Here is a 67,357-nt window from a genome sequence, read left to right on the forward strand (position 1 = left end):
CTGGGAATTATCGACCTGAGTGACCTTTATGAGGAATTTGGTCTGGTCCTATGCAGCCCCATCTACCAATCCATTCATCTGTCTATCCACCAAAAATTATCTACAGAGCACCTGAAAAAATGAGTAGAAGCCAGTTGTGGGAAAAGTAGGAATATTTCAGACCAAGAAAGATCCCAAAAGGGGGAAAATTTTGATGTGTAGAGGAAAGGAGAGAAAACCAGTGTGAAGGGAGCAGAAGGGGGATAGAGGGGCGGGGGCAATTCCTGAAGAGCAGTGCCCAGTTTAAGAGAATCATTTTTTTAAATTAATTGTTTTTATTTTTTTATTTATTTTATTTATTTTATTGAAGTATATAGTTGTTTTACAATGTGTTTAATTTCTACTGTACAGCAAAGTGACTCAGTTATACACATATATACATTCTTTTTTATATTCTTTTCCATTATGGTTTATTCCAAGATATTGAATATAGGACCCTGTGCTATACATTAAATCCTTGCTGCTTATCCATTTTATGTATAGGAGTTTGTATCTGTTAATTCCAAACTCCTAACTTATCCCTCCCCCTTCCCTTTCCCCTTTGGTAACCATAAGTTTGTTTTCTATGTCTTTGAGTCTCTTTCTATTTTATAGATTAATTTGTATTATTTTTTAGATTCCACATATATGTGATATCATATGGTATTTGTCTTTGTCTGACTTACTTCACTTAGTATGATAGTCTCTAGGTCCACCCATGTTGCTGTAAGTGGTATTTTGTTCTTTCTTATGGCTGAGTAGTATTCCATTGCATATGTGTACCACATCTTCTTTATCCATTAATCTCTTGATAGACATTTAGGTTGTTTCCATGTCTTGGCTATTGTGACTAGTGCTGCTATGAGCATAGGGGTGCATGTATCTTTTTGAATTATAGTTTTATCCAGATGTATGCCCAGGAGTGGGAGAGAGAATCATTCTTGCTACCAAGAGAATGGATTGTAGGGAAGCAAATGTAGTAGGAGGAACTCGGTAGAGGTTATTGAAAGAAATGGAAACGGGGGGATGGAGAAAAGTAAATGTCTTCCAGATGCACTTTGAAGGGAGCCATGATAGGACTGACTGAAGTGGGAGGTGAGGGAAAAGAAAGCATCAAGCCTGGCTCTTAGGTTTGGGGCCTGATCCACTGAGTGAATGGTGATGCCAGTTACAGACATGAGGAAGACTGAGGGAAGAGGGTAGGATTTTAGGAGAGAACCAAGAATGCCCTTTAACAAATGCTGTTTGGAAACTCAGGAGGCTGCCTCGGGATGGCCAGCTGTGGTCATCTCCCTCCCTGGGCCTGCCCCGGACAAGAACGGAGCCCAGCGTCTATGCGGATTGCCTGAGGTTCCAGGGGCGCCAGAAGAGCCTGCGGAAGAAACGGCCTGCAGGGCTGGGGCTAAGTAACCATGTAGAGAACAAAGCATAAAGCAGCGTTTGTCTCCAGCAAAGATCAGCACTCCGTGTTCTTGGAAACAGAAGTGCATGGGCTCGAATGTTTGCAGCTCATGACCAGAAGGAGAGGTGCTCCCCAATCAGGGACACAGCCCACTGCGAGCTCCGGGCATGCTGCCCTCGGTTCCATGAAGAAGGGGCCCCTTGTCCCACACACCACTGGAATGGAAACCAGATCTGCAAGTGAGCACGGGCCTGCCAGATGGGCACTGTTCAGACATCCATGGGCAATCGGGGGCCTCCTCGTGTGTTTGGCCCTGATTACGCCTGGCTTCATGCTAAGAAGAGCAGATCTCTCTGGTGACCACTGGTCTGTTAAATCTGCCAGGTGTGCTTTGGGACTCGCTGGGCTTCTGGGGGTCTACAGTGGGTAAGGAGGGTGGCCTGGAGACTTTTCCTCCAGCCCAAGCCCCGGGGGATGTGACAACACTGAGCCTGCAGGCCACTTTTTTTTTTTCCTCAGGAAAGTGTCAGGAGCAACTCAAATCCTAATGCCCTTTGGCTGTGAGCGCCGCAGAAATCTTGTTGCTTTGCTGGGTCACAGAGCTCCCGTTCCCCAGCCCCAGGGGCCTCTCTTTTTTTGCCAGGGATTTGGCCATTTCTCAGTGCAGCCCAACAGTGCACTGTCTATCCATCAGGAATAAATGAAATCTTCTACTTCCTTCCACAGTTCTGTGCCAGTGAGATTATTTTAAAACACTGCCCCGTCAGCACTTCTCCTCTGTGATAGGGCTGGTCTCATCAGCCACGAGAGATTGAATATGCAAATGGACGATGTCCAGACCTTACATAAAAATACAACTCTGACCCACCACCTGCAGCAACCTGCCCAGAAAACCAACCCCTTCATCTATAATAAACAGCCCAAGAAGCCAGCTTGATATAAGTCAGACTCATAGCAAGCCAGATTGCTATCTCTGGTGATAATCCAGGAAGTTATACAATAACTTCTCTCACAATCAGCCCCAAATGGCCAGGACTTGAATAATAACTTCCAGCCTCCCTAATTTGTGTTGCTGCTTCCAACTTAAAACCAATCAGAATCAAATATGCCCCCTTACCATCACATAGGATGCTGGCTTCTAGTTAGCCCGCCTCCAGCTTCCCCAGGCCACCAGCCTCCAATCAGGGTATCCCTGAAGTCTTCCCTTTTTCCCACTGTAAATCTTTCCCACTCCTCTGCCTGCCTTTGAGTCTCTGCCAAATGCAAAAGCAGTGGCTGACCCCCGTGCTATAGAGCGAGCTCTGAATAAGTAGCCTTTGCGTTTCCATTTGGTCGGTCTTTGTTTATTTCCACAGCCATTTATTGACTTCTCCTTTATGAATTTCCAAAAATAATTTCATAGGGCATTTAGGCAGCCATACTGAGCCCCAGTGCAATAGTTAGGGTACAAATTAACCTGCTATAACAAAGAGACCCCCAAAATACTAGGGCCCAAGTGTAAATTTCTCTCCCATATACCTGCCTGCACTAGGGGTGGGCGAGGATGGGTAGGCAGCTCTGTTCCTTGAGGCCACTCAAGGACCCAGTTTCCCTTTTTTGTTGTTGTTGCTCTATTGTACCCTGGGGAATAAGCTGGCTCAGCTGTGCCCTGTCTGTGTTCTGACCACAGGAAGGAGGAAAATCTTCCCTTTCAAGGATATGGCCTGAAAGTTGTATGCATCACTTTACCTTACAACTGGCCAGAGCTTAGCCCCATGGCTGTACCTAGCTGTGAAGGAGGCTGGGAAATCAGAGTCTCTGCAGGCGTCTAGCACCTGTAGAATGGGAGAAAGTGGGTGTCAGAGGACAGTTGACAGCCTCACCCACAGTATGCTGGGTATTAAGGGATACAGGGTATAACCAGATTTTGTTCTCAAAGGTTAACCGATGATGTATAGGGTAAAGACTAGATCTAGCCGGGCATTTGAGACCTACCATACGCTGGCTGTTACCTCTATTTACCCAAAAATCCCCCTTCCCCTTCCTGCCCATGTGCTCCTGTCGAATGGAGCTATGCCATGCTCTGCCATAAGAACCACTTCCAAATTCAAGTAAATTCCTTTAAACATTTCTTCCATCAGTTGTTTAAAGAGTTTTGAAATCATGCCCCTGGGTGCTGGTGAAGGTGTGGGAGAGGGTGGCCCAGCCCCCCACCATTGCCAGAGTGTCTTCCCCACCATGGCACGTCCTCTGCTGTGTTGTCATTCACTTTGTCTACTCTGTTGCCCAATTGTGAATTCAGCCAGGGACCAAGTCTGTCTTCTCCCAGCACCCATCCAGGCCCAGGCACACAGAGGTTGTGTTGGACAAGCCGACTGGGTCACAGACCTTATTTCTTAGGGCTCATCATCTGAGGAAGTGCCCCTGACGCATAAAGAGTAGACTACCCTTACCTGGCCCTACTATTCTCAGGGTTGCCCCTGAGAATCCAGATAAGCACACTGGAGGAATAACAGAGTTTTAAGTTCACATCATCACTATGATGGTTAATTTTATGTGGCAACTTGACTGGGCTAAGGAAGGCCCAGATAGCTGGCAAACATTATTTCTGGGTGTGTCTGTAAGGAAGCTTCTGGAGAAGATTAGAGTTTGAATCAGTAGATCAGCCAAAAAGATCACCTTTACCAATGCACGTGGGCATTATCCAATTCACTGAGGGCCTGAATCGAGCAAAAAGACAGGGGAAGGACAAATTTTCTTTCTCAGCTTGAGCTGGGACATCCATTCTCTCTTGCCCTTGGACATCGGTGCTCCTGCTTCTCAGGCTTCAGACTCAGACTGAATTACACCACTTGCTTTCCTGGTTCTCCAACTTGCAGTCAATTCCTAGAATAGATCTAATCTATATCTATGTATCTATGACTATAGCTATCAATATCTAATCTCCTATTGGTTTTGTTTTTCTGGAGAACCCTGACTAGTACAATCATAGTCTGCTTAAGCCACCATAAGTATCACAACTTTAGAGAAGCTGCTGGGCTGCCCATTTGTGGGAATGCTTCTCCCCTGTAGAAAGGGGGTAGTTCTCAGGCCCATGTGGTTTGGCCACTGGCATGTGACTTTGATCTGCTAGTCTATCCCCTGGAACATCATGTTCTGTAGCTCCTTTTGACCCGGCACTGTCAAATTCCCTCCCCACAGACCCTGGTCATGAATTAGCAGCCATTCTAGGCATTCAGCAGTCTCTGTGTTCCCTCCACCACCACAGAGCCTCAGGCCAGGACATCTCAGGCCTGTGGAAGTCCTGAGCAGTTTGAAATCTCTTCAAAACAGTGAAAGCTTTATTCAACAACTATTTAGAGAAGAGGCTGAATTATCAGGTTTATGTGGTGGTAAGATTAATATGGGGGTTTCCTGGTTGCAGCATTCTGCTTCGCCTCTGTTGGTTTAGGCAATTCAGCTCTGACCCCAACTTGCATCCTCTGCTCAGGCAAACAGAAGCCCTGCATAACTTCTATTTGAACAAGTCCCATGGCAGTCTCGATGCCTCCCCTTTATCCTTAAGCAGCTTATCAAATGATTCTTTCCAATTCTCTTCCTGAAAACAGCTCTAGTAAATACAATTTTTCCATTCTGTTCCATTCCCAGGAATGTGTTGCTGCCTTGACCCCTAGCCCAAATCCCATCTCAGAGAGCTCAGCATCCACTGCTGCTGACCCTCCCTGGCTGTGCAGGCCCCTCCCAGCAGCCCCAGCCCGAGGCCTCTCTGTCTTGCCCATTCCCAGCCCTGAGGCCTACACCTGCCCTTGTCTCCCTCACATCATGAGCTACCTTGAGATACAGATGGGAAGTTGAACATCAGCAAGTCACCTGCATTTCATGCCTCTCCTGGCCTCCAGAGAAGCAAATGAGGGTTTTAAAATAAGAAAACCTAGGCTTGAGTAGGAGTAGGAAGACTGCCAATGAAGATCTCTTAATTCAAGGCTGCTAGTAAAAAGACTTGAACTGTTTCTATTTTTAAACCAAGTGAATCTTTTATTTATTTTTTTTAGAAGATGTTGGGGGTAGGAGTTAATTAACTAATTTATTTATTTTTGCTGTGTTGGGTCTTCGTTTCTGTGCGAGGGCTTTCTCTAGTTGCAGCAAGTGGGGGCCCACTCTTCATCACGGTGCACGGGCCTCTCTCACTATCACGGCCTCTCTTGTTGCAGAGCACAGCCTCAGTAGTTGTGGCTCACGGGCCTAGTTGCTCCGCGGCATGTGGGATCCTCCCAGACCAGGGCTCAAACCCGTGTCCCCTGCATTAGCAGGCAGATTCTCAACCACTGCTCCACCAGGGAAGCCCCGTAAACCAAGTGAATCTTTAATGTTAATTCTGATCTTAAAAAAAAAAAAAAAAAAAAGGAAAAAGAGATAGAGAAAGAAAGAAAAGAGATGCTTTCCTATTATAATTTCAATCCCAAGCCTTGTGTAAATCAAGCCCTCAAAGGTACTGGGATGGGAGGGCATTTTCTGATTCGCATGGGACTCCAAACTGCTTCCCCACTGCCAAGCCCAGGTGCCCTCATCGCTTTCCGCAGGCGCGTCGACGACAGGCTTCCTCCTGCTCCACCTTCCCTTCCAGCAGCCTTCCCCCAGCTTTATCCACCTCTTCTCAGTAACTGGGGGTGGAAGTTATTTAGCGGTTTCTTTCCATTTAAATGATTACATTGTGCAGGTCTCAACACCTGCAAATTTCCAAGAAAGTCCCCATGTATTCCAATTATCTCACCATCAGCATTTTCAGCTTCTCCAATCTGCTAATCAGAGATGTGGGTCGACGTAATGCCTTCAGAAGCTAAATTGTTTTGTGCATGCGGCTGCCATCCCGGGATGATGGCCCCCCTCCACGGACACAACAGGAGCCTAAAGACGATGAATAGGAGTTGCCTGCTTTGCAACCACAGAAGATAATTTTGGCTTATCCTTCTCTCCAAGCAGGTTATACATTTTTTTAAGATCTGAATTTTAAAAGCAAAGACCGAGACGGTAGAGGATTTTTTTAATGACTTCACATATTTAGTGTAAGTACTGCTCTATGAGTCACTGTGCAGGTAGGAGCAGGGAGAAGGGGGGGAAATGGATAGGAGAAAACTGGGAAGTCGGTGGGAGAAAAAGAGGACGGTGTGGGCTGTTTTAGACTGTTTCAGGCAGGCACCTGGGATGGAGCCTCTCCAAGCACCCTGCTTCTGCAGCACAGCGAGTGGTGCTGCATTTCCTTCTTACCCAGGCCCCTCCCTGCCTCCTCCCCACACACAGAGTTCAGATTTCCTTTGGGGTGCCGAGTCCTCCGTCTTCTGGGTCTTCCCGAAGCCCATGAAATAATTTGTCTTTCAACACTAGTCCTGCAGGAATGTGCACCGAGCAAAGAGGGAGGCCGGAAGCGCTGACTCATTCATGATGAAATCTTCCTAAGTCTAAAGCGAAATGAGAAAAACAAGAATAATTATATACACATACATAATTATATATATAATTATAATCATATATATATATATGAGATGGTATAAGATTACTGACTCATTTTGGGGGAAAGACCATTCTTTTATACTGAGATTATGCTTTTATTTTTTATTTGGGGTCAAAAAGTCCTGTTCTCAAAAAGGTATGACAGAAGATGGTAGATTTGGCGTTTTGTTTTGGTTAATCTGTCATTTGGCAACATTAAAAGTTGACTAGCCTCTGTAGGGCTCCCCACGGCCTTCAAGCTCAGTCCCTTGAGTTCAAGGCCAGGGCCAGACTAGTGTGGGATGGAGTCTAGAGCATCTTCCCCTCTTTGCTTTTCTCACTTGGTGCGTACCTCCGTTTTGGGGTCCTCTCTAACTCTTCCAGGGTCTCCTCCCAAGCTGGAGACAGCATTGCAAAGTCAAGGAGATCCCTTCTGGGCAAGGGAAGTTTCCGTGCTCCAGACCTCCCCCTTCAGGACTGACACGATGTCTAGTGTGAGTTAGGAATCTCTGCCCTGAGGACCTGGCAGTGCATGTTGGGAGAGCTGCTCATCCGACCCCTTGCTCTGTACCCCCCACACCCCCTTTCTCTCCATAGCTTCCCCCCCTAGGAAGCTATCCTGTCCACTCTGTACACAGCCACACCAGGTGGGATTGGCCTGGCCTCCAGCTGGTCACTGTGGGGTAGCGAACAGGACTGTTCTCAGTGATCATGCCCTCAAGAGAGCCCTGTATCAACCCAGAACGCATACAGCAGTTCTCACCACGTAACTGTAAACTCATTCATCAGAAGGCCATGTGAGCTTTACCTGTCTTTTGTGAGAGGGTAGTCATTTGGCATTCTTTGAAACCGGAGTTTATGAAAAGACTAATTGTGCCCTAAGGAAGTGGATACACCTCAACCACAAAGCCACAGCTGAACGCTTCTGCTGCACACACAGTATCAGAGAAAAGTGGGGATTTAGCAATTTCTCTTTCTTAAGCAGTGATGATGAGGACAGGTTTATAGGTGGATTGCTTTGGGGTCACCTAAAATGTTTTAAAACTTAACCAGATAATTGCCCAAGGCATGTAACACAGTGACCTATGCAGACACACCTTTTGTCAAATGAATCCGTTATCAATTGCCCCAATGATACCGCATGAAAAACAACCATGAAACCTCAGTAAGCATATAATAGTAAGCATTTATGTAGCTCAGAGTCTGCAGGTAGGTGGTTTAAGCTGGGCTCAGATGGACTGTTCTATTCTCAGCCGAGCTTACGTGTCTGGGGCTGAGCTGGTTGTTGGCTGGTCCAGGATGGCTTTGACTGAGATCACTCAGCCCTGCTGCCCTTAATCATCCTCCTGTAGGCTAGTTTAGGCATGTTCTCAGAGCAACTGCAGAGAAGCAAGAGGGTGGAAAGGCACAAATGCTGTTTCAAGCCTCAGCTGACCTTGGATTTCATTTGCCGACATTCCATTAGCTAAAGCGAACCACACAACCTGAATCACACAACCCGGCCCAGAATCAGAGTGTGTGTGTGTGTTTGGGGAGGGGGGTGAGGGCAAGGTGGATGGCTCTGCAGAGTTACCTGGTGGAGGATGTAGACACAGGGATGGGTGCAGGATTGGGACTATTAAAGCAGTCAGTCTACCACACTGTACTTTTTAGGTTTCTCTTGCGAGTGAATCTGAATTTGAAGAAAGCAGAGAAGGGAAGGCAGATGTGTCTTAAAACCAGCCCCTCTTCTTCCTTTCATTTCCCGACCACACACCAGTGTCCCCACCCCTTCCCCAGCCCCCCCACAGGCACACCCATGAAACTTGCATAAGGCGATAGCTGTGCTTGCAGATAATTGTTAGTATATAACAACAAACATCTCAAGCTATGGAGAGGGGATGCAGCCTAGTGTTGCTGTTTGTATGAAACAGAGGTGTACTTCCCATACCCACACACCCAAATTTGTGAAGTGTTCACAGCCAGATAAATCTGATTCATGCAGCACATCTGTCACCAGTCTCCCACCGCTGGGTTATTGTAGCAAAACAGTTTTCCACTCCCGCTTCCACGCCACCATCAGTAGAAGCCTTGAGGTTTGGTGACAGCATCTGTAAGTGGAGGCATCGCTGCCATGGTGGAGGTGACAGGGCAGAGGGGATAGGGCCTAATGGGGAGTGAGTGACTTAGCCATGGGTGATTTGGGTTTGATCTCTGGTTCTGTCACTTGCTGGCTCAGGGCCTTGGGACTCCTTGGTTTCAAGTAAGTAAAGCCAAGCTCAAGCAGGATTAAGATATTTTTATTTTCCTTCTATTTTTTCTCTATCTCCTGGACTCCATGTGTGCTTGATTGTCTAATAATAAGATTTAGTTTTCTGGAGTGGAGAGTTAACGGTAACTAAGACCCTGCGAAGACAAATGTCCACAACCATAAATAATTCCAAACCGTCGCCAAAGTTGATTTTTTATAATTCCCTAGCAAGGGACAAGTTGGTGCCAGCCATTGGAGTTGGTGTCAGAACACCTAAGGGATGTGCACTGGGGCAGCAGTGGGCTCAGACAGTCTCCCCAAGTGTTCCCTGTACACGCATGCCAAGGTTAGCAAGGCGAGCAGGCCCAAGGAAGTTGAGAAAAGAAAGACAAAATATATAATGCAAATCCACAAATAGTTTTGAGCCAACAGAAAGTAAACATAGAGAAGTGATGGATAAATTTGGCTCTATTAAAAACAAACAAACAGGGCTTCCCTGGTGATGCAGTGGTTGAGAGTCCGCCTGCCGATGCAGGGGACACGGGTTTGTGCCCGGTCCGGGAAGATCCCACATGCCGCGGAGCGGCTGGGCCCGTGAGCCATGGCCGCTGAGCCTGCGCATCCGCAGCCTGTGCTCCGCAGCAGGAGAGGCCACAACAGAGAGGCCCACGTACCGCAAAAACAAACAAACAAAACTTCTGTCCAAAAGACATCATTCACGGGACTTCTCTGGAGATCCAGTGGTTGAGACTTCACCTTCCAGTGCAGGGGGTGTGGGTTTGATCCTGGTCTGGGAGCTAGCGTCCCACGTGGCTCGTGGCCAAAGAATCAAAACATAAGACAGAAGCAATATTATAACAAATTCATTACAGACTTTAAAAGTGGTCCACATCAAAAAAATCTTAAAAAAAAAAAAAGACACCATTCACAAATTAAAAAAAAAAAAGAAAAGGCAAAGTATGAGGGAAAATTCTTGCAGTGCATATAAATAACAAGGGATTATTGTCTAGAACAACAATCCCCAATTTTTTGGCACCAGGGACCAGTTTCGTGAGAAACAATTTTTCCACGGACAGGGGTGGGGAATGGTTTCAGGACGGTTCAAGTGCATTACTTTTTTTTTTTTTTTTGTGGTATGCGGGCCTCTCACTGTTGTGGCCTCTCCTGTTGTGGAGCACAGGCTCTGGACACGCAGGCTCAGCGGCCATGGTTCACGGGCCTAGCCGCTCCGCGGCATGTGGGATCTTCCCGGACTGGGGCACGAACCCGTGTCCCCTGCATCGGCAGGTGGACTCTCAACCACTGCGCCACCAGGGAAGCCCTCAGTGCATTACATTTATCGTGCACTTTATTTCTATTATTATTACAGTGTAATATATAATGAAATAATTATACAACTCACCATAATGCAGAATCAGTGGGAGCCCTGAGCTTGTTTTCCTGCAACTACATGGTCCCGTCTGGGGGTGATGGGAGACAGTGACACCTGTAGCGTGTTGCTTATGTCCAGTCTCCTCCGTGATCTCCTTTTCACTGCTGTCACTGCAGAAAACCCTGCTTCACAAAGATAGGATGTTGGAAACGGAAGCAGGCTTTTCAGTGCTTTTGTGGCAATCTCAGGATATTCCTCCTTGACTTTAATCCAGAACGTATGGAGATTTCAAGTTGTCTCAAACATACTTTTAAGGTCACCATCATGTGCGATCTCAAGCGGTTGATTATCTTCTAGCTCGGACAAAGTCGATTCACCTGGCTGATTGACAATATGGGTGACGGATCCATTCCTTCCCAGTTCTAGGGTCTTTTGTGGTTGGGAAGTAATGCTCAAACTCTTTTGAAAGCTGAGATAGGTGATCATGCACCAGCTGGGAGAAAGAAGGCCTTGGCTCCGTCTCTTTCAAAATCTCTGCTAATGTTTGAAACATGTCAAAAATCCCAACATTCCCTCATCACCCCCATAATTCCAGTGTGGCTTTGAATGCAGCCACTTTATCTGCCGACTTGAACACAGTTGTCTTTCTCCCCTGAAGTGACAGATTGAGTTCGCTGAGCAGGTTGAATATGTCACACAAGTAAGCAAGTTTTGCGACCCATTCTGTGGCACTGAAATATGTTGCCAGCGGTGACTGTTTTTCTAAAAGAAATCTCTGGAGCAGCTCTCGTAACTCAAAAACTCTGGCCAGAGATCCACCTTTAGAAAGTCATCTCACTTCTGTGTATAAGAGAAGACGTGTGTGCTCTGCGTCCATCTCCTCACAGAGCAGCGTGAACAGATGTGAGTTAAGGGCATGCACTTTAACGTGGTTGATAATTTTAATTACATCCTGCAAAACATTGCTAAGTTCAGGTGACATTTTTCGGCTAGCCGGCATTTCTCTAGGGATGACACAGTGCATAGACTCACATTCAGAAGCGACCTCTTTGACCCAAGTAGTGAAATCAGAAAGCCGTCCAGTCATGGCAGCCGCTCTGTCCATGCATATACCAACACGAAATGACCAATTCAGTTTTCCTGATATGTAATCACTCAAAGACTTCAATAGCTCTGCAGCTGTGGTGTTGGTTGGCAACAAAAGTGCACATAACATATCCTCACACACATCCTCCTGAAAAATACATCACAGAAAAACAGGCACTCTTGCCTTGTCAACATCGGTAGACTTGTCAACCTGGATTGCATAGCACAGTGAGTCATTAATCTTCTCTAAGAATTGTGCGTCAGTATCCTCTGCTATTTCATCAATTCGTCTAGTTAAGATGCTAGCCGAAAGAGGAACACATGTCACCTTTTGAACTGCAGCCTTTCCTAAAAGTTCACAACACATGTCCTTAGCAGCAGGCAGGATCAACTCTTCACCAATAGTAAAGGGCTTCTTAGCTTTAGCAATGCTGTTAGCCACTAAGAATTATGCTCTCAGCGCAGACACATTTGATGACGTGGTAGCCTTCAATAATTGCTTCTGTTCTTCGTGTTCACGTTATTTTCTTTTGGAAAACTCCAAAGGCTTGTCTTTTAATGCAGGGTGCTTGGTCTCCATGTGGAGAAGCAGTTTTGAAGGTTTCATGGCTTCCTTGGATAGCCAATCACCACATATTATACAGAGAGGGCTTGAAGAATGTGAATCACCTGTTGCAGTGAACCTGTAAACTAAGTAGGACTCTTGTTATTTCCTTTTAAATGCAGCTTTCTTTTTGTTGGCAGTCTTAGAGTCTTCTGCTGTCTCATCATTCGGTCTTTCCCCCGTTTCAAAGCAGCTTTCCAGCGACGTTTGGTTTTTACTCATTTTGACTAGGGTTAGCTTGTGGACTTACCAAAACTGTGACTGAGACAAGTGTGCACAGCGAGAAAGAGGCACAGACGAAGTGGTAAATAAGACAATGGGCAGGCCATGCGCGGACTAAAATAAGTATCAGATTCTGACTTAAAGCCTGCCACCAGATGCAGCTGTACAATTGAAGTACATCAAATCACTTGCCACTATAAAGCCTGCCACCAGATGCAGCCTAATTGTCACTTGCCACTCACTGATAGGGTTTTGATATGAGTCTGCAAGCAATTGATTTATTATGGTCTCTGTGCAAATATCTCTGCTAATGATAATCTGTATTTGCAGCCGCTCCCCCGTGCTAGCATCACCCCCTCTGCTCCACTTCATATCATCAGGCATTAGATTCTCGTAAGAAGCGTGCAGCCTAGATCCCTCACACGCGCAGTTCACAGTAGGGGTCGTGCTCCTATGAGAATCTGACACCGTCACTGATCTGACACGAGGCGGAGCCCAGGCAGTAATGTGAGCGATGGCGAGCGGCTGTAAATACAGATGAAGCTTCCCACTGCTCACCTCCTGCTGTGTGGCCCAGTTCCTAACAGGCCACGGACCAATACCAGTTTGTGGCCTGGGGGTTGGGGACCCCTGGTCTAGAACATATAAACAGCCCGTACAAATTCCTTCTCCCCAAAAGATTTTTCTCCCCATAAAATGAAAAATAAAAAAATATGAACAATTTATATAAGAGAAAGTACAAGTAAACTTAAGAAAATATACTCAATCTTGCTGATAGGGAAATTTTTGAACAATCATATACTGTACCCATCAGATTGGCAATAATGAAAATATTTGATAGTATTCAGATTTGGCAAGGGTGTGGGAAAGCAGGTAAACTCACACAATCCCAGTGGAACTATAATTAGTACAACACTTTGGAGAGCAATCTAATAGTATCTACTAAAGAAAAAAAAAAATTCACATGCCATCTGACTCAGCAATTTCACTTCTCAGTAACTCTCCTCAAGAAACACTTATCCTTATGCACAAGGAGGCATTCCCAAAACGTTCAATGCTTGTAATGAAAGGCTGGAAACAATCTAAATATCCAACCATGAGGAATTACTAAATACACTTTAGAATACTATATAGCACTTAAAGAGCTATGGAATGGGTAGACCTTCAAGACGTATTATTGAGTAAAAAAGAAAGTTGCAGTGCCTGAAAATATGATACTATTTATGAAAAAAGAAAAGAAAAAAAACAAAAACACATGATTATATAGCATCCATGAGTGCATTTAAGTCAGTACATAACAGAAACACCTGGAAGAAAACACACCAACTGATAATAGTAATTTAACTCTGGGGATGGAGGGAGAAGACCAGGGGCAATTTTATTTTTACAAGGAGAATTAATTCACATATTACTTGAGTATTTCAGAATCAATTATACAAATATATGAAATCAATTATAAAAATTGTGAAGAGATCGATACAAGAGTATGAGAAAGTTTCAGCCTCAGGACATTGCTGAGCTTCATGAGAGGGAGGGATATAACTGGGGCCTTGTCAGGAGTGTTCTGCGAAGGGGCGGGTCTTGGGATGGGGAGATGGGAGGGGTCACCGAGAATAAGTGCACACGTGAGTGGTCCCAGCAGGGCAAGTAGGAACAGGATGTGGAGCGGGCTGCCTTAAGCAGGATGTGTTTGGGGAACACACAGGAGCCCTGCTTTACTGGATCTTTCTAAAACTGGCTGTATAATTTTTCTGATCATAAAATAATCCATGCTGATTGCCCTCAAGTCCAATTAATACAGAAAAATATAAAGAATAAATAAATATCACCCATTGTTCCACCTCTCAGAGATAATCGTCATAAATATTTGGGTGTACACACTTCCCTTGACTGCCCCTCAGTACCCAAGCACAGACAGTGCCCATCAGCTGATGACTCTCACCCTGCACAGCCCTAGGAACTCACCACAGGGCTCACCCAGGTTGGGGCGCCGGCAAACATGTCTTCATCCACATCCCTACTTAGGCCCCGCTGATGAAGGGGTTACCTGAAAATTCACAGGGCTGGTGATGAAAGTGAAGTGGGTACAAATATCTTCTAGACAAGGATAAATGTTATTTCTTAAAAAAAAAAAAGAGTAAAAGAAATACCTATTCCTCAAAACTATATTCTACCCCCCATTAAATGTCCAGCTCATATTGCCAGTCAGCAAAAGACCACCTGAAAAGTCCCCAGTCGGCACTTTTCCCAGGAGTAGAAGAGCCCAGGGCTCCTTGTTCTCAAAGTCATCCCCAAGGTCCTGGACCAATAGAACAAGGGCAGCTGAGTTTGCAATGCTAGGATGAGGAAGTGCTTTTCTTCGTTCTCATTGATAACTCCTATGCCTCTTTTGGCCTGATATTTGTCAACAAGAGATAAAAGTGCTCAGTAGCTTAGGAGGAGGATGGGCGGTCGCTGGGATGTTCAGGATTGTAGTAGGCACTGGAGACGCACAACTAGCCTACGCTTAGGGAAGGCGCCTCTCCCTCCTCCTCGGAAGGACAGAGGGCCACCCAGATGGTCACAGATCCAAGGTAGTGTATTCAGATGGAGCCACATTTCTGAGGACGTGTAGGATTGGGGAACTGGGTAAGGAGTTGGCTGTAATTAACACCAGGTTGTCATTATGGATTTTTTACGTTCTAAATCAGCGCAAGTGGATAACACAATGTCTTTTGCAAGCAGACCCGTGTCCATGCTGCTTTCCACTGAAGACAACCACATTGACTGAGGTCTGATGACATGTGAAGGATTGTGCCAGATTCTGGGATGCCAAGATCAATGAGATGCCATCCTTGACCTCAAGGAACTTACAACATAGTGGCCCAGATATGTGAAACAGACTGACTCCAATGCAGATGGAATGACATAAGTGAACAATAACTACACACACGCACCAGCAGAAAAAAGAAAGAAAGAAAAAAGCCTTCCAGTGAGCCTAGCACTTTGTAAAATGCTCTCCCAGGCACAGACTTCAGGCCTCACCTATTTTATTCTCTCTCTTCATCCTGACTGATCCTAGTCACCCAAAGACCATTCTCAGGTGTTGGGTCAAGTTGTAGTGTCTGTAGACCAAGTTGGATCGCTTGTTGGACAAAGAAGTGGGTAAGGATTATCAGTTGAGGGCAGAGAAGATCTACCTCTTCCCTGATGAAAAGAATTTGCAAATGGAGCCTTTCTGCTGTGGTGTCATCACATGGCAGCTTCATATTTAGCTCCTCTGGCAAGTAGGGATAGCCCAGGGTGGACGCACTGGAACTCTCCAGTCCAATCCTTGCCCCCCTCCTTCCTAGCTACGCTTGGAGTCACCACCCACTATGGGCCTTCTTCCCCACACTTCCCAACTCATGATTTCGCTTGAGTCTGTTTTAAGGTTTGAGTTGTACTGGACCACTTATAGCCTTCAGAGGGCCCCTCAGAAACAGAGTTTGTGGGATTCAGGTTATGAAGCTGCCCTGCCTCCTGACGTTGGATCAAGTGACATATAATGATTAAAATGACCCTCTCCATGTCCCTAGCCACCCCTGGCACCAGACCCTACATTTCAGTCCTGGGCTTGAAGCTTCTTTGGAAACCTACAAAGGCTTTTCCCTTCACTGTGAATAATTCCTGATTTCATGGTTGTCCTCACAAGAACTCAGCTTCCATTTGCTCTTGGCCCTCCACCTCTGCCCAAGGGCATCTGTCGTGGAAGTGCAGCTGCCCTGATATCAGGGGGCATTTCCAGGGAGCAATACCTTCAGGGTGATTGTGACACCTCCACTTGCCTCGCCTCCACAGGGTCCTCGCTCATTCCCTGCCTCTCTATCCCCACAACCACTCTCTGAACACAGGCTTGTGTCATTTCTTGCATTTCTTGCCTGGACATGTGTCAACAGCGTTCTACCAGGCTCCTGCCTCCTGTTCTTATTCATTCCTCCCTCCCTTCTTCCCTCCTTCCCTCCCATTTTGGGAGATAATTATGAGGACAGGTCTTATCGCACTGACCTTTTCAACCTTCCAAGATTTCCAGGCTTCAGTAGCTCCCCATGCCTGTGGAAGGAAGTCCAAGCTAGAAAGGCAGCCAGAGGCTTCCCAACTCCTTACATCTGGCCTCAATTTCTACTCGATGATGCTACACACACACACACACACACACACACACACACACACACGCGCGCTCCAGGTGTGCTTTCCCCCCCTCTCCTCAGCACGTTGTACCCTTTCCACTGGGCTGGGCTGCACTCGATCCCCTGAAGATTCCTCCTGTTGAATCCCTTCCTCACTTCTCCTCCTTTAGGGGTGTTTTGTGTCTCGGGAGCTGAGTTTCCACTTCTTGCTTGAAGAATTCTCCCTTCCCTTCCTCCTCTACCCAGACTGATGGTCCCTCCCCTGCTGCTCCCACAGCAATGTGCTCAGGCTGATATTGTGCTGTTTCCATCCTGCTTTGCAGGAGCATCAGTTTTGGCGTAAACTCTCCCTCACTGATTGTAAGTGCCTTCAAGGCAGGAACTGTCTCATCATAGCTCTGGATCCCATCACCCACGGGGCCCAGCACAATAAGAAGTTGCTGAATTCCTCCGTTCAATGTGGAATATAGAATAGTAAGCATATCAACCTAGATTGGGTGCCAGTTCTGACCATTCTCTTCTCCCTCAAAAATAGATTTTTCTCATTTTCTACCAAGAAGCTCAGTCCTCCATCCACCTCTATCCACCAACTTCCTTTCACCCTATAGATTTATACATGCCCTCTCTCAGCTTAATCAAAGCATAACGTTTTGTCACATTGGTTTCCTATGTTATGAAGAGATAAATCATTATAGACACATTATAGCCACTAGGATGTCTTCTTGACCCCTTCTCTTCTGTTACCCAACCCCATCCCAGGGGTAACTACTTTCCTGAATTTGGTATTTCTATATTTTATATGGATTTAGCCATATATGGTCAGTCCATTGAAATGGAACCTGGGAGAGGTTGATGATTCAGCAAATAAATAAAATGTGGGTGTTTATAACTGTGCTGTAGCAAGAAATTCCCATATGACAATGCATTGACTCCCAGACTAAAAGGGTATGACAGGCAGTGAGCCCACAGTTAAGGTGTCTCTCTCCAGGGGGTTTCTTCACTGCATGAGGGCCATTGAGACCCAGAGCTTCAGGCCTGGGCAACAGTCCCCTCTCCCCTCTACACAGCCTTGATCTCTTCACACAGCCTTGGTGGTAAACCAACGCGGGGTTCATCTCAGCCTAGCTCTCTACCCACCAGCCTAGATCAGCCTTTGTAAACTGATCTAGCTCAATATGTATCCTTCACCCACAAGAGCAGATTGCGTTTTCATATTTTCAAATTTTATATAAATAGCATTGCTACTGTTGTGTGTATCATTCTGCAAATTGCTTTTGTTTTGTTTTGTTTTGTTTTGTTTGCTCAACTTGATGTTTTGAAGGTTTATAATCCGTTTAAAATCTCAAAAAAGTATTCCACTGTATGCATATAGCAAAATTCTTATCTTTATTTTTTTCCTGGTGAAAAATCACCCAGTTTAAGAATTCTGACCAACAAGCCACAGCAAACATACTTGTGCATGTCTCTTTGTTAATAGGTGTGTTTCTCACTTTTCTCACTTCAGGCTTTATGACAATCTGATGAGTGCGTGAACTGGTATCTCCTTGTGGTTACAGTTTGTACTGTTTTATTACTAGAAAGAGGTGAACCATGGAAGCAGGGCCTTTTCTGTAAAGGGCCAGAGAGTAAATATTTTAGACCAGTCATTCTCCGTCACGTACTTGACCCTGACCTAGAAGTACAGAAAGCAGCCGCAGACGTTCATTTCATAAGTTAATGGTCATCTTTTTTTTTTTAATTTATTTTATTGAACTATAGCTGATTTACAATGTTGTGTTAATTTCTACTGTACAGCAAAGTGATTCACTTATACATATATATATATATATATATTCTTTTTCATCATGGTTTATCAGAGGATATTGAATATAGTTCCCTATGCTATACAGTAGGACCTTGTTGTTTATCTATTCTATATATAATAGTTTGCATCTGCGAATCCCAAACTCCCAATCCATCCCTTCCTCACATCCCCTACCCCTTGGCAACCACATATAAGTGATCCAGTGATTAGATTCCACATATAAGTGATATCATATGGTATTTGTCTTTCTCTGTCTGGCTTACTTTACTTAGTATGAAAATCTTGAGGCCCATCTATGTCACTGCAAATGGTATTATTTCACTCTTTTTATGGCTGAGTAGTATTCCATTGTATATATGTACCACATCTTATTTATCCATTCACCTGTCAATGGACATTTAGGTTGTTTCCATGTCTTGGCTATTGTAAATAGTGCTGCTATGAACATAGGGGTGCACGTATCTTTTTGAATTATAGTTTTGTCTGGATTTATGCCCAGGAATGGGATTGCTGGATCATATGACAACTCTACTTTTAGTTTTTGAAGGAACCTCCATACTGTTTTCCATAGTGGCTGCAGCAATTTACATTCCCACCAACAGTGTGGGAGGGTTCTTAACAGGCATCTTTTGATTCAACATTATTTACAAAAATAGACAGCCGGTCAGCAGGCTATAGTTTTCTGACCCCTTGTTCAAGAGACACTCTCTGAAAAACACAAACCAGTCAAAAAATAGGCGAGACCTGAACAGGCACTATGTAGAAGATAATGTGCCATTAGCCAGTAAGTATACAAAGAGTTCAATCTCTCGAGTCACCAGGGAGTTTGTGATCAAATTCCCTCCCTGACAGCCCAGAAGGCCTTCAGGTACTTCTCCTAACAGGGCAGGAGGAAGCCATGCAAATGACATCAGTGTTGAGAGCATCTTGGGGCAGCTCTACCCACCCAGAACGAGGGGGCCATCCCTGTCTACTCTTCATTTACATTGAGAGTGTTCAGGACCCTCCTTGGAGCCTTCAGACACAGGTAAAAACTGTATATCCTGCCATTTAGCAAATAAGGGAGGCAAGACTGCATCTGGTGAAATCACTGATACGATGCAGAGAAAATTTCCAGACCGTCCTTCCTGAAGGTTAAATTCTTTCCTCATGAGAGGAGAATTGGACAATGGGATCACAGAGCAGAGGCAAAGAGATTTCCAAAGTCCTTTCTGCTTGGTCAGCTGTAATATGCTTCCTCTGAACATTGTTGACCTCAAACATTTTAATGACTCAAGCTTAAAGAGAGGTTACCCTTAGGAAAGCATCCCACTACCCTGAAGTGGGATCAGCAGGGAAACTAATAGCTGCAGAGTTTTCAAAACACTCCATCCTCCCTGCGTTCAGTTGGCAACCTGGGAAAACACTGAGAACAGATGGTTTGTGATCAGGGTTTAACAAGCAGACCTGGGAGGAACTGAACTTCTGCCTGTGACCAGCTGAAAGAAGAAGCCCATGTACGCCCCCTGGGCAGCAGTGAGGCCCTGATCATGTTGGTGCTAAAGTCAGGGAAGGACCACAAGTAACGGCAGGGCGAAATGCAGGTCTATCTCTCAGTTAAGACAATGCCAGTCCTGCTCTGACCCGTCCAGAATTCTTTGAAGACATCCTTATCTCAGATGTCAAACAGCTCTTACCTGGGTGACGTGGCAGATGCTGTGGGCCATACCCGACTCGGGCACACGAGATTTAAACATAGGTCACCCATAGTCCCCCAAGGAACCCCAAACTATATTCCATTTCAAAAGTCACCTCTATAGAATGATCCGTTCACCTTCACCCCATCCCCTTGCTGCAAACCAAGTGAGAGAACGAACCGCCTACAAAGCGTAAATCTGCTGACACCACAGCAGAGGCCTTGGAGAGGCTTGTGACAGGCCCAGGACTCCAGTTCTCTGTGTCAGGCCATAATTAGCTACTTTAGTCAAAATGTCCCCAATACAGAACATCTTCTATATGATATGAACTCAGTTCTCTCAGAAAGGGCAATGGAAGGATACGTTTTAGCCCTGATGACTATTTCTCAGGAACTGTTTTCTTAAAGCCTGTATGACCCAGGACAACCTCAGCTCTCATCAAAACATAGGAATAAATTGTGGCAAAGTAATAGTACTAACTGGGGTTATACAGGCTCTTGTCCATGCCTGACCTGCTGCAAATGGGTGTCCCACAAATAGTGCTGGCATTCCCCAGAGGCTCCCTCATGCTCCCAAATAAGACCTCTCCCACTACTGGGGCAACTGCTGTGTCTGCTGGGAACTGACCCCACTCTGCTGTGGGCGCACCACTCACACACATCCTCCTGGGACCACTGGGCATCAGGGGGTACCCATCCAACCCAGACCCTGCCCAGGACCCCGCAGTGCTGGTTCCTCTCAGGTGTGGATGATTAGCCTGTCCCCTGACCCTGTGTTTCACTTTGCGACTTGTACTGAAGTATCTCCACTTGTGCTCCCATGTCTCACGGAGCCTTTAATAAAATCAATTCTTTGAAAAAAATTTTATTGAAGTATAGTTGATTTACAATGTTGTGTTAACTTCTGCTATATAGAAAAGTGATTCCGTTCTACATATATATATTCTTTTTTATATTCTTTTCCATTATGGTTTATCACAGGATATTGAATATAGTTCCCTGTGCTATACAGTAGGGCCTTGTTGTTTATCCATCCTACAGATAATAGTTTGCGTCTGCTAATCCCAAACTCCCAATCCTTCCCTCCCCCACTCTCCCCTCCCCCACTCTCCCCTCCCCCATGGCAACCACCAGTCTGTCCTCTATGTCTGTGAGTCTGTTTCTGTTTCATAGATAAATTCACTTGTGTTGTATTTTAGATTCCACATATAAGTGATATCATATGATATTTGTCTTTCTCTTTCTGACTTCACTTATTGTGATAATCTCTAGGTCTATCCATATTGCTGCAGATGGCATTATTTTATTCTTTTTATGGCTGAGTAATATTCCACCGTATATATGTACCACATCTTCTTTATCCATTCATCTGTCAATGGACATTTAGGTTGTTTCCATGTCTTGGCTATTGTAAATAGTGCTGCTGTGAACATAGGGGTGCATGTATCTTTTCTAATTATAGCTTTGTCTGGGTATATGCCCAGGAGTGGGATTGCTGGATCATATGGCAACTCTACTTTTAGTTTTTTAAGGAACCTCCAAACTGTTCTCCATAGTGGCTGCACCAATTTACATTCCCACCAACAGTATAAGAGGGTTCCCTTTTCTGCACACCCTCTCCAGCATTTATTATTTGTAGACGTTTTGATGATGGCCATTCTGATGGGTGAGAGGTGATACCTCATTGTAGTTTTGGTTTGCATTTCCCTAATAATTTGTGATGTTGAGCATCTTTCCTGTGCCTCTTGGCCATCTGTAAGTCTTCTTTGGAGAAATGTCTATCTAGGTCTTCTGCCCGTTTTCCAATTGGGTTGTTTGTTTTTTTGTTGTTAAGTTATATGAGCTGTTTGTGTATTTTGGAGATTAAGCCCTGGTCAGTCACATCATTTGCAAATATAAAATCAACTCTTATTGCTTCTATCAGGAACCTTTTTCTCAGTAAGGGTCAGATACTGCTGACACCATAGGGTCAAGACATCATACACAATAAGGACACAATTGAAAGTTTCTGAAAAGTATAGTGATAAGATCATATCTGAGTTTTAGAAAAGTAGTTCTATTACCAGGATGGACAGTCCATGGTAGAGTCAAGAGACTACAGCCAGGAGGCCCAATTAGGAAATTAAGTTGGTAGACTAGGCCATGGTTTTCAATTAATATATATTGAATGAATGAATGACGGAGGCAGGGGTGAGGGTGCAGGGAGCCAGCCCTCGCCCTGCTCCAAGCAAAGCAGCTTTCTGTTGTTTTGAAACTAGACTTCTATATAGACTTTGTTTGAGGAAAGTGTCCTGTGATTTTAAAAAGGAAGTGTGAAAACCAGGCTTTGGGCAGGAAGTGATGAGAGCCTGAATTAAGGCAGTGTGCGTGAGCGAAGAGAGAAGAGAAGTAAAGGGCAGTTCAGGAGCGAATTCCAAGGGCACAGAAAGAACAACAGGATGTGAATACGATTTTTGTTGGTTTGTTTGTTTGTTTAATTAATTAATTTATTTATTTATTTTTGGCTGCGTTGGGTCTTCGTTGCTGCATGCGGGCTTTCTCTAGTTGCGGCGAGCAGGGGCTACTCTTCGTTGCAGTGTGCGGGCTTCTCATTGCGGTGGCTTCTCTTGTTGCGGAGCACAGGCTCTAGGCATGCAGGCTTCAGTAGTTGCGGCACACAGTCTCAGTAGTTGTGACTCACAGGCTCTAGAGCGCAGACTCAGTAGTTGTGGTGCACGGGCTTAGTAGCTCCGTGGCACATCGGATCTTCCCAGACCAGGGATCGAAACCGCACCCCCTTCATTGGCAGGTGGATTCTTAACCACTGCACCACCAGGGAAGCCCATGATCTTTGTTTTTATTTTGTTTTGCTTCGCTTTCAAAATAAAATAACTTTTGTTGGAATTTTTTGTTGGAATAACTCCAACAAAAGAATGCTTAGCAAGGTCTACCAAATCTGTCTCAAAAATATTTGATAGGGACTTCCCTGGTGATCCAGTGGTTAAGACTTTGCCTTCCAATTCAGGGCGTGCGGTTTCGATCCCTGGTCGAGGAGGTAAGATCCCACAGGTCTCGCAGCCAAAACACCAAAAAAAACATGAAACAGAAGCAATATTGTAACAGATTCAATAAAGACTTTAAAAATGGTCCACATCAAAATAAAATCTTTAAAAATAAATAAAAGACAAAATTTAAAAAAATTGATAACAAGTTTTTAATTAATATTTTAATGCAAATTGATACTTTAACATTATTTTAAAGATCACATTCCCAGGTACATTCAATGTTTCCCTGTAAATATGTGGTTTGATTTGCTTAGTCATCAACTCATACACTCCTTATTAGGTAGTATCTCCTAACTGAATGATTAGCCTCTACCTGAAATATACATTTCTAATCAGTCTCAATTAATGAAGTTGAAGAGAGTTACCTTTGGCCCACCAGAATTTGTCTTCTAAACCATTAGATAAAGTTAATCCCAATCAGACCCTCCTTTGGGCCATTTAATTCATGAGAGACCCATATTGTCCCATGCACCAGTGGTAAAGGATGAGACCCATATTGTCCCCCAGTTCCAGCAGCTCACTTCACCTTGGTTCACCCCTCCCAGAGCCCTGAAGGATGGACACTACAGCAAAAACCTTCCCCAACTCACCCAAGAAATGGGGAGGTGTTGAGCAGTGGTTCTCAGAATTGGAGTTCTCAAATTTTGGAATGCAGTTCTGGGGACCATCAACATAGGATTGCCCATGTTATTTTTCCAAGAAAGAATATTAAGAAAACAAGTACACTGACTACAATCATTTCAAAAAAGACACCTCAACACCCCGAACTGAGAAGAGTCATCTCAAGAATAAAGGGTGGTTCTTTAAATTGAATACACTTTGCTTTGTGACAAACTTTCTGCACTGGAACTTCAATGGTGTATTTTAGCTTAGACCACTGAGACCTTTGCTGGTGACCAGCACCTCCCAAGGGTCGGCTTTGAGAGCCAGCAGTGTGAGAGCAAGTTCCCAGAGCCTGGAGAAGAGTTCCTGTCTCTTCCTTTGTTCCCAATACCCTAGAGTCCCAGGCAACTGCAAGGGAAACCACTCCCACTGGAGGAAAATGGGAGCTATGTTGCTGCCTTCCAAGCTGGGGCCTGGAATTTGTTTTTCTATTCATGAAACAGATATAAATGGTGGCTTGTTACAGCTGGAATATCAGGAATAGTCAGTAAAGTTACAGGTAAAGTTATATATTAAAAAAGCTTCTCTAGACTGACCTGGGAAGTTACCCATTGTTTCTATCTGAAAGTATGTTGTGGTGTCCAAACAAATGACACGGAAATGAACTTGGAGCACAGTCTTATCAGAAGTTGGAGGCAACCTGTGTTCTTGTTGGCCTCCTGGTCCCTTCAGACCCAACATGCAGTGTTATTCTTGTCCCTGATCCCCTGATGCAAGTAGGAATAGCTGTTTAATTGGCACCTCTTCATTAATGAGCTTGGAGTACTTTCTGAAAATGTGTGCTCTTGCCACCTCTAGGACAGCTGCCTGGGTGGTGGAAAGGGCCCCTGGCTGGGAGTTAGAAGCCCTGGGTTCTAGTTCTGCAGCTGCCTCACATTAGCTGTAAGCCTCTGGGCACGGGTGAGTGACTGCTCTATACCTTTGAAGTCCTTCCATTGTCATCTTTCTCTGCTTTATGATTTTATGGCAAGTAGATCACAGATGGTGATAGAATCTTTCCATGGCTCCCTTTTCTGGGCAAAATGCAGTGAGAATAGTCCAACTGCTCTATTAGGATGTCTTTATTTTTATGAATTTTCCACCAAATGCATTGCTTTCTTTAGTTGGCTTGGGTTTTGGGGACATAGGCTAGGCTATCACGTCCACAAATGCTCTTGACAACAGGCAACAGAGGATGTGGGAGCCAGAAACTTTGGAAGTTCTCTAACTTACAGTTCCTGCTGGGATTTTGATTCGATTAACCTGTTTCCCCTTGATAAATTACTGAGGCTTCTCTTTCCCCTGAATCTCTTCTTGTGCCTTTGTAGCAAAACAGGCCAAAGAATGTGCTCTAGAAATTGGTAACTGCCCTGTTTTGAAGGTGAAAGATTGCTGGGTATCACCCTGAAAAAGGGACTCTCCTATTAGATGTTTCTGTTGTTCCAAGCCCACTGTGAGCTGTGCCTTTGACTTGGCAAAGAAAGTCATCACTTCGGAAACTATTTCTGGCCCAGCACAGCTGTTCATGACTTAGGTTCAGCAAATGCCATCATTTTTGCAGACTCAGTCCCCGTACCCCCAGAGAATTACTATGACCCAAGTGTGTGACTTATTAATGAGTGAACAGAGTGAGTCTAGGGTCTCAACAGATGTCACCCACTGGACATTTGATTATATGCTCTGGTCTCTTAGCTGGCCTAATGCTCTCTCTTAAATGCAAAAGCCCAAAGACAGTCTAAAACCCTGTAGGTTCCAGCTCTGGTTTTTCACTAGTGAAATCAAGGGATCAGATGATAATAGTGATAGTAATAACAATAACAATAGTAGCAACTCTCATTTATTTGGTCCTAATTATATGGCAGGTAATATGCTAGGTGTACTTTATAAAACTATTATGCCCATTTACAGATGAGGGAAAAGAGATCCTGCAATTTGCCAAAGAACTCGATAGCTAAGAAATGACAGGCCTGGAATTTAAACCCCGGTCCACCCGGGGGAAAGGTTCACCTTATTCCGCTATGGTGCATGGATTAAAATACTGATGTAGAGACATGGAGGCAGATATCTGTAACTTCTGGCTCCGTCCAGCTTACAGATACTTGTTAAGGTTCTTTAACAGCTTGTCCTTAATCCTACTAAAACAGCAGCCACCTCCCCGGCCCATTCCCACCTGCATAATGACAGAACTTCCTCTGTAGCCTTTCTTGTGTCTCTGGGAATATGCGAGTCGTGGCACAGGAAGTTGCGGCCCCAGAACTCAGGCCACCACTTGCACTTCTCTTGTTCCTCTTTGCTGGCCTTCTGATCAGCCGTATGGTGCGTAGTCTGTAACTTTCCACAACCTTCCAAAGCTCCTGGTGGTGTGAAACCACCTGGGACCTCTAAGAAACCTTGAGCTGTCTACCTTCCTTCTCCAGCTGCTTCCAGGGCCCTTGATGGCTCTGCTCACCCCTGAGCATCTCGCTGGCTTCTGTGTCCTGTTCTTTTGTGTTTCATTTGACGTGTGTATGGCAGGGGTGGGAAGATGCAGACCAGGTGCAGTCTTACCTGGACCCACTCTGGGATTACAGTTCTTTCTGTTTCTCCATGTGGTCCTCCCATTCAGGGCATGGAAGCATCCAGGACTGGATCAGAATTGTTCACAGAGCAGGTGCTGTGCTCAGTGGACTGGGCCAGACCTCCTTCCTCTGCTGAAGGAAAGTGTTTCTCCCAGGCCCGTCCTTCCCTGCCATTTGGTGTGCACATCTGTGTACGAATCCATAGGCTCCTGGGCCGGTGGACACCCGGAAATGTGGCTAGAAGGAGTTCGGTGGTATCTTCTAACAAACACTGGGAGTCCAGGTGTCAGGAGAGGAAGTCAGGGGAGGTGTGCGTTTGGGTGGGATAAGATGCTGAGCTATCTATCTACCGTGATTGTATCCTGTTTTTCCTCTTTCTCTTCCTTCCCGTTCAAGCAGATAGCTGCTGACTCTGTGCTCCTGCCTCACAGGAGGTTTGTGGCAGGGCACAAGGCAGGCTTTCCTTCCAAGCTTTGGAAACAAAAGCCTAAGCCCTTAGCAGAAGACGATTCAATTGAAAAAGAAAAGGGGGGGGGCAGGTTGTACTGAAGAAACAGGGAAAGAAATAAGCGATTCCCCCAGCCTAGAAAGATATTCTATTCGACTAGGAGGAAGTAAAGAGGGAAGTAATAGGGAGAAGGATTTGTAAGCCCTGCTTCCTGGGTGAGTGCCATCAGCAGGGTACAGAGGCAACCTGGCAGAGATGCTTGGGGGCAGAGTGAAAGGCGGGGAGGGAGTTGCACGCAGCCAGCAGCACAGAGAGAGGCTGGGCCTGAGGGCCCATGCAGGCTGGGCAAGGGCGAGGCTGTCTCAGAGATAAATTATGTAGATGGGGACCAGGTGGGCCCCACCCCAGAGGCTTTCGCACTGCATAAGCTCCAGAAACACTGGCATAAATAGTTGTAGGGAGGGGACCCCTGGAAGGACTGAGGTTGTGCATTTTCTGTTTCTTTTTCTTTTTTTTTTCTGCTAGCCAGGAGAGATAAGAACTTGGCATTAGAAATTAAGTCGTTAATTAAGAAAATGAAGAAAGTTATTCTTAAACCTTGAGTTGGCGGACTGGGATTGGAGCCCTCTTACCCATGTTTGCACCTCTTGTATTGACCCAGGAAAGAAAAGGCTGTGCTCATGGTCTGGTCTGGTATTTGGCAAGACTCAGACCTTCTGTTCTGGACCTGAGAATAGTAGCCTTGACCACAACTGCCTTCATATTGTGCTTTCTTTTCCATTTCATTAACCATTCAGTGAAACAGTTTTAAATGGAAAGCACTCAGTAAACAGCATTGCGCTTTTCCAGGACCTCAAACTTCAGAGGGATGTCACAAAATCACCTTCAGAGAAGTTGAGTGCCTGTGAGGCCAAGAAAATACTTAAAGAAAAGTATTTAAACATTGCAGAGTGCTGTATTTCCTGCCTTATAATTGTGATAAATGGTATGGCTTTGTTTTTAAACACCTAATCTTTAAACTGGCTCTGCTGAGAAGCCTAGTGTTTTTTTTTTTCCCAGAATATGTCCACCGTGTATATTAAATTGACTAAACATTCAGAAGAAAGAGCACAAATCAGACCCAGGAGACACTATTGCTCAGTGTAAGTAGGAGGGAGGGAGATGTTACCGATACTGAAAATACACTAAAATTCTGATTAAAATACCAGATTCAATCCCATGCAAGCCTCTTAGGAACACTCGCACTGTTGAAAATAAACTGGAAAAGAGTGATTACCAACTGACATCAGCATCTAATTGTTTAATGAACATTACATGGCCTGGATCCTGTTACTAATGTTTCTGTCCTTTGAGAAATGTCCACTGATGAAGGAAAGTTCTTTTTTGGTGGCAAAGTGACCTTCAGAAGTTGGACGCTCTGAGAGATGACAAACAGGCAACATCTTTTTCTTCTTTATCCCAAGTCAAGTTCTGGCAGTTTCTGACAGGTCATAAACACACATGAAATGCTAAACTTAGCGGGTTGTTAGATGCTTTGCTTCAAGTTGAAAAACATTTTTAAAATAAATTTTCCTTATGTCTCCTTTTTTCCACATTCTCAACTCTGACATTCAAGCATACTTCACAAACCAACATGTAATAACATTTGAAAACCAAATTCAGAAAAACGCTCATGAATCCAGACTCCACATTTTTTTAAACATCTTTATTTGAGTATATTTGCTTTACAATGGTGTGTTACTTTCTGCTTTATAACAAAGTGAATCAGCTATACATATACATATATCCCCATATCTCCTCCCCCTTGCGTCTCCCTCCCACCCTCCCTATCCCACCCCTCTAGGTGGTCACAAAGCAGCAAGCTCATCTCCCTGTGCTATGCGGCTGCTTCCCACTAGCTATCGATTTTACGTTTGGTAGTGTATATATGTCCATGCCACTCTCTCACTTCGTCCCAGCTTTCCCTTCCCCCTCCCCATGTCTTCAAGTCCATTCTCTACGTCTGTGTCTTTATTCCTGTCCTGTCCCTAGGTTCATCAGAACCTTTTTTATTTTTTAGATTCCATATACATGTCTTAGCACATGGTATTTCTTTTTCTTTTTCTGACTTACTTTGTGTGACACTCTAGGTCCATCCACCTCACTACAAATAACTCAATTTCATTTCTTTTTATGGCTGAGTAATATTCCATTGTATATATGTGCCACATCTTCTTTATGCATTCATCTGTCGATGGACACTTAGGTTGCTTCCATGTCCTGGCTATTGTAAATAGAGCTGCAATGAACACTGTGGTACACGACTCTTTTTGAATTATGGTTTTCTCAGGGTATATGCCCAGTAGTGGGATTCCTGGGTCGTATGGTAGTTCTATTTTTAGTTTTTTAAGGAACCTCCATACTGTTCTCCATAGTGGCTGTATCAATTCACATTCCCACCAGCAGTGCAGGAGTGTTCCCTTTTCTCCACACCCTCTCCAGCATTTATTGTTTCTAGATTTTTTGATGATGGCCATTCTGACTGGTGTGAGATGATATCTCATTGTAGTTTTGATTTTCATTTCTCTAATGATTGGGGATGTTGAGCATCCTTTCATGTGTTTGATGGCAATCTGTATATCTTCTTTGGAGAAATGTCTATTTAGGTCTTCTGCCCATTTTTGGATTGGGTTGTTTGTTTTTTTGATATTGAGCTATATGAGCTGTTTGTAAATTTTGGAGATTATTCCTTTGTCAATTGCTTCATTTGCAAATATTTTCTCCCATTCTGAGGGTTGTCTTTTAGTCTTGTTTATGGTTTCCTTTGCTGTGCAAAAGCTTTTAAGTTTCATTAGTTCCCATTTGTTTATTTTTGTTTTTATTTCCATTTCTCTAGGAGGTGGGTCAAAAAGGATCTTGCTGTGATTGATGTCATAGAGTGTTCTGCCTACGTTTTCCTCTAAGAGTTTGATGGTGTCTGGCCTTACATTTAGGTCTTTAATCCATTTTGAGTTTATTTTTGTGTGTGGTGTTAGGGAGTGTTCTAATTTCATTCTTTTACATGTAGCTTTCCAGTTTTCCCAACACCACTTATTGAAGAGGCTGTCTTTTCTCCATTATATATTCTTGCCTTCTTTATCAAACATAAGGTGACCATATGTGTGTGGGTTTATCTCTGGGCTTTCTATCCTGTTCCATTGATCTATATTTCTGTATTTGTGCCAGTAACATACGGTCTTTTTTTTTTCCTATTTATTTATTTATTTATTTATTTATTTATTTATTTATTTTGGCTGTGTTGGGTCTTCGTTTTCTGTGCGAGGGCTTTCTCTAGTTGCAGCGAGCGGGGGCCACTCTTCATCGCGGTGCGCGGGCCTCTCACTGTTGTGGCCTCTCTTGTTGTGGAGCACAGGCTCCATACGCGCAAGCTCAGTAGTTGTGGCTCACGGGCCTAGTTGCCCCGTGGCATGTGGGATCTTCCCAGACCAGAGCTCAAACCCGTGTACCCTGCATTGGCAGGCAGATTCTCAACCACTGCTCCACCAGGGAAGCCCCACCATACTGTCTTGATTACTGTAGCTACATAGTATAGTCTGAAGTCCGGGAGCCAGATTCCTCCAGATCTGTTTTTCTTTCTAAAGATTGCTTTGGGTATTCGAGGTCTTTTGTGTTTCCATACAAACTGTGAAATTTTTTGTTCTAGTTCTGTGAAAAATGCCAGTGGTAGTTTGATAGGCATTGCATTAAATCTGTAGATTGCTTTGGGTAGTACAGTCATTTTCACAATGTTGATTCTTCCAATCCAAGAACATGGTATATCTCTCTAACTGTATCATCTTTAATTTCTTTCATCAATGTCTTATAGTTTTCTGCATACAGGTCTTTTGTCTCCTTAGGTAGGTTTATTCCTAGATATTTTATTTTTTTTGTTGCAGTGGTAAATGGGAGTGTTTTCATAATTTCTCTTTCAGATTTTTCATCATTAGTGTATAGGAATGCCAGAGATTTCTGTGCATTAATTTTGTATCCTGCAACTTTACCAAATTCATTGATTAGCTCTAGTAGTTTTCTGGCAGCATCTTTAGGATTCTCTATGTATAGTATCATGTCATCTGCAAACAATGACAGCTTTACTTCTTCTTTTCCGATTTGGATTCTTTTATTTCTTTTTTGTCCCTGATTGCTGTGGCTATAACTTCCAAAACTATGTTAAATAATAGTGGTGAGAGTGGGCAACCTTGTCTTGTTCCTGATCTTAGACGAATGGTTTCAGTTTTTCACCATTGAGAATGATGTTGGCTGTGGGTTTGTCATATACAGTCTTTATTATGTTGAGGTAAGTTCCCTCTGTGCTTACGTTCTGCAGGGTGTTTATCATAAATGGGTTTCGAATTTTGTCAAAAGCTTTTTCTGCAACAATTGAGATGATCATATGGTTTTTCTCCTTCATTTGTTAATATGGTTTATCACATTGATTGATTTGCATATATTGAACAATCCTTGCATTCCTGGGATAAACCCCACTTGATTATGGTGTATGATCCTTTTAATGTGCTGTTGGATTCTGTTGGCTAGTATTTTGTTGAGGATTTTTGCATCTATGTTCATCAGTGATATTGGCCTGTGGTTTTCTTTCTTTGTGACATCTTTGTCTGGTTTTGGTATCAGGATGATGGTGACCTCGTAGAATGAGTTTGAGAATGTTCCTCCCTCTGCTATATTTTGTAAGAGTTTAAATGGATAAGTGTTAGCTCTTCTCTGAATGTTTGATAGAATTTTCCTCTGAAACCATCCTGTGAGGACATCCTGTGAAGTCCTGGGCTTTTTTTTGTTGGAAGATTTTTAATCACAGTTTCAATCTCAGTGCTTGTGATTGGTCTGTTTATATTTTCTATTTCTTCCTGGTTCAGTCTCAGAAGACTGTGCTTTTCTAAGAATTTGTCCATTTCTTCCAGGTTGTCCATTTTATTGGCATAGAGTTGCTTGTGGTAATCTCTCATGATTCTTTGTATTTCTACAGTGTCAGTTGTTACTTCTCCTTTTTCATTTCTAAGTCTATTGATTTGACTCTTCTCCCTTTTTTTCTTAATGCGTCTGGCTGATGGTTTATCATTTTATTTATCTTCTCAAAGAACAAGCTTTTAGTTTTATTGATCTTTGTTATCGTTTCCTTCATTTCTTTTTCATTTATTTCTGATCTGATCTTTATGATTTGTTTCCTTCTGCTAACTTGGGTTTTTTTTTTCCTCCTTTTTCTAATTGCTTTAGGTGTACAGTTAGGATGTTTATTTGAAATGTTTCATGTTTCTTGAGGTAGGCTTGTATAGCTATAAACTTTCCTCTTAGAACAGCTTTTGCTGCATTCCATAGGTTTTGGGTCGTCATATTTTCATTGTCATTTGTTTCTAGGTATTTTTTGATTTCCTCTTTGATTTCTTCAGTGATCACTTGGTTATTTAGTAGTGTATTGTTTAGCCTCCATGTGTTTGTATTTTTTATAGATTTTTTCCTATAATTGATATCTACTCTCATAGCGTTGTGGTCGGAAAAGATACTTGATACGATTTCAATTTTCTTAAATTTACTAAGACTTGATTTGTGACCCAAGATATGATATATTGTGGAAAATGTTCCATGAGCACTTGAGAAGAAAGTGTATTCTGTTGTTTTTGGATGGAATGTCCTATAAATATCAGTTAAGTCCATCTTGTTTAATGTGTCACTTAAAGCTTGTGTTTCCTTATTTATTTTCATTTGGGATGTTCTTTCCATTGGTAAAAGTGGGGTGTTAAAGTCTCCTACTATGATCGTGTTACTGTTGAATTCCCCTTTTATGGATGTTAGCATTTGCCTTATGTATTGAGGTGATCATATATTGGGTGCATAAATATTTACAATTGTTATATCTTCTTCTTGGAATTATCCCTTGATCATTATGTAGTGTCCTTCTTTGTCTCTTGTAATAGTCTTTATTTTAAAGTCTATTTTGTCTGATATGAGAATTGCTACTCCAGCTCTCTTTTGATTTCCATTTGCATGGATATATTTTTGCATCCCCTCACTTTCAGTCTGTATATGTCCCTAAGTCTGAAGTGGTCTCTTGTAGACAGCATATATACAGGTCTGGTTTTTGTATCCATTCAGCCAGTCTGTGTCTTTTGTTTGGAGCATTTAATCCATTTACATTTAATGTAGTTATCTATATGTATGTTCCTATTACCATTTTCTTAATTCTTTTGGGTTTGTTATTGTAGGTTTTTTCCTTCTCTTGTGTTTCCTGCCTAGAGAAGTTTCCTTAGCATTTGTTGTAAAGCTGGTTTGGTGGTGCTGAATTCTCTTAGCTTTTGCTTGTCTGTGAAGGTTTTAATTTCTCCATTGAATCTGAATGAGATCCTTGCTGGGTAGAGTAATCTTGGTTGTAGGGTCTTCCCTTTCATCACTTTAAATATGTCCTGCCACTCCCTTCTGGCTTGCAGAGTTTCTGCTGAAAGATCAGCTGTTAACCTTATGGGGATTCCCTTGTATGTTATTTGTTGTTTTTCCCTTGCTGATTTTAATATTTTTTCTTTGTATTTAATTTTTGATAGTTTGATTAATATGTGTCTTGGCATGTTTTTCCTTGGGTTTATCCTGCATGGGACCCTCTGCGCTCCCTGGACTTGATTGACTCTTTCCTTTCCTATATTAGGGAAGTTTTCAAGTATAATCTCTTCAAATATTTTCTCAGTCCCTTTCTTTTTCTCTTCCTCTTCTGAGACCCCTATAATTTGAACGCTGGTGCATTTAATGTTGTCCCAGAGTTCTCTGAGACTGTCCTCAGTTCTTTTCATTCTTTTTTCTTTATTCTGCTCTGCGGTAGTTATTTCCAGTATTTTATCTTCCAGGTCACATATCCGTTCTTCTGCCTCAGTTATTCTGCTATTGATTCCTTCTAGAGAATTTTAAATTTCCATTATTGTGTTGTTCTTCATCGTTTGTTTGCTCTTTAGTTCTTCTAGGTCCTTGTTAAACATTTCTTGTATTTTCTCCATTCTATTTCCAAGATTTTGGATCATCTTTACTATCATTACTCTGAATTCTTTTTCAGGTAGACTGTCTATTTCTTCTTCATTTGTTTGATCTGGTAGGTTTTTACCTTGCTCCTTCATCTGCTGTGTGTTTCTCTGTCTTCTCATTTTGCTTAACTTACTGTGTTTGGGGTCTCCTTTTCACAGGTTGCAGGTTCATAGTTCCTGTTGTTTTTGCTGTCTGCCCCCAGTGGCTAAGGTAGGTTCAGTGGGTTGTGTAGGCTTCCTGGTGGAGGGGACTGGTGCCTGTGTTCTGGTGGATGAGGTTGGGTCTTGTCTTTCTGGTGAGCAGGACCACATCTGGTGGTGTGTCTGTGACCTTATTATGATTTTAGGCAGCCTCTCTACTAATGGGTGCCGTTGCCTTCCTGTCTTGCTAGTTGTTTGGCCTAGGGTGTCCAGCACTGTAGCTTGCTGGTCGTTGAGTGGAGCTGGGTCTTAGCGTTGAGATGGAGACCTCTGGGAGAGCTTTCGCCATTTGATATTACATGGAGCTGGGAGGTCTCTGGTGGACCAATGTCCTGATCTCAGCTTTCCCACCTCAGAGACACAGGTCTGACACCAGGCTAGACCACCAAGACTCTGTCAGCCACATGGCTGAATCACTGCAGGAACAGTCTGGACATGGAGCATGCTAATCTCCTAAGCTCATTTAGAAATACTTTGGAGAAGGATCATGGAGTCCGTCCAGTCTGGTTTTCCTTTCCCCTTCTGTCTTATGGTGCTCCAGTGAGTTTTCCAGACTCTACTCTTAGAGAATTTGCAAGGAATTAGGGCGAGGCGACTATCGGGAAGCTTCTTAGCATTCTTAGGGACACACAGATGGATACCGCCATAGATAACAATCTAAGAATGACATTTACATAATTAAGAAAAATATATGTTAGCTATCATGTATGTTAGATATCCCCAAGCAATTAGTTACTGTGAAGTTGTCCTTGATTTGGTCATTGTGTTAGGACACTGACATTCGTTAGACTCTTCCAGAGGGGGTGTCAGCCACTGGTTTCTGCAACATCACTCTTCCTTGGGTTTCCAACTGGCTCTCAGGACACATCTTCTCAAACTCTTTTATAGACTCTTCTTCCTCATTCACCTTCTTAATTGTGGAGTCACGCAGGATTCCACCCATGGACCTCTTCTTTTCTTCTTCTCCACATACTCACTGGGTAAAGTCAACCCCAAAGCTTTCACTTAATTCTTCCGAGATAACACTCCCATTTATGTCTCCAGCCCTGACCTCTTCCTTGAGGTCCCTGACATGTCTCCTGTCTCAGAGCGTGACCTCACAGTCTACTGCGAGCCCAAGCTGCAAGCCTGGACGTCGTCCTTAATTCCTCTCTCCCTCACCCTTCATCAACCTAAACACACTTTAACCATCCACTCCATTTCTTCCCACTGTCACCAACTCATTCCTGCCAACATCATTCCATGCCTGGATTTCTATAACAATCTCCTAACTGGTACATCTCCTTCCACTATGTTCCCCCCAACTGAAACCATAGGGATCTTTCTAGAGCACTCTAGAATGTGTCACTCTTCTGATACAATCCCTTGTTCAGGAACCTCACAGCTCTCAGGATAAAGTCCAAACTTTGTACAGGCTGACAAGGGCCTTCATGGTGGAGACCACATTTCCCTCTCAGTAAAATCTCCCCTATCATTGCACAACAGACTGAATGCACTGTGTTGGCCTTATCTGTTCCCTCTGCTTAGAATACCCTTTCACCTCATGCCTACTCTCTCCTGGGTCAATTTAGCTTTTTTTGGCTAAGACATCACCTCTGCTGGGAAACTTTCTCTGCCTTCACAAGACTGCTTAAGGCACCTCTCCTAGGCCCTCCTGTGTACTCCTTGGTAATTCACATGTCACAGCACTTAACACGCTGAATTGCAATAGCAGGTCTTCTTCTCTGAACTGTAAATGTCTTCAAGGAGAGATGTGTCTTGTTCATTACATCCCCAAAGACCACTTCATTCTAGATGCTCAATAAATATTTGAAGTCTGAATGAATGCAGTTGCCTTAAAGATCTGTTTCTCAGGTTCCTGACTCTAAAGTCTGAGCAGGGAGAATCTAATTAGCTTAGCTCGGATCAGTTTCTATCTCTGGTCCAATGAGCTGAGTTAGCGGTGTGAGGGTGGGAACAGAATCTCTTAGAAAGGAGTGTTGGGGTGAAAGCAATGGGTGGCATGCGTACTGGAATTATACAAAGTCCTTCACTGAAACAATAAAACTACGTTTTATTTTAAAGATCATACATTGTATATTTTTCAGTAATTCATACAGCCTCCTCCCATTAGTTCATTATAAAGAAGTGAAACCATACTTTCATTATAACACATAAAAGTTAGTCACTTCTTACTCAATATTAGTCACTCATCCATCCATCCATTCACAGATATTACTAAATGCCTACTATGGGCTAAGGTCTGTGCTAGGCACTGGGTAGATAGTGGAAAATAAAACAAAATCCTTGTTCTCATGGAGCTTTAAAAAATAAAGACACAAACGTCTAATTATCAATTATGAAATTTACCATGAAAGAAATGAATAGGGTGATATGAGAAAGGATAATTGAGAGGATGTGATTCATTTATGGGAATCAAGGGAGGCTTCTCAGGAAAAAAAAAAATTACATTCAAGCTAAGACCTGGCTTCTTTGGGAAGAATGACTAGGGATGCTGAGTTGAGGGAGGTGGGAAGGACAAGAGTGGAATTGGAGATCTCCAGGGAAATATGACAGCCTCGGAAAAAGGCTAGGGTGATGGCAACTATGATGGAAAGAAGTAGATGGATTTAGGGCATTTTTGGAGGTAGGACTCCTTACACATCTGATAAGTTGGATGAGAGTTTATCAGGGGTGAATCAGAAAGAGACACCAAGAGTAACAGTTGGTGTAGAGGTTAATTTAAGCACATGGACTCTGAAGCCACATCATCTGAGTTTAAATCCCTGATTACTTACGTACCATTAGTAAGCTGCGTGACCTTGGGCAAATGACGTAACCTCTCTGTGCCTTAGTTTCCTCATCTATGAAGTGGGTGATAATAATAGCAGCTACTTTACAGATTTGTTAAAAGTTATTATATATAAAACATTTTAGGCATTGCCTGGCATGTTAGTAGGTTTTCTTAGGGACTAAGAAAAAGGTAAATGTTCAGGTCTCTGACTTTGGCAACGGAGTAGCACAAGTGATGTTTATTGAGATGGGAAGCACTAGCAGAGGAAGAGGTTTTGGCAGAGTGAAGATAAGAGTTCAGCTTTAGATTCAAGTTTGAGATTGCTGCAGACCTTTTAGATCTCCTTTGGATAGGAGTCTGATCTCACAAGAGATGCCTGAGACATCGGTCTGTGAGATGTCAAATTATAGGCAGTATTTGAAGACTGAGGATGGAAAAGACAAACAAGGGAAAGTGTGTAAAGTGGGTGTGTGAAGTGAGTGAGTAAAATGTAAAAACAGGGAAAGGATTAAGCCATGAGAGTTCTCAAAGTCGAGTAGAGAAGAAGCCAAACATGATTTAGGTGCAGTGCTGTTACACACATGCATGAGCCAAGCAGAAATAGAAACATCTAGTATAATGTGAATACATGGAACATGGAAACAAAGGACCTCTGTTGGGCTGCACCCCGCAGGCCTGCAAACCTTGTAGTTGCCCAGCCTCGAGACTGAAGAAAGAGCCCAGAGACAGCAACAGAGACATCAATGGTTTGATGGACAGGGGATCTTACACGTCTGAAACAAAAGGGTCATGGAGCAACATCCCACCCCAGCAGGGAGTTCGTGGCAGCGATCTTTGCTACTCCAGGGAGAAGGAGGCTACATTTATAGGGGGAATTGACATCAGGTTGGCTCAGTTACCAGGGAAACTGGCAGCTGGGGCACATCCCTCTCCGCCCTTCGGGTTAATCACCATCACAAGGGCAGATGTTTCCCTTTGATAAATTAGCAGGTGGAACCGTTCTGGCCTAAGGATTAGAACAATCACTAGCTGGGGCAGAGGGCAAGCATGTTCATGTGAGTAGGTATAGGTGAAGCAGGGACTGGTCAAGCAGGGGAGTTACAAAGGGCAAGAACAACCTCCCTTCCATTTCTATTTTAAAGACGCCTAAAAATCTAATTCTCTGTGTAGTCTTGTTAAATTGATTTTGTGGCTTCTCTATTACTCATTTGAGCCTCTTCGTCCAAAGACTTAAAAGAAAGTATGGAGTGATTTGGAGATTTAGGAGGTTTGGTGGCTGGATCTTCAGTGGTGAGGACAGAAGGTGGGGCAAAGTTGAACTTGAATCAGATGATGAAATGTCTTATAGGCTCTCTTAAGAAGCTTAGACTTGATAACAACAAGACACCATGAAAAGGTATTAAGCAAGGGTGAAGCATGATCTTTATGCATTTTATAAAGATCACTCTTGAACAATGTGGAGAATGGTTTGGAAAGGAGCAAAACCAGAGATAGGAGGCTGATGGTGTATCTGCAGCAGTGACCCAGGATAGAAGAGGCCATGGCAGGAGCACCGTTCAGATCCAAGTGATGACCATAGTGAGGAACAGATGGGACTTGGTGACTGACTAGAAAGACAGGGAAAGAGATAAGATGACACCAAGCTTTCTGGTTTGTTTTCAGACTAGTCAGTGCCTTTAAAACATTATATTTTTCCTAAAACATACTTATGCTTCACACAGCATTCTCAATGCTTTCTATAGCGATAACCCTTTAATTTTCGAATATGTTCTCATCCTGTCCCCTGATGAATGCACACAGTCATTAAGTAGCTCAAATGGAAAATAAAGATGCAGATTTACTTCATTTGGGCTCAGTTCTCTGGGCCCCAGGCCTAGATAAAGGAAACAAATTCTATTACCTAAGCCACAGAAGCTGAAATCCTCTAGACAAAGAAGAAAATACTCCAGTGATTGACTTCGTCCCTGCATCCTCTGGCTTAACTAAGTATAAATGTATTAATATGCTTATTCACAAAAGAATTTAGCTATCATTTTGAGAAGAATCCCATGTTTTAAATAGCGACATTTTTGTAATAAATAAGAAGTCCCTTGACAAACTCTATTAAACTCCATTTGAATCTCTGTTAAAGGGAAGGTTTCCTAATGACCTAGCTCAGCACTGCTGGTTGCATGCTGACTTGATTTGCAGCTATACATAAACATTCATAAATAAATAGGTAGCTACGTTCTTGGTGGGAGCTCAAGGACCCACAGGAAGGCATTTTTACCTCTAGATGTCTTTCCCAGCTCTGTCATGCTTTTTACAATTATCCCCGTCATCATTTGTTTCTTCTCACTCTTCCCAATTCCTCTCCTCCTAGTCTCTCTTGAACCTATTCCTATCCACCCCTCCATGGAAACTGCTCATCAAGGTCATTTTGCTAAATCCAATGGTCAAGTCACAGTCCCCATCTTACATAACCCATCAGCTCTAGTCACTGCACTTAATCACTCCCTCTTCCTTCTTCATTTGGCTTCAAGGACATCACCTTCTTTTGATTTTCCTCCAGCCTCATTGGTCTCAGGCCTCCTTTCATGTTCAGAGTGTCCCTGGTCTCAGTTCTTAGTCCTCTTCTCTTCTCTATAACTTAAATCCTTGATGATCTCATTCAGTCGCACGGTTTTAAATAACATCTTTATACTCATGACTCTTCAGTTGTATCTCCTGAACTCCAAACTTATATCTCCTCAAGTGCTTACTCAACATCTCCACTTGGATGTGTAAAAGATATCACAAACTCAACATGTCAGAAATGAAACTCCCAATCACCCCTCAAAAGCTATTCTCCTCAGAGCCTTTCCCATCTCAGGTGATGGCAACTTGATCCATCCAGTGCTCATGCCAAAAATCTTTAAGTCACTTCTCTTTTTCTCACAACCCACATCTAATCAGTCAAAAAATCTTGTTGATGTACACGAAAATACATCCAGAATCCAACCTCTTCTTACCACTTCCACTGCTACCATCCTAATCCATCTGAGCCACCACCATCTCTTGGCTAGATTACTATAATATGCTCTCAGTTGGTCTTCCTGCTCACACCCTTGTCAATCCTCAGCATCACAGCTCAAATAGTCCTTTTAAAAAGTAATCAGTGACATCACTTCTGTACTCGAAACCTTGAAATGGCTCAGAGTAAAAGCCAAAGGCTTACAAATGCCCACAGGCTCTTACCTGGTCTGCTCCCACTCCTTAGTCACCGATCTCATCTCTTTCACTCCCCACCTTGCTCACTCTGCTCCAGAGACACTGGCCTCCTTGCTGATTCTCAGACATGCCAGACAAACCTTCCCTTAGGACCACTGCTCCACCTAGGATGTTCTTCATCAGATATGTGGAAGGCCGCCCAACACTTCTTTCAAGTCTTTGCTCATCTTCACAATGAAGCCTATCTTGCCCTATTTAATACCGTCACTTGCCCCCAATCCCAGCACTCCCAGCCCCTTTATCCTGCTTTACTTTCTTTTTCCATAGCACCTCCACTTTCTACTACATTATATACTCTGCTTATTAAGTTCATTATTAATTGTTCCCCCCCCCTGCTAAAATGTAGTACCCCAAGAGCCGAGATCTGTGTGTTGTCCACTGATGTATCCTCAGTACTAAGAACAGTGCCTGGAACATAGGGGACACTCAGTATATACTTGTTGAATACATGAATGAATTTTTTTTAGCCATGAGGACCTTCTGTTACAAGACAAATATGTCTGGGTATAGGTGACACATTCAGCTTCAAGCTTCCAATTTGAGCCATTAACATACATTACAAGCTACAACTGGAACTACAAGCAATATGTCTTTGATACCTCTCCTTTCCAGCTCACTCCTTCAACATACTCTTTGCACCAATGTTCTGGTCTTCTCCTCGGGATGGGGAATGGATACAGTAAGCATCACCTGCTTAGGGGTTTGTCCTCCCTAGAATAATTTGGTCCTCTTCCTCTTCATCTCCACGAGGTCCTCACTGTGACCCAATTCCTAAAGCCCTTGTAACTGAAAATATGAGAAGTGGTGGCTCTATTAAAAAAAAAAAAAAAAAAAGAGTTGGCGATTCCTAAAGTGGGCCAATATTGCCAATAAATCTGACTTTAGTTTATTGACATCTAGAGAAAATACAAATGATCACTAGACTTTTATAGCAAGAGAGAAGGATAAGGGATACTAAGAAATGCTGGAAGGAACAGACTGCCTCATGGAGCAGCCACTGTGAAACTCACATCTTATTTTTGCTTAAGCTGGACCCTGTACTAACCCACCAAAGGTTTTGTAGGGCCCCCTCATGCTGCTGGCAACTAGGATAGCCTGGAGGGAGCTGCTCCAAGAGTTCCTGGCAACACCCACTGAATGAGAGATGCCAGGTAGGAGTATGGCAAGTGATCTATCCTACTAGAGCTTTTCTGAAGATTCCAGCCACTTCCACAATGCTCTCTATACTGATAACACTCTAACAATCATTAGGATCAACTAAAAGACAGGCTGAGCTTTTGTTTCACTAGGTACTGAGTTAATCCTCAAAAAGTCTATTTCTTACATAGTACTAAATTGCTTTAACCTCAGTCAAAAAGAAATCAACACGGAAAGTACCAAATCATAGTACTGGGCAAATATCATTAGTTCCTGCTTCTTACTTCTCTTGTTTTCCTCTACTCCCTCCCCACACCCACAATCTCCTTTGAGATGTGACTGTTTTTCATGTTTGTCTCTTTCAGGGAATATCTCTATTTCTTCTTATTTGGCCCCAGATGTCAGACTGGCTTGCATTACTCCAGGCTGAATCATTTGATTTCCTGTCCATGTTCCTAACCTTTCCTGCTCCTTTTGTATCATTTCTCAGTCATTCCTGCTGTTTACAATACTTCTCAATTTAGAGCCATCTGCAACTCTCATTAACGAATCACTGACTCTCTCCCCCATGATCCCAGGGCATGTTGGATAAAACAAGACCTGACACCAATTCTCTTCCTTCCTTTCGAGGCACCACAACTCTGGGTTACTTTAACTTATTACCATTTTAAAATATGATTATATTATTATTGCATGTTTACTCCTAGTCTAGGCAAATCTAATATATGGAAATTAGAATTAATCATTTTTTTAATTCACTTTTCAGAAATTTTAATTATTAATTCCTTTAATTAGTCACCTTTCTTAGTGTACTTAAAATATGTACTCATTAGCTTACAAAATAATAACTCAACTTCTCAAGGCTACTTACGGCCTTGAATACAAATATTTAACGTCCTTTAGCCACTTTATAAGAAATTTTTTCTTGTGGAGCTTTGAGAATAAAACCTAAATTCTTCCATTTGAATAATAAGCTTCTGAGGAACCCACCAGTTTTCTCACTACTTATTCATTGGATCTCGGCTTCAACTTTTCTCACTCCTTTTCCTGATATACTCAAAATATTTTCGAATCCCAGCTATTCCTCCTTCCTCAAAACCTTTTTGAGCTTCTTCTCTGTTCCAAGCACTGTACTAGGTGCTGGGATAAATAATGAGTCTCCATCCTCTGGGAGCTCTTAATCCAGGAAATAACACGAAGGAAAACAATACTGTTGCATGCCTGCCATATTCTGGATCTGCAATGTGTTATTCCGTTTAGACCACATGGAAGCCCCGTCTTACAGCAGAGAAGACAGGGTTTCAGAGAAGTTAAGTAATTTTCCTTTTATGCAGAATATGAATAGACAACTTACAGAAGAAACACAAATGGACTGTAGACATATGGGGAAAATATTCACCCTTACTAGTTATCAAAGAAATACATATTAAATAAATAAATAAACTTTTTTACCTTTTAGATTAGTGACGAGATAAAGAACTCAAAGTTCATGGGGTTGCAGTAAAACAGGCTCTCCTACACAGGGCATTGGAGAATATAAAGTGGTGCATCTTCCTGAGAAACAACTTAATAACATATAACAAAGACCATTACAAGAGGAATTTACCCTAATGTCCATTGCAAAGGAATGAAATAAACAATGTAACATCATGCACTGAAATTGCACACAGCCTTTAAAAATCATGTAGAATATGTAGTGACCTACAAGATTTTCTGAACACTAAGTGAAAAAGCATATTACAGAATAGTACATACTATATAGGATTACAATATATACAGAATTGTGTGTGTGTGTGTGTGTGTGTAGAAAACAGAAGACTGAAAGACTAGATACCAATAGGTTAACAGAGGTTATTCATAAGGGGTGGGATGGGGCTCTTCCTATTGGTAGTGTCTAAATTTTAATAATTTTTTTTAAAAAAACAAACACATAAAAATGTTCATACATCCAGATTCAATTATTCCATTGCATTGCAACGAATAGTAATGCAGACTAAGAATCAAGTGACTTGCTTAAAATCACCAGTTTGGTGTGCTGTGTTAAGCCTGGCTTTCTAACTAAAATCCACTGTCTTTCTACATTCCATCCCTCTTCCTCGCCACAGCCCCAATTACATCATATTTAGAGTTCCTTTCTCTTTGGTTCTTTTTCCTTTTAATTTCTACATCTACTATATCCCTTCCCACCTTTTTCTAAACCATTTTAGCAGTAGTCACTCTGTGAACTGCATATTATATGTAATACAAAACGTAAACCATGCTCATTAGATGAAAATGACAATTCCCCCCTCATAGACAGAACTGGGACAACACATATCAGAATAGGCACAATCTGACAGTCTTCAAATAAGTCAGTTTGCTTCTTGCATTTAAAATAAAACTGAAATCTGTTTGGTCTTAACTGTGATATTTGGAAAGCGTCATGCTTCCTTCTACACCAAAAGATTTCTTAACTTTTTCAAAATGTGAATTCTTGAGACGACCACCTGCCCGAAACTCAGATCTGAAAAACCAATACCTGGGCTTCCCTGGTGGTGCAGTGGTTGACAGTCCACCTGCCGATGCAGGGGACACGGGTTCGTGCCCCGGTCCGGGAGGATCCCACATGCCGCGGAGCGGCTGTGCCCGTGAGCCATGGCCGCTGAGCCTGCGCGTCCGGAGCCTGTTGCTCCGCAACAGGAGAGGCCGCAGCAGTGAGAGGCCCGCGTACCGCAAAAAAAAAAAAAAAAAAAAAAAAAAAAACCAATCCCTAATTTTATTTATAAATGTCAAAATTTCCCTATTTTCACTCGCTTACTCAAAAAGCAGGATAAATATAATAGCCCCTCTCTTACTTGGAAAAGTACAACTTTTGGAGCGAGTTGGCTGTGTTAGAAATTAGCAACGTCTTTGACGATGCACAGCTGTCTTCATTTCATATTCATAGACGTCTAAAGCATTCCAGGAGGCTGACTAATGTACCTGGAGAAATGTGCCATGTTTTCTCATCGTTTCTCCTGAACTTCTTGTCAGATCAAGAAGGGATGTGTATCTCCTTTGCTTTACAACTAGGAACTTAATTACAAGATGGAGTAAGACAAATCCTTACATTCTCCACCACCATTTCCTTCTTATTCTCATATATACCTGTCTCAAACATATGCGCAGTCCTCAGTGATCTTAGTGGTTTCCCCTTTATTTCAATCTTTCTCCTACGGAGATTCACTTAGGACAAGATCCCCATATGGAAAACTTAAAAGTTTTCCTACCAATGGCTGCTATTAATGGCAAAAGAAAAACAGAGCACCACTTACGTTGCAGCCTACTGTTCACCAAAGGACATCATACTAAATATTCAGGAGCTTTTGAGCACCCCAAATAGTCCCAGACCAAAGTCAAGCCTCTAAGCTGAAAAATTAAGAACGAAAAATTCTGAAGGTGTTTGTTGAAAGGTTCTCAGCTTTGTGACTCCAAATACCATCTTACAGAAAAACCCGAATGAACTTTTTGGCCAATCCAACAGTTGTCTTTCCCCAAAAGAATTCTATTATCCCACCACCACCAACTCTTCTTTCCTGCTCTCTTACAAGAAGTAAGTGATCATTACCACCTCAATCCACCCAAGGGCATTTCATCTGAAACCCAAAGTTCATACGCAATTAAGATTTGTATTCTTTGGGGATAGAAGTATCAACAAAGATGTAGCTGGCTTCTCATGTGAGAGAAATACATACCTGAACAGCTCTACTTGGAAGGTTGATGCATTTTACTATACATAAATTATACCTCAATTAAAAAAAATAAACTCTACTAACAAATACTCATCCCCTCAGGGAACCTGCCCTTACTAGACTAACAGCCCTAACAGGGTTCTCCATACCCATATATGCTACCCAATTAAAAAAAAAAAAAAAAAAGCAAAAAATATGAATATCTTCCCCACTAACTAAAGTTGCATTATTTTTCTCAGTGTATGCCTTCCATCCAATTACATGGAACATCACTGGACTTTCTAGGTGAGCAAAAAAGAAAATTTTAAAGAAACTTATAAAACCAAAGAAATAAGCTAACTAGAGTCCTGAAAAGTTGTGTGAGCAAAAAAAAATTTTAAGAAACTTATAAAGCCAAAGGGATAAGCTAGCTAGAGTCCTGAAAAGTTGTGTGAGCTGTCTGAGGTTACACACACACAATGGCCTAGGGAGCAGGCCTCTAACCTCCTTTAGCACAGGCTGGAAAGAGCACAAGTGATCTCAAGGCATCACAGAAAGAATGGACATTTTAAAAAGAACAACCCTCTATCTAGCTCAGTCCCAGCACAAAACTATTTTGAACGACCCCAAAATTCTTCCCAATGAAATATTCACCTTAAGGAATAAGTAACATTAAACCAGGAATTAATAAACATTCGAGCAACTTGAGATTTTATTGTGAAAATAGCTATTTTGACATTATATCCAGTTTCTCATTTATCAGAATAAATTCTTTACAACATTGATCATCATCACCACTTCTGGGTATTTATACACAATCTCTGAGTAAAATATATTCACACAAGGCAAGGCTAGAATATTGAAATTATGACCAACAATGCTTATTTTAAGATTGTTTACTTCATAACAAAACTACAGTGTTTATACACTAGAACAGATGTTTCAAATGTATACCATTTGAAGATAAGCTTGGTGGAACAAAACCAATATGAGTATACATAAATTTCTTACTTGTCTTCTTTGCTATCAGTCTTCCAGAAAGCTAAAGTTATATTACAAACACCTCAAATTTCCACTTTGGGATGAACAGAAAAATGGAAAGACATTATTTCCTATTTTACAAAATAAAACATTAAGTCAGAAGAAGAATAAAGCTCATCTTTATGCAGTTAACATAAAAGCTTGAGTACACCCGTCCTTCTCCAAGAAATAAGACGCCAGCACTGCAAGAGAGGCAGCCAACAGGTCAAAGAACAAATAGCGAACACAGCCTCCTCTATAGTGCGTGACTCCCTCAGGACTGACGCAAACTCTGGCAAGCCATTGTTTCTAGACATCCAGGGATCTGGGACATGTAAACTCAATGATTAGAAGGCATTTCTCTGAATTTGCATGAGAAGACCTAAAGAATCAGAACAAAGATCCAACTGCTTTGCACATGGCCAGATGTTCACCACACCACAACTCAAACCCAAAGGCAAGCTTTCCAACAAATACACATCCAAAGCACGCAGTTCCAAATATGCAACCATATACACTGCAGAAAACAAAGAGCATCCTTACGCCTGATGAATGAACTGGTTTTATACTTTGAAATGAAATCAGATATACTTAGTCCTCTGAAATTAGAAGGTCTAGTGAGGCTTAAACTTGGGGGGATACAGAAACTTGCTGAGAATTTAATAAAAACTGTAAACCCTCATCCTAGAAAATGCATACACAAACATACAATCCTTTTTTAGACCATGTCTTCAATAATAGAAGTTGAAAATATTAAACTTTCCTTGCTTTTGTCACGGAAGGAACTGTACACTTTCTAAGACACTATGTGTGTATGCATGTGCATATATATATATATATATATATATATATATATATATATATATACATAAAATAACTAGCTTGTATGTGACTTTAATGCTATAAATACTCACTGCCTTTCTGGTACTTTTAAAGCACAGCCAAAAACAGTTTGGAATGGAATTCCAAGTTGGTTCCCTCTGTCTCATAGATGCCTAACAAGTGGTTAGTTCTCTGAAACCACCAGTTCACACTCCTGTACAGCTGTTCCAAGCCAACTGGGATTCTAGGGAAGCAGCTGGACTGACCAAGGGCCTCACATGTGCCTAAATAACCAACCTATCTAAACCCACAGCCAATCCTCAGTCAACTCCATGGTCCCAGGGAGCCCTAACCTGTCGCTTCCATTTTATCACCACTCACTAGAAGGGCAGCCAACAACTGGAAACCTCTGCAATGAGTACAAACAAGCAGAAGCACTCTTAGGGCAGCATTTCCCTAACTGTATTTCTCAGAACACAAATCCCACATGACACCTACTTAAAAAAAAAATCCACATAAAAATAAATTAGGAAAATAGTGTATAAAATACAGGCCCTTCTTGGTGTCTGAAACCACCAACAGTATATGTAAGGTGCTGAGGAGCCTACAGTAACTTAACTTTGTCTAACCCAGCATTTCCCTATTTAGCCAAAGAACCCACTATTCATATAATAACAATATATTCTGCCAAAATATATCTTGAAATGCTTCTCCAAAGAACTGAATTATAGTTTAAAACTATCTTACAATATAATTTCAAATTAATAATAATGAGGATATAAAGACTTATTTTCCTGCATTTTTTTAAAGGAACTACTTTGTTTTGCTCTGAATAGTCTTTTATCATAACATTCCACTCTCTGTTTACAAACATCCAACTCAAAGCTACCCTTTCTTCTATCATTGTTCAAGAATGTTCATTCTCATCAGTAATCACTGGCCTCCTCATCTGGAACAAATGATTTTTGCATGCTTTTTGATTCCGAGGATACCTCTCCACCTCAATCACAATAATTTTAAGTCTAGGGGAGGTAACCTGGGCTTCTAGCAAACATTATATCCCAACAAGAGTTTGGGGCTAAATAATTTTAAAAACCCTTAAAAAAAAAAAAAAAAGCAAAGCACTCCATCTTTACATCTCTATGAAAATCAACATTTTGAAGATCTAATGAAACTTCAGTTAAACCTTTGAGACTAGGATTACTGACCTTTGGTTCATGTAATTAACAACGAATTTCTTAAAAATCTAGTAATTTCTTAGGAAATATGAAAACATTGAAAAGTAAATGTAAGTTCCACAGAGCTGAACAAGAAAAAAGGCAAAAGATAATTCTAAATGCCAACAACATATACAAAAGACCGTCATTACAACCCAAATATATGTGGCTCTGCTCAGGATTTCAATTATATAAATAATTAAACAGAGACAAAGTCAATCACTAAATCCCTGTGAACTTAAAAAACAAAAAGCACACAGACACACTGCATTTTGTTCATCCCTAGTGTAGTTAGAGAACACTTGCAAAACAAAGAAGGATCACCACACAGAGACATGGAGGAGTTTTTTCCAAAATATTTTATCCTCATAAAAGGATACCATACGATAGGGAAAAAAGATACAATTACAAACATAAAACCGTAGAATTTTTAATCTCCTAGGGAAAAGGGGTTCTTAGTTTTAGGGGTTCTTGTTTTATCTTTGCTGATAAGGCAAAACAGATCTTTAGATTATCATTTGTTATAAACCTGAGTTTTTTTCTTTAAACTCAAGAATGAAATAAATTAATTTATATTATGCATTTATTAATCTGGAACTGAATACTATGTTTAAAGCATTAAATTTTAAATCATAGTTTAGATAATGATAAACTTATTGAATTTATTTTTAAAACCCTTTTATTTTGAAATAATTATAGACTCACAAAAAGAAGTTGCAAAAATAGTACACAGAGATCCTATGTAACCATCCCTCAGCTTCCTGTCTTTACATTTTAAGCATTTATATTTTGGTTTCAGAGGGATACAATTTTTGACAGTTTATGAAAAAGTAAACAGTTTAAGAAAAATCTAATAACATGGTAAATGTCTATTCCTGGAAGAGGCTCTAAGAAAACATACTACTGACTTCAAATACCACTTTTATCACATGATACTACCTTTAAAAATTGGTTTTCTGAGATACTGTTACCAATTTCTGCCTCTTTTGATGTCTAGTTTTCTTCCATTTTTGCAGACTTCTGAAAATTGTAACTTAGCTCTGATTGAAATAAGCTTACCCATCCCTTTAAGTTAATATATCTAGCCACATTAAATGAACAGAAATTACAAATGGAAATCAAAATGCTTCAGATTTAACATAAAATCTCTAATGCTCTAGTCCTCAAAAAATAAAACAAACATGTCTAGGTTGAAATTTAATTCGTTTGTCAGTGCCAACCTTTTAGGGGGAAAAACACTGTGTAGGAATGACTGTCCTTAAAGGTCTTTTACAGTTTCTTTGGTCTTAGGGGAATGGCCAGTCTTATGGATAACTGATGACAGTTTGTTGATGAACGATCTTTATCTTATGGGAATTATCTGACCAATTTTCTCATCCTATACTACCAAGAAACATAAACACAAACATAGTCCCTTTTATCATATTATCCTCCACCATCACTTCCAAAAGGAAGTGGCTCACAGTATTTTAAGACTGTGGACCATTTATCTCAGCGAACTCAAACTTTATCCAAAGCATATCCTGACAGGTTGCTCAAAAGCTCTCTGCCCAGTTATTCCTTTCCAAGAGCTTCCTATATGTGTGGCTGATCCCTGGAGTGGTTTGTGTTCAGTGATAGCTTCCTAGCATCTCATTAGCTTATACCAAAAACCTCAACTAAGTAACCCAGCATATAAATTCTCACTTATCTAAATCATATTTTGCATCTTAGGAAAGACAGTCTGGAAGCATCATGGCCTATATAGCATACAGCTAAAGGCAGTTCAAAGCAGGAATGACCAAAAGGAAATAAATCATTTTTACAGTCATCTTTCTACTAAAAAAGGATCCTTGTTATTCTAGAATGATATTTTTTTATTAAACTTTCAACACATTAAACTTTCAACAAACATTACAGTATGCTTACTGGCTGCATCTTTGTGTCGTAAGAATACGATATTACACATTCTTATAAAAATGTAAATACATTTTGCTTACTCTTGGACAGTAGTAACCTTACTGACAGAAAACTTTACATAACCCAGTATTATCCTTTGACTTTGCCCATGGAGAAATCTGGAGTTAAATTTACCATTCAATTTTAGAATCTGTTAGGGTTAATATAGTTCTTTCTCCTACAAATTTTTTATTTTGCCAAAAACTAATTTTAATTGTCCTGTTTTACATATTTGACAATTGTAAGTCACTTCAAATACTTTTTGAAAGTTTTAGTAGAAATCATAATCGAAAATGACTAACCCTGACTAAAGCATAAGCAGATGATTAATGTGCTAACCACCCATCTCCAATAAACATCAATCCTAGAGGACAATAAAGTCCTATGGTCATGATTTCCAACACAGAATATTCAAACAGATTTCCGATTGCTGGACTCTAACAGAAGACTAACGCATAACACACACACACACACACACACACACACACTCTCTCCCACCTGTTGCAGAAGTAATGTGAAACTCATTAGTTTCTTTCTCTCAATGCGTCCAAACAGATGAACAAGACTTTGAAGACTACCCTGTTTCTCATTAAAACTTTCAAGAAAAAATATTTACAATGACATAAAGACTTCTGTATAAATAGCTACCTAAATACAGAACAAATGGAGAGGATACAGGTCAAACACAGCTGAGTTCCACTCAGCTCAAATTAGACAAGTCTCTTGAGTCCAAAACTGTTTTCCTAACCTGGGGGTTTCTGCAGGATGTGACAAGATTTGCTGAGCACCATAGTAATCTTTTAAGACACTAATCAAAAACATGGTCCTATATTTTAAAAACCCCAGAAGTAGTTTTAGGACAACAGAAGCACCTCAGCCACTAAAATAAGCAAGATTCTATTGTAAGTAAAATTACCCGCACAGGAAATCTTTGAACAGTTCACAAACCAATAAATAGAAAATGTTCTTTAAAATCTGCTATTTCCGATTACTCCATTGAATCCTTCAACTGTAGTTAACTCTATGGAAAATAATTAGTTGTCATAAAGGTTTTGACTACATGATATGTTTCTTAGGAAGAACACTGGTCTGAGCCAAGCATGGTGAACCTGGACCAGGTGCACAGTAGGTACTTCTAGTTCTCTGGCAGTAAGCTCCTCCTGAGTAGTGTCTAACAACCGGGCAAGTGTCAGTTAGACTTTACAGCCTGGCATAATAACGATGCTAACACGTTCAGCTCTCCCGAAATCAACCCAAGAAAGAGATGACTAGAGTTAAAGATGTACTACGAATACACAGGTCTAAAGCTCCAATAAATTAAAACAGCCCTTGCTAACCTGTATTGAACACATGAGCAAATACTGTTATATTGAAGTGCATATAGTCAGACAAATATATGTAACCATCTTTAATATTTATATGTATGGTAGTAACTCCCCCAAAGATTAGACTTATGAGAGCATAATTAAAAAACACATTCCTCATTGCTTTTTAAAGTTAAATACAGGCTTTTCTATTGAAGTAAATAGAATATTAGAATAATATATTTTTCCTAACATCTAAAATAGGCATCAGATTTCCAAACAGAAGAAAAAAAGGCTTCAGCCAAAGAGCCACATATTAGATATTTAGACTGGTATAAGGATACTAAATTAATAAATTAACTTGGATAAACTAACAGTGCACATTCAGAACAGAAGTGTAGCTTTGGGCCAGCAACATGTGAACCAAAGGCAAAAATCTGCCAAGGTTAAGGCAGGTTTTTTATTTACAGTACAACGTGTTTTCTTTTTCCCCCAAGTTCATTTAGCATTTACCTTGATGTTACTTAAAGTGCATTGCCAAGCTAAAACACGAGCTTCCTAACTAAAAAAAAATTGCTGTCATAGAAAGTGTCTTTTGTTTTAGAGTCTTCCTTATACCTATTCATGAATTTTCTTTTTGCCTTCACACACTTAGTGTTAGAGATTACTGCAACAATTATATGACTTTGGACACAAAGCATGAAGACTGTCAGGGTGACAGCCGTTGTGAGGAATTACTTTCTTCTTCTGCTGGAGTCAATTTAAGTGTTGGCAGTTTCCGAGGAGGAAGCTGAGGGCTTTGGCGAAGATTGTCATCCATCTGTGGAAAGTACAAAAGGTACATCTGACTTATGGCTATGGCATCACTTATATGGACCGTGGCCTCCCCATCCAAACTGTAGTCTACAAGAGTACCGAACCTTATGTTTCTAGGACTGCTAGAGAAACCTTTTTCTTGCAAATAATCTCTCAAGAATTCTAAACATCATACCTAAATACTGGCTGACTCGGTATATGTATGAAAGCAATATGGCTCATCCTTGATGACTTCACAAAATTACAGTAATTCCACATAATGAACAGTCTACTGAACTCAACCACAGCACAACTTGGTTTAAGAGATCTTCTAATATTAAGTGTAAAAGCAGTATTTCTGTTACATTACTCTCCACAGTTTACAAAGTATGTTCTCATTTGATCTTCCCAACACAACTGTAAAGGAAAAACAAAAAAAAAGGCGGACACAATCATTCCCTACTTTACAGATTAGCAAAATGAAGCTCAGAAAGGTTACCAGATTTGCATTAGGTTGCAAAGCTAGCATCAGAGCTGAAATGTGAACACAGGTCTTTTTATTCTAACACTATTGTTCTTTCAACTATATCTCATTGCCTCAATAAAAATGACCTGTACTCCACTCAAAAAGATCACCTCTTTAAGGCTATGACTATTTAGACCAAGAGAAGCTAAGAAAAGATACAGAAAGAAGGATAAATTCTTTAAACCTAATCCAGAGGCACTGCAAACACTGGATCAATTCTAAGTCTGCTCCAGAGAAACAAATCAAGAACATACTTAGAAAATGTCCAAGAGTTTCAGACTTACCCTAAGGAGTACGTTAGCATCCCGGGAAACACTAGGACAGGGGTTACTTAGAACTGAGTCAGACCTTAGAAAACTACCTTTAACCAGGGTACCCCAAAACCAGAGTGCAAGGTCCTGGTGTTAAGCTGCTTCATAGAAGACTTGAAAGCAGCTGCCATCAATGACCCAAAACCAACAGAATATAGCATCTTATCACCTACTTGATAGGTAGGCTTTTTTAGAGTTGTGAATATAAGCAGCCCAAAACTCTCTCTTATCTTCTCAAGATGCTTTTATAAAGTACAGGGGAAATGTTTCAGCAGAGGTACATAGGGTTCATAATAAAGGGAAAAGAATAAAAGATTAACTCTTAATTTTCCGAGGGAAAAAGTATTCCCAGTGAACTATCTGAATCAATTGTGATGTCTTTTTTTTCCTTGCAAGAACTAAGTTCCTCAAACATAACTCTTTCTTTTTTTTTAAGCTCTAGATTTCCTGTCTAAATGGTGAACGGTGGTAGCCAATAGAATTTGTTGTTCTAATGTCTTGTAGCAAACAGTGAACTGTACTGAAGAGCAGATAGGAAGTGGGGTGGAGAGAGGTGCCGATATAGGGTCAGGAAACTCTCATATATTGATGATGCCAAAATGGAACTGTACCAAGTGGTGACAGGGCCTCCTGGCTTCACTTTCTGCATATGTAGGTATTTCATGGTTCCCTTCACATGTCTAATGAATTTGCCACAGATAGAAATGGAAGCTATACTGGATAGCCTTCATCTAGCAGAAAAGTATCTAAAACAGTCTGAGTAATCTTTCCATTATCCACACTTAACTCTCAGTGTATTTCCTCTCATGAGATTTGCTGGGTTAGGCTATGAATTAAGACAAACTTGGCTTTCATTCAGCTTACCCAAACTTTAATAAGAGGTACATGCAATACCATAAAAAGAAATAAAATGGTCATTCCAGAGAGTGGCTGTTATAAATCTGGCTATTACCGCCAGTAGTAATGGATACATACTTTCATTCATGAGTTAGATGACTGACTAACTGCAAAGCCCATGCTGGAATCCAATTTCTAGGGTTCACATTCCCTCTCTACCTCTTGCCAGCTGAAAGGCCTCGGGCAGGTGATGTTATAAGCTACTCTCGAAGTTTCAGAATCTCATCTGTAAAATGGGAATGACAAAGTACCTGCACACACAGAGCTGCTGTGAAGATTAAATGAGATAACTCATATAAAGCTCATATAACACAGTGCCTCTTACTCAATCCCCCAAATCCTCTAGCCAGTGTGATTAAGCCACAATGACCTATTAGTTTGTGAAAGAATAAAGCATTATGCATTTGCATAAGAAAGAAAAAGCAAGTTTATCAAACATTTGAGGAAAAAATGCATAACTCCCTTGTATTTTTCCAATTAGAATCACCCTTGAAATTTCCATTGTTGGCTCCCTCCCCTACCCAATTCCTCAATATCTCTCTCAACAAATGCATACTCCCTAAGTGGCAAAATATCCACACTGGCAAAAATTGCAGACAATGTTTAGAACAGAGGATAGGAAGGAGGCAAAATAAAACCATTTACGTGGAAGAAAGAAAAAAACACCATAGTGCTTTTAGCAAGAAAGGATAAGCACAGGTGCTTACAATCTCAAGAAACGTCAACCCTCAGAGACAGAAAGAAGCAGACAAGCAAGCAAGGAGTGTTTTCTTGTTTGTCTCTCTCTTTTTTTGAAGCCAGGCTTTGGGGTCTCCTAACTTGAAAAGTACTACTAATTGGGTGGTAAAAGTAAATCCAATACCATTATCAGATCTTTCCCCATAGCAATCAGGCCATTACTGGCTTCAAAACACTGTATTTTGTACAGCTTTAGTAAATGTATGTTTAAACAGCTTTCTGAAAAAATAAACTTAAAGAAAAACTGAAAAGGTAAAGTTAATGCATAACCCAAAACAATAGTAATTGCAGAAAGAAAAATACTAAACTACTATAAAATAACAATTGAAGTAAACTTGACCTTTTCAATCAAGTTGGATTCCTTATTTACAAGTTGTGTGAGTTTCTGCAGATTTGCATCTACCGTTTCTTGTCCAGCAGGAGAGATGCCTAAGAAGCCAGGACAGAAATCAGAAAGAGGAAATTCTGAAAGCCTTACAAGCTGTTTAGATTCAAAGAATATTGAGTCTATCCAACCCTCCTAAGTGCCCCATTGCCCACCACACCCTCCAAAAAAGGCAAAGTGAAAAACCATTCTGGGTTCAAAGGCAAACTTAAGAGGGAGAGTAATGCTCCAAAACCAAACCCTAAGCTAAAGGACTAAATTTGTCCTTAAGGAGACCCTGTTAGCCAAGCATTATGCAGATAGCCAAGGTCATTAGAGCACAACAGTCCTCATTTCCTTCTCAAATTTGACTTGTACCTTCCCCCCCATTTCACATAGGTCTTTAGCTACAACTATTTGAACAGCTTTCTAAGGCCCAAACAGTTACCCACAAAGCATCCGAAGTACTTGGAGGAACTTTAAAAAATACAGATTCCTGGGATCCATCCCTAAGGGATTCTAATTCAGTGAATCTGGTATAGGACCCAAGATTTTGTATTCGTTCTGTAGTCAGGTTTGCTAACCACTGCTCCCAAGTAACAAGGTTGAAAGTTACTCAGTTTCATGACCCTCAAACTAACTAACCCCTCCCTTGTTATATACAAGTGTATTATATACAAAACACATAACCCACTATAAAAAGTAAACTGTCCCTTAACCAACGATCCTTATGACTTCTATTTCTTAAAAGGACAATTCTGGCCAACTCTCCCCATACAAATTTTGTGTCCCAATCACTTAAGCACAAGGCCCAACACTCGAAGAATCAGAGCCTAAGTGACAGGTGCCCTCTGTTTACTATACCTCCAGTCTGATGTAATCAGTTTTGAAGTAGTGGAATCATGGGAGTGTACCTCACCAAAATCAATCTGCTGCTCATTTCTGTTCACACAGCAAAATGCTAGAAGCAACCTTTAAAGTAACTGCCCATTTGCATTAGGATAAATGCTATCTTTCGGCAGGGACACAATAAATACCTGTGGTTAACTTTTAGAAGAAAATGACCCACTTCAAAGGAGCAATATTTAAAGAACAAGAAGCAAGAACTGTATAAAATCCAGAACAGACAAACGGCAAATATATATTTCTCTATTTAAAGAAGAACTAACACATGGGAGTAAAAATAAGTTGGAAAAATGCAACTTTCTGAAGTTCTATAAACCAGCATTTAAAGACAATATACAAACTTCTTTAATAAGTAATGAATTTGGCTTATACATCCTTAGGAGAATATGCAAGTATTCTATGCAAACAAAGATTAGCTGAAGAGGAACCAGCTTACCTCCAAGACTAAGCCTAAAATAACTGTTTAGGATGTCATCACAAAAGCGACACAGGTTGGAGAGCTGTTTCAAATGTTCTTGTAACTGAACTTTAGGAAAACGTACTTTATAAAGAGGTGCGAGAAAACCAAACACATAGGCATCCAAAGTAGAAGGCCTAAAAATAAATTAAGGATTTTTTAAAAGCACATAGAAAATATTAATTTGGGATTATGTTAAAAAAACACTTTTTCTCAAATACATTTGTCAATTCTGAAGTATACAATACGGTCTTTTAAAAGGTTTACTACCCATTCTGGCTTATAAAAATGATGCAGCTAGGGTTTTACTCAGTTGTAGCTTTTAAAAAATACTCTACCCATTTTATTTAGAAGAAAATTAAGTTGTAAATTAAAGATTCATTTTTACTCATAAGTGTTATATAGAGACTGGAGACGTGGTGGGAATAGTCTTAGAAGTTTCAAATTCACATATGTAGCATATTAAGTCAATGTAAGATTACCGCAACAGAAAAAGTTTCCTACAGTAAAAATCCATTAAATATTTTTTTTAAGTGAAAAACTCATTGGGGATGGGGTGGGAGGACCAGGCAAGGGAACTTGCTTTAAATAACTGCTCACTGAATACATGCAAACAGAACATCAAAATGGTTTTTAAGGGAATGCACTCACGTATCTCCAAAGAAAAACTGAGATGTTCCCAGTCTGTTTGACAGAAGATTTAGGCACTCCTTGGCATCTCTGTATATCTAATAAGGATGAAATTACATCTCAAAGGTAGGAAAGATACTTGAGAACTCCTTTTCAGACTGGCATCTATAGCTAAGTTCATCCCTGCTCCTTCTCTTGTCCCTCCTCTGGAGGGCCCTTGCTCTGAAGGTAATTCCAATCATACCTGAGCTTCTACATCTCGGAGGTGGTAGAGGGGAGGCTCTCCCCTGGTCAGGAGAATCCTATTCAGTGCTCCCTTAGACATTCTTCCAGGCAGGATCAAACTCAAGGGAAAAGGCATTCGTGAAGCAAACCATGGCTTTGTCACAGTAAAGTAATTGTCACTCTCAACCCAGAATGTGTGAAGCTGCAAAAGGAGAGAAAACACACTACAAAGATATTCTTTTACTAAAAGGAAGATCCTCAATCAATGTGAAAGTTTTTCATAAATATCTCTGAATGAAGTTGACTCCATACAAATTTTCCAGTTAGGATGACTCACGGATAAATCAATGTTTTTAAATGTGTGAGTTTTGTTGATTGCTCTATCCCAAGCACCCAGAATAAGGCCTGGAACATAGTAGGTGCTCAATGAATATTTGTTGAATGAATGAATTACAGTTGGCCCAACTCTATACGTGGACAAACTCCAATCTTTCACAGAGAATCTTTATTTCCAAAATGACATTAACTTTCACTTTGTTGTTTCATACACTAGTTGAACGTCTAACAGAATCAACCCAGTTCTGCAGTTACATGAAAGAATCAAGACTGATACATAAATGAAATTTCTTCTCTTAAGCCTTTTCCATTATTTTTCTTCTAAATCGACTAAGTACATTTTCAGTACGTCACTAAAATACTGTAATATTCACCAATGCTCACCACTGCAGGAAGAAGCTTCTCTTCGAGGAGAGCAATGTAAGCTAGTGTATCTGCCCCTTGTTTTGCTGACAGTTCATAATCGGCATTATATTTCTATTAAAAAATAAAAAACCAAAAACCTCATAAGTCAAGAACATCCCAAAACAGTGAAGCTAAATAAATTAGGACTCCTATTCTTCCTCAAAAATGGCAAACATATTAAAAGGGGAAAAGAGAAATACAAATTCAGTGACAAATGCTGCTTAATGCAAATAAAGTTCTTAGCACAGCATCATGCACACGTTAAGGTCAATAAATGTTAGTTTTAGGTGTTTATTTATTATTAACTATTATTTCAATGATTGTTAATGACCTAGTTTAGTTTAGTGCATCACATGTAGTACAAACTTAATAGAGGCTATTATTATTCTTGTTAACAATAAGGAAAAAGTTCTAATTAGTAGCATTTTCCCCTTGAAAAGAGAAAACCTTCCAATTGAGAAAAGTTCTAAATTTTGTTGATATAGGACTTCTTTTTTTAAACTATTGGCAAAATCAATGATAACTTTTACATTTATGTAAACTGTTACAGTTTAAACATTTTAGATATATAAATCTTGGCATGTTCAGATATTTTGGATACATTATTTCATGAAACATTTAACTGCAACTATTAGTTTAAGTGCTTTTAAAAAATAAATAGTTGCTAGTTGATGGGAACTCAGACCTCACACCAAGCACAAAATGTGTAGCAATTATGGAACTAAATTTACAATCATATCAATAAGTATAATAGTGAAAATGGTTAAATTGAATCTACTTACACCTAAGCTTCAATAAAAACCAAGCAAAGTGCATGAAAATATAAATTGACTATAACTCACTATATACCTTTTGAATCACAGTACAACTCATGATTTAGAGCAGTGACTCTCAAATCTATTCTTATATCAAGCCCTATGTATCTCCAAAAAAGAATTCTAAAAAAAATTTTTTTAATGCACTTTCTTTGGAAGCAACATGCAGGGATCAAGAATCTATTTCTCCAGAAGGAACCCACCTGTTTTCTTAGAAAGTTTAGTATTTTTGCCGGCTGAGAAACAATACTGTCTTCAGTTGTCAAAACTGGTACATCTCCTGTAATCACAACACAGTTTACATATAAGGAAGCATTTCGATTTCCTCTGAAGAGACTCCAATACCCTAAAAACTATGCCAGTCACATTTGGAGAAAAAAAAAATGAGTAACTCATCTTAGGTTTTTGCAATTTCACACACACACAAAAAGTTTTGGAGAGCATTTTCATTTCTCATAATTTCCACTGATTTGGCTTCTCCTTTGAAGTATTACTCAAAATGATCAAAACATAAGCAACACACAGCTAAGGTCGTGGTAAGAACTAAAACCCCAAGGTACTCCATGGCTACAAGCCCCCTAGCTTTAAATAAGAGGGGGGAGGGTGCTTACAGAGGGCAGAAATGGGTGTTTAAAAGTTTACACTGTACCTCTTGAACCTCTCCAGGTGTTATCTATGACATTGACTTTCAGGGGTGCACCAGAAAACTTGGCGTAAGCCTGAAAGAGAGTTTGCAATAAAACATTTTAGACTGAATACGTAATGCAAATCTGCAGAGCAGCTTTACTTCAAAGTCGGGTCCCCAGAAGGGAGAAACGCCTGACTCGGGGGCTGCGTCCGTCCCGCTACTTCTAGCCGGGGTTGCGCGCTACCAAGATTTCGAGGACTTTTTTCCCCCCAAACGTTTGAGGGATGCAGAGCGGGGAGCGCGCGCCTACTGCTTTGGGCTTTCATTCCACTGCACAGACGGCTTTGCAAGGCTGAGAAAACTCGGAGCCAAGCGGAGAAGCCATGACCTCTCCTCCAGGATTCGGCGGGGCCACAGGCTAGGCTGTAACTCGTTGGACGGGAGGGAGCCCCGGGCGGTGCAGCGAGCAGCGACCCGGCCGGCCGGGCCCGAGCGCGGCGGGAACCAACCCCAGCCGCCGGGACCCGGACCAGCCAGCCTCGCGTCTCTGGCCCCGCCCCTTTTTTCCCGCGCCCTGGCCCGCGAGGCGGCCTCACCATCACCACCAAGGACTCGCTGTGCACCGACGGGAGCCCCCAGCCGCCTCCCCAGCACCTGAGCTCCAAGGGCGCCGCCATCTTGCCGGGGCCGACCTTTGCTATCCCGGAAGTACTTTTGCTGCTTACTTTCCGGCACGTGGAAACGCGGGGGCGGGGCGCGAGGGAAGGAAGGGTACTCTGGGGACTGGGAGAGGTGCAAGGCGGGAAGGGCCACTGAAGGGGTTAACAACACGCTTAGCCATCAGTTTGGCCTGGGGTTTAAGAGTCCTGGGCAATGTCAGACAACCTGCCAGTAATTCCTCAAGTACTTATTGGATGCCATGTGTACCAAGCACTTTGACTATTACTACCCTGGGCCTAAATAACCCATTTGTAAACCAGGCATGACAAGTTTATTCACAAGATTGTTGTGTTTAAAATTATGACATAGAGGTAAAGAACTTGGCATATAGTAGGCACTCTGTAATTGTTTGACCCCTTTTCCCCATATATTTGGCTTCTGCTTCTTGCCACTCTCAATCTCAATTAGTCACCTTCATATTTGCTTGTTACACTCTTCCTAAAAGTAACAAGTTTCCTGAAGTTTGTCAAGTGAATTCTGCCGTTCTTCAGTCTGGAATATTGTTCTTCCCTGGCACTGCTCCCTCAGAAATGAGCTTAACTGTCACCTCCCTGGGACAATTTTCCAAAGTTAGGAGCTTCTGGGTTCCTGTAGCATCTTGTACATACTTGAATTGTAGCTTCTATCTGATACAAACCTTTTGCCTTTCATTGTACCAGAAGTTCTTTGAAGACAGAACAGGGCTGGCTTCATAGATGTGAGACCTCTGCAGTCACACAGGGCCCTATACTTAGAAGAGCTCACACTTGTTCTGGTGTCATTGTCTTGAAATTCTTAATAATTTTTGAACAAAGGGCCCTGCATTTTTTATTTCAACTGGGCCCTGCAAATCATGTCACCAGTCGTGTCTGTGGGCCTAGTGGGCATGAACTACATGTTTCTTGAACATCAAGCTGACAATTTCTCAGAAAAAATGGAGGAAAAAGAGGAAAGATAGGCCTTGGGAATGCCATGATCGTAACATGCTCTCTGGGTCTTGAAATTAGCACCTGGATGTCAGGCTTCTTTCTAGAAGGCAAAGTAAACTTTCTGGGATACCCTCCCAGTCACTCCTCTGAGATCTTTCCTTCCTGTGCCTCTGAGATGGCTGGGTCCCTTTAAACTACTGAAAACTCAAAAGAAATCTCTGCAAATTTTCATAAAATTACAATTGAACAAGTAATTGCTAAGCACTCCCTTACTGTTTACATAGCCATCTAAATTACAGTATGAATCTGTTAAAGTCCATTTTCATGTTTCAAAGGCAAGAGTTCTCAGAAATGGGTAGGGAAGTTATGTCAAAGGTGACATTCCTTTAACAATACTTTAAACTGGGAAATGCATAACATATGTACCATTAAAATTAAATGTCAGAATATTTATTGAGCAGCTACTATGTCCAAAACACTGTAAGGCTCTGGGAGAATACAGAGATAAATAAGATATGACTTCTCTCCTCAGGAGTTTATACTCTACAAAGGAGACAAAGGATTAGGTGTAACAAGTTAGATTATCATGAGTAAAGTTAGAGATAAAAATAAAATACTATGGAAGCAGAGAGTAGGAATGATACATCCTCTGTGGGATCAATGGAGTCTGTCTGTTCAGTCTTCAGAATAAAGCAGGTAATTCAACATCCAGATTCAAGTAATTGGACCTCCCTGTTTAGAGGATTAAAATCCCAAGCCATAAAGCTCAGAGTCCATATACTACAATTAGACATTTTAAATAATCGTACACAGAGAATGTAGATTACTTGAGTCTTGTTTATAGGAGGGAGGGAGGTGAAAGTGGATGCACATTCTTTGTGGACACGCAGCATAATTACTCAGTTTAGCCCTCTCCATTATTGCTGCTGTTACATACAACAGTTTCATTTGAATTAAAGAGAAATTAAATCTCCTAGCTTTGAGTTGAGACAGAGAATAGCATGCTAATGCTTCTGATGAGAGAATCCTTACACACAGGTTTATTAGTGCCTGTTTAATAGCAATCTTTTATTGTTGCAATTCCTCTTGAGAGTCTGTATTTTCTAGATTGAATTTTAAAACCCTAGGCCAGTTGATTGCACAACCAGGCTGAATATTGTTCCAGAGAACCACAGAGAAAGTGAAAACCTTCAGGAATTATGCCTGGTATGGGTAGTTGGTATGCCCCTGCGCCTTTTTTCTGGCTGCTAGAGAGTATTATTCAAAGTTCATCAAAATAATTTCAGATTCCTACCAGGAAGCATGCTGTCTGCAAAACATTCATGTATGTGTGGGATGACCTAAATTACAGCTTTATAATGAGTATTCCAGACAGTGTTTTCCCTGAGAAAGAAACCTCATTTTTCAAAATATAGACATTGAAAATGGCTTCATCTAGTGATGGTCATCTGGACTCCGGGGACCTGATCTTGGCATCCATTCCTATCCCTCATGTGTTTCTTAACTTAGGAGCCATGGTATTAAGATCTTTTGTCTGGATGATTAAGAATCTGTAATATGGTGCTGTCAGCAAAGATGAAAGGTTTGTGACAAGTGATTATGCATTATGAACTAGAGAGCCTTGAATGTCGCTTTCAACTCTAAACTTCTGTAATTCAGTTCCATGTTTAGATAAGGAACACTTGGGGAGGAAACTAGCAAACACTGAATAGAAGTCAGGAGAGCTGGTTTCCTGATTTTGTTTCTAAATAGCCATATGACCTTGAGCCAATCATTTTACCTTTATTCCTCAACTCATTCACTTATAAAGTGAAGGTTGTTTTAGCTCTGAGATACTATCATTTTATGTGTGATAAGCATTTAATAATAGCTGACATTCATGGAACAATTTCTACATGCCAGAAATTGTTTTAAGTATCCAACATAACTCATTTGATCTTCATAATGACTCCATGAGGTAAATACTGTTATGTTCCTCTATTTTCAGGGAGGAAAATTTAGGCACAAAGATGTTAATTAACCTTCCCAAGGTCACCTAGCCAATAGGTGATACAGGCAGGATTTGAACCCAGGCAGTCTGGGCTTATACTCTTAACCACTATGTCATTCTGCCTATAGCCTTCTTTTTCTTTTTAAAAAATTTTTATTGAAATATAATTGATTTACAATGTTGTGTTAGTTTCAGGTATACAGCAAAGTGATTCGGTTTTATATATATATATATAACTTTTATACATTCTCTTCCATTATAGGTTATTACAAGATATTGAGTATAGTTCTCTTTGCTGTACAGTAGGTCCTTGTTGGTTATCTATTTTATATTTAGTAGTGTGTATATTTTAACCTCAAACTCCTAATTTGTGCCTCTCCCCTTTCTCCTTTGGTAACCATAAGTTTCTTTTCTGTGTCTGTGAGTCTTTCTTTTTTTTTAAAGAAGTTCATTTGTATCGTTTTTTTAGATGCCACATATAAGCAATATCATATGATATTTGTCTTTCTCTATCTGGCTTACTTCACTTAGTATGATAATCTCTAGGTCCATCCATGCTGCTGCAAATGGCATTATTTCATTCTTTTTTATGGCTAATATTCCATTGTGTATATGTACCACATCTTCTTTATCCATTCATCTGTTGCTGGACACTTATGTTGCTTCCATGTCTTGGCTATTGTAAATAGTGCTGCTATGAAGATTGGGGTGCATGTATCTTTCTGAATTATGTTTTTCTCTGGATATATGCCCAGGATTGGGACTGCAGGATCATATGGTAGCTCTGGTTTTAGTTATTTAAGGAACCTCCATACTGTTCTCCCTATATAATGGCTGTACCAATTGACATTCCCACCAACAGTGTAGGAGGGTTCCTTCCTCTCTACACCCTCTCCAGCATTTATTATTTGTAAACTTTTTGGTGGCCGTTCTGCCTGTAGCCTTCTAAGTAGTCCTATAAAAATCATAGTTTCACTCAGTATCAGTGACATGATATTACTATCATTATTTATTTAATAGTATTTGTTTAGAATTAAGCCATTAAACAAGTTCATGAAGCAACTTGTATATGCCCAGCACCTTGCTGGGCAGTCAGGGAATAAAAACTTGTATTCATGCTTTCAAAGGGATAGTTGATAAAACAAAGCCTACATATTTGAGGTAACTAGAGATGTTTAGGAGGTACCATTTTGTCAAGCAGACCACAAGTCTAATGTGGCTTTAGACAAAGTCTTTAATGTACTGCAATGCTTGGCAAAGGCCTGGTAGAAGAAGTAGGACTTTAGCCGACCTTGAAGGATGAGTGCATTGGATTTAAATTGGCACAGAGGAAGGCACTCCATGGGCTATACTACATATATAAGTCAAGGCTTAGAGATGGGAATGACAATGGCAAAGAATCTGAAGACAAGTAAATGGATGCTGGATTTGACAATAAGCTGGAGACTGACCAGGAAGAATGTTGATTGACTAAGTTGAGAACCATAATTGGTGATATTGGAAGGCATGGGGATATGTAGTTTTGAGGAAGTAAAAAAAGAGTAAAAGTCTTAATACAATACTAATGGATTCACATAGTCATGGACGGGAGGTGGAATGCTATTGTTTCATGGACATGATAGGAGGAAGCGTTTTATGAATTCATGCATTGCATTATATGAATTTAAATGTGAAAAAATGAAGGGAGGAAATGCTGCAGAATATTATTAGAAGAGAGTCACCTGGCACCCTTGCACTGAGCATTTCTCATTGAATAGGTTGTTAGAAATCAAATTGCAAGAGATTACTAAAGAGAATGGTATTAGGAATAGGGGCAGGTATAATATCACAAGGAATATGCCAGATAAAGGAAGGAAAGGAATAGGACAGGAGCAGAATACTCAAGATAAAGTTCTTGAAGGAGTTTACAGGGTGGATCTACATACAGACATGGTGAGCAAAAGCCTGAAGATGACAGAGAGAAGAGTGATGGGGTCCTAGGAATTACCCTAAGAGCTGAGAGGCTGAGATCAGGAGTTTGAGCAGTGGCGCTGGCAATGAAAATGAGAGACATGCTTTCTTTCTGACACTAGAGTAAGTTTCAAGGAGAGCACAGAATGCTGAGTTAGCTCAAATCAGTTACCTTCAAATTTCCCTGTTACATTAGAAAACAAATCAAAAGAGCCTGAGGGAAAAAGATTAGGGGCTCTAAAGAGAGAGAGAAAGCAATTTAGAGGATGTATCAGGGAGTTAGTAAAAAGTGAATGGAAGGGCTTCATTGGTGGTACAGTTGTTAAGAATCCTCCTGCCAATGCAGGGGACATAGGTTTGAGCCCTGGCCTGGGAAGATCCCACATGCCACAGAGCAACTAAGCCCATGCACCACAGTTGCTGAGCCCGCATGCCACAACTACTGAAGCCCGTGCGCCTAGAGCCCCTGCTCTGCAACAAGAGAAGCCACAACAATGAGAAGTCCACATACTGCAACGAAGAGTAGCCCCCGCTTGCTGCAACTGGAGAAAGACTGCGCACAGAAACGAAGACCCAATACAGCCAAAAATAAAAACAAATAAATAAATAAATGTATTTAAAAAAAGTGAATGGAAGCATTGCTGACAATGGCAAAGGTCAAATTTAAATTAGTATGAAGGAGACAAATCAAGTGAGAGCCATGGGCAGGCTAGTAATTAGATGCCCTTTCAAAGAGATATTCTTTAAATATTTATTCAACTATTTTTATGAAAGTGAAGTTAGCTAGAGAATGTAACAGGATCAATTTACATTTTACCAATTCCAACTATTAGAAGTCCTATGTGGAGACCTGGGTTTTAATACCCTTTAAAGCTTGGCCCTGAGGATGATAGAAAAGGGAAGGGATCCTAGGAATTGCCCTATGAATTGAAAGAAGATGGAATCTAAAGCTTCAACAGTGGGGCTCAGCCATCTTGAAGCCTAGCTAAGTTAGCACAATTGTGTGACTTCCTCTAATGGTACCTTATTGCCTAGAAATGTAAATGGGGAGCCAGGCTCATTTATTTATTTGGTATCAAGGCTATTAGGCAGTGATATATATTGAAAGAGATTCATTTTGCTCCTCCAGCATAGTGAACCTGTTGTCTGTATTTTGTACAGGCATACCTTGGAGATATTGGTCAGTTCCAGACTACCACAATAAAGCAAATATCGCAATAAAGCAAGTCATACAAATATTTTGGTTTCCTAGTGCATATAAAAATTATGTTTACACTATACTGTAGTCTGTTTAGTGTACAATAGCATTATGTCTTTAAAAAAAACCAATGTAAATCCCTGAATTAAAAATACTTTATAGCTAAAAAATGCTAACCATCATCTGAGCCTTCAGCAAGTCATAATCTTTTTAAAATAATAACATTAAAGATCACTGATTACAGATCACTATAACAAATATAATAATGAAAAAGTTTGAATTATTTTGAGAATTACCAAAATGTGACACAGAGACACAAAATAAGCAAATGCTGTTGGAGAAATAGTGCCAGTAGACTTGCTCAATACAGGGTTGCCACAAACCTTCAATTTATAAAAAACAAAACAAAAAGCAATATCTGTGAAGTGCAATAAACAAGTTATGCCTGTATTAAAAAGAATTAAGTGAAAAAAATGTCATTTGACATACTGATCAATTATGCAGAAACAGAAGAATTATATTTTAAAAGTGGGGGTAGTAAAGGGTCCAAAAAGGAAATAAGGTTTCTATACTTCACTCAAAGTGATAGAACATCATATGCCTGTAGACTGTGATAAGTTATATATGTATATTGTAATACCTAGAGCAACCAATAAGAAAATAATGCAAAGTGATATACTCAAAAACATTAAATAAATTAAAATAGGATTCTAAGAAATGTTCAAGTAACCCACAAGAAGAAAAAAGAGAGAGAGAATGAGAGAGAAACAGAGGAATGATTAGCAGAGAACAAATAGAAAATGAATAATAAAATGACAGATTTGAACTCTACAAAATCAGTTATTACTCTAAATATAAATGGTCTAAATACACCAACTAAAAGACAGAGATTGGCAGAGTGAATGAAAAACCACAACCCATAATAAGGACCCACTGTAAAACACAGAGAACTCTTCTCAGTACTCTGTAATGACCTATATGGGAAAAAAATCTTAAAAAGAGTGGATATATGTATATGTATAACTGATTCACTTCGCTGTACAGCAGAAATTAACACAACATTGTAAATCAACTATACTCCAATAAAAATTTAGAAAACAAACAAACACAAGCCAGATAAATACTGTCTACAAAGAACTTCAAATATAATGACAGAGGTAGGTTGGACACAAAAGAATGGAGAAAACTATACCAGGCAAATATTGATCAGATAAAAAAGTAAGAGTGGATGTATTAATATCAGATAAAGTAGGCTTCAGAACAAAGAAAACTACTAGGGACAAGAGGGATATTATATAACAATAAATAGGCCAATCCACCAAGAAGCCATACCAATCCTAAATGTGTACTCCAAACAGCTGTGCTTCAAAACACATAAAGCAAAAACTGATAGGTATGAAAGAATAAATAGATAAATCCATAATTATAGTTATGGTTATCCCCTCCCTTCTCAGC

General features: G+C 41.0%; 1 protein-coding gene across 1 annotated transcript; it reads right to left on the reverse strand.

Moving 5' to 3' along the window:
* Positions 1 to 51,313: 51,313 nt before the first annotated feature.
* On the reverse strand, positions 51,314 to 59,846 carry MTX3 (metaxin 3). The gene is made up of 9 exons (XM_082651806.1): positions 59,733 to 59,846; positions 59,158 to 59,227; positions 58,712 to 58,788; positions 57,673 to 57,765; positions 56,972 to 57,154; positions 56,749 to 56,825; positions 56,077 to 56,234; positions 54,711 to 54,799; positions 51,314 to 51,923 (listed from the first exon to the last, which is right to left on the reverse strand). Exons 1-9 carry the CDS (start codon positions 59,811 to 59,813, stop codon positions 51,813 to 51,815), a joined length of 939 nt encoding a protein of 312 aa, XP_082507932.1. The 5' UTR covers positions 59,814 to 59,846; the 3' UTR covers positions 51,314 to 51,812.
* Between the last annotated feature and the right edge of the window lie 7,511 nt (positions 59,847 to 67,357).

This window comes from Grampus griseus (assembly GCF_964374135.1).
Source record: "Grampus griseus genome assembly, chromosome: 3".
Taxonomy (NCBI): Eukaryota; Metazoa; Chordata; class Mammalia; order Artiodactyla; family Delphinidae; genus Grampus; species Grampus griseus.

Coding starts and splice junctions, on each gene's coding strand:
- MTX3 (XM_082651806.1), bottom strand. CDS start 59,813: ATGGCGGCGCCCTTGGAGCTCAGGTGCTGGGGAGGCGGCTGGGGGCTC. Junction 59,228..59,732: donor GCGAGTCCTTGGTGGTGATG/GTGAGGCCGCCT, acceptor ACTCTCTTTCAG/GCTTACGCCAAGTTTTCTGG. Junction 56,235..56,748: donor CAGTTTTTCTTTGGAGATAC/GTGAGTGCATTC, acceptor ATTTATTTTTAG/GCCTTCTACTTTGGATGCCT.